At 42.5% G+C, this 72,089-nt stretch overlaps 1 protein-coding gene across 1 annotated transcript; it reads left to right on the plus strand.

Moving 5' to 3' along the window:
• Nucleotides 1-841: 841 nt before the first annotated feature.
• Nucleotides 842-55,547, plus strand: TLR3 (toll like receptor 3). Its single transcript, XM_082245584.1, has 5 exons — nucleotides 842-974; nucleotides 22,933-23,383; nucleotides 28,948-29,139; nucleotides 49,553-51,387; nucleotides 54,941-55,547. Exons 2-5 carry the CDS (start codon nucleotides 22,940-22,942, stop codon nucleotides 55,167-55,169), a joined length of 2,700 nt encoding a protein of 899 aa, XP_082101710.1. The 5' UTR covers nucleotides 842-974; nucleotides 22,933-22,939; the 3' UTR covers nucleotides 55,170-55,547.
• The last annotated feature ends 16,542 nt before the right edge of the window (nucleotides 55,548-72,089 follow it).

The following is a 72,089-nucleotide window of genomic DNA, read 5'->3' on the forward strand; positions in this document are numbered from 1 at the left end:
GAGAGGACGGCGGGGGATCGCAGGGGAAGGTGAGTTTGATTTCTGGGGTAATCCCGAGTGTGGCTTTTGGTACCGCTTTTGGTACTCTATATTAACCCCGAGCCACACTCGGGAATACCGCTAGGGAGATTAAATGAAGGAAAATCTTCAGGGACAACAATTCGATGACACAGACAAAGTGAAAGTGGCTGTGAAGAAATTGATACAACGATGCACACCTGAATTTGTTTTTAAAGAGGATTTGAGAGTTGGGTTCAATGATGGCACAAATGCATTACTTGTGATGGAGACAATGTTGAGCAGTACTTTGCATAGAGGAAGAGCTACTCCACCAACAAGTGAAATTCGAATGACCTATGTAAGAAATATAAAAAAGTTATGCCCACTTTTGCATTTCTTTCAGTATAGACTTTGTATGTCATTGCCAGTGTGAATGAGGCCCTCCCAGAGGATATCTCCTGCATTTTATTACAACAAAACAGGAGGCTAGTGTGAATCTAACCGTATTATGGAATATTGTATAAAACATTGTGGAAAATAAATTGTGTTTTGTGTCTGTTTTAAAAAAATGTTACACGTTTTTATGTGGATAGATTGTTCAGTTGCTCTTTGTACTGTCTTACTGAATAAATCTCTTTGTGTTTTTTTTTTTTCTTTGCAGCTGCGCTGTGAAATCTTTATGACGGCCTTTACTAGACAAAAAAAAAAACTTTCATCTGACTCCCATTAGTTGCCAAGCAGCTGCAACGTACTCAGTACAGATACAGTAATGTGCATAACCACTCCCTGAGCAAGAAGCAGGGCTGGAGCCTGAGTCAGCTGAGACATTGAACCATTTGCTGCTCCACCTACATTATTCTCTACATGCTCGGCTCTTTGTATTATTATTTTTTTTTTTAATTTGCATGCTTTATCCATGAGGAAGATTACTTTAAAAATTCCTCACTCCAACATCAAGGTACCAGGACCTGTCTGTAAGTCTGCATTTCACCATCTGAACATTTTATCGTAGCTTGAGGTATTCTTTTTACAGTACTTTGTAAATGAATTGCACTTTGAATTCCATGAACTGCTTTTCTTGTTTAAACAGATTTGTCAAGTGCAGTTCACTGACTTTATATATTGAAAGTCCACACTGCACTGGCATAGATGATGAAATAACCTAACCTTGTCTAAAATTAAACCTGCTAGGTCTGTATTTGAAAGTGCTGTATGAGTCGGATACGGTTGGCGTGTTCTAGTATTTAGTATTATTCACGCTGTTAGGGAAAACATGTTGTAATCTGCTTAGAGCAGCTGTTCCTTTTTTGCCCTGGAGGGACCCTTGAAACTGTTCAGGTCCCATGTTAAAATGCATGACATCTACAGCTCGCAGTTAGTGTGATCAGTAAGTTGAAAGTTTTAAAAATAAAATTTTGTGATTTTGTTTTAAAATCAGCAAAAGGGATGATACTTAGATAAATGACAAGTGTCAAGTGTGCTGCTGGTTGCTCTGTTCCTTGATATCTGCATTCCTCTGCTCTCTGCATACCTCTGCAACTCTGATCTTCCGGTGCTGCAGGGGTTATAACGAGGGCCAGCACCTATCACAGAGGGACATTTCATTCATCCACCCATCCTCCATTTATTCATTGTGGCAACTGATAGTACAGCTTCTATGAATGGAGCAGGGTCAGCACTTTTGACGAGTGCTCTTCACAGGTGGAGTTGCTCATTTTCACCCACTAAGCACAGGAAGGACTGAAGATTTCAAGGAGCACAGCAGCCACCAGCACATGAGATCAGGGCCATTAAAGGGGGGGGGGGGGGGAACCACTGTTACTCTTGTAGGGGGACCGAGCACACAGGGGGGGCCCACACAGGAAGGGGAATTAGTGATGGACAACAAATACAGAACTCTTCCTCCAGGAGCTGAAATCTCATCTCGCCTCCTCTCCCTGCTGCCAGCTTTTATCTGCTGAGAAAGGTACAGTTGTCCCTCACTAATCCCCCTCTCTGTGCGGCCCCCCTCCCAGCACTAGCTCTAATGTTAGCTTTGCTCCTGGGTTTATCTCTGTAACTTTGTTTCTCTTCCTCTGTCTCTCTGATCCTGGAGCTCCAACTGCCTAGCCTATATATTTTTTTCATTTTATCATCATTTTCATTTATAAACTCATTTTTTTCTTTTAGATTTAGCAGGAGTTATGTGGGTTATGTTATATTTGTGTCTGCTAATAATGATTTTATTGTATTTTTAGCTAAACATAGCTTTAATATTTTCTGTGGGGGGGGGGGAGCTGTCGGGTAGTCTGTATGGGTCCCCCGATTTCTATCAGCAGCCTTGCATGAGATTCTTGTCATTCATGTAACCATCCTTCCAGATGTTGATTTAAAAATAATGAAAAATGACTAAACTGTAGATTTAAATAAAAGAATGTGGCATACTTGACACTCAGATTTTAGATACCCATCTGCTGTATATGACAAAATTCTATCCAGAAACAATCTTGAACTAAATATTAATAACAGTCCAATAAACTCTTCCCTACGTATGTTTTGATGCAAAAGATTTGGAACAAGGTTAAACAATTACAGGATGCCTCTGGCTTCACTGGCTACAGCTGTATTTGGGATAATAGGTATTGCAAGGAGCTACAATGCATGTCGCGTGGGGCTCGGTGGAAGTGGACATGGAGTTACAACACTTGCACATTTTCTCCAATGGTAAATTATGTTTCTTCACAGAATGGCGGACTAAGTTTAGGCTTCCACAGTTGATGTATTTTTCTTACCTGCAGCTACAATATGCAGTTAGTGCACAATTTAGGGCACAATGGGGTGGAGCTTTATGGCTGCAATCCCCAGCCCTCATTTTTCACTATATGTCAGAGGTCTCCTATTACAAAGGATTTATATCCAGGTGCTATTCAATGCTGTTGTCAACTTTTCCAAAAAAGCTTTCCATCCAGGGTTCTAAGCAGTTGGGAGGGAGAAATGGGCACATTTGAGGAGGAACAGGGGGAGGAGGTCCCACAAAAGGTACAGATGTGTTCTCTCAATGCAGCACAGCGTTTGTCTCAACTGTATATTGTCTTACGGGTGCACACAGTGCGCTTCACAGGGCATTCTAGCCTTGCACCTGACCACTGGTCAGGTGCAAGGTTTTGCCAATTAAATCAGAGAGCACTGTCAGAGCCCTGTTTGGACAAAGTGGCAAAGTGATGATGACTTTCTCATGGCTCAGTGCTCAAAGCCCCTCCCCACACTTTAAAAGGTTCCTTCCCACAGGAAGCATTTGCAGTGGGAAGTTGGAGATGGATAGAGCAGGGCTCAGTTTGCTGCTAGCGAGTTAGTGTGAGTGCAGAGTGTTAGTGTATTGTTAGTATAGTGTGTCAGTATAATGTAGTGTATTAGTGTAGTGCAGTGTTTAACATTTAGTGCTGTATACAGTGCTGTATAACATTTTCTTTTTTTTTTTTTGTCCCCTGCCTGGCCCCTTTTTTTAAAATGTCAGCCACAGTTTTTTGACTGCAACGCTAGTGTTCAGCGTCAGCCTGCAATTTAAAGTGCACCATACATTTCATTCTATAAAGTGCATCCAGTCCCACATTTCCAAGTTTCTATTAAATTTGGGTAAAAAGTTCCCCCAGCTGCAGCATATTGCCAGGTTGGCTCCAGTGATGAGGATAGAGAGGGAGATGATGATGATGAAGTCAATGACACGACTTGGGTGCCGGATAGAGAAGAGGAGGAAAGCAAGAGGGAGAAAAAATCTCAACGAGGCAGGATGTCCTTCAGAGGCAGCCATCATGGAAGAGTAGAGAGCAGTCACCCTAATCCACCAGATTGTGGAGCTGTTATCTCCCCGCCCACTTCCCACAGCTCAGCTGTATTGGCTTTTTTTTAGCACATGTGCAGCTGATCACACTGTTGCAATTTGCAATCTCTGCCATAAGCAGATCAAGCGTGGCAAAAACACCAGCCATTTGGGTGCCACATGTTGAACAAGGCACCTTCCATCACTCAGTCCATTTGCAAAAGCACCTGAAAGCCACACACAAGGGACACAATTATTCTTCTCCTCACTCCTCACCTTTCATGTCTACCCCAGCTATATCTCATTACCACTCACCAGCCTCCACTGACAAGGATGATAGTATAGCAAAGGGTGTCACAGGTCCTTGCAACATGTCTGCCTGCAGCACACCACCAGATGTATAGTAGGCAATTTTTTTCTGCCCCAGCTGCTGCAGTGAAAAAAAATACATTCCCTGCCACCCACATGTCCTGCGTCTAAATTTCAGCTTGTCCAAATTGCTGGCTTTACAACTCCTGTCTTTCTGTCTGGTGGATTCTGCCCCCTTATGTGAATTTGCAGAATGTGCTGTACCACAATTGCAGGTTCCCTGTCGCTATTTCTTTGCATGTAAGGCAATTCCAACTGTGTACCATCTTGTGGAAGGCAATGCTTTGGCATCATTGGGCAAGGCAGTCAGCCGCAAGGTCCACATTACTGCTGAGACGTGGTCCAGAAGCATGGTCAGGGACGATACATTTAGTTCACAGCACAATGGGTCACCCTGCAGCAACTAGGAAGGGTGCAGGAAAGGGCTTAGGGCTGGAGCTTGTTTTGCTGCCACTTCTCCATATAGCTGGTGGTGATGATGAAAGATCTGTCAGCTCTAACCCCTCCACCTCCTTCTCCATGCCCTCCTGTGTTGGATTGTCCTAGGAACCACCAGTACCCCCTAAGTGTTGAAGGGGGCCATTCAACTTGTCATGCTAAAAGATGCCATGCAGTGCTTCAGCTAATCTGTCTAGGGGACAGGAGCCACACCCATGCAGAGATTCTTTCAGCTCTGCAGGGGCAGGCCCAGAGGTAGTTCATGCCACGAAATCTTGAGCCAATAATGTTGATGTGTGATAATGGCACTAAACTTCTGTCTGTCCATTGACAGGGAAAGTTGACACATGTGCCATGCCTGGCACATGTCCTCAATTTAGTGGCGCAGTGTTTCTTAAACAGGTACTCAGGTTTGCAAAATCTTCTAAGGCAGGCCAGAAGAGTCTGTAGCCAGTTTAGACGGTCATATTCAGTCAGTGTTCCGTTAGCTGAAATTCAGTGGAAATTCCACTTGCCCATAAACCGCCTGATTTGTGACATTCCCACCAGGTAGAACTCAACTTTGGTAATGCTACAGCGGCTGCACATGCAGCAGAGAGCCATCAACGAGTACTTGTGTGAGTATAGCACCAGGACAGCCTTAGGGCAGCTCTGCTCTTTTCCCCACTCCGATCGCTGCTGATAAAGGATGCATTAACTGTACCGTCACCATTTGAGGGATCAACAAGGATGGTGAGTCATGACCATGCATGCATCAGTGACACAATCCCTCTTGTGCTCCTGTTGGAGCATACTCTGCATGGCATTATGATCAGGGCATTCGAGGCAGTGCATTAGGAGGAAGAGGAGGACTTCCTTTTCTCTCAAGGCTTAATGCAGACAGCATTCTTGCGGCGCCACAGAACACACAAGAGGAGAGGAGAAGGATTTTGGCTGTTTTGGAGTCATAGAAGCAGAGGGAGACATATGTCAGACCTAAAGAGATGGTTTTCTGTCCCCAGAAAACTAAGTAATGTGTGGCTGGGAGGAGGCAGTTCTAGATACTGTAATCCTCAGTGACCCCCCAGGACTCTACTCTTCCCGAGGGGAAAATCTCAGAACACCTTTCCAGACTCTGGTAGGTTAAAGCCTAGAGCTAGTTTTAAGGCTAGTTTTAAGGCTTCTGTTGGCCAAAGGAGGAGCGGTGAAAAAGGGGGCAGCCTCATTGATGCATTTCAACATTTTTTTAGGCCTTGGTGCCCAGAGCTGACAGCTTCAGCTGAAGCATCTGCATTATACGGTGGAAGATTATGTAGGGGTGAAAAAAGAAATGAAGAGCTTTCCAGTAGATGATCCACTGGGTTACTGGGTCGTGAGAATAGACCACTGGCCAGAACTTGCCCAGTATGCATTTGTGCTGCTGGGCTGCCCTACATCCAGCGTGCTTTCCGAATGGGCATTTAGTGCTGCCAGAGGTTTTGTGACAGATAAAAGAGGGAGTCTGTCCACAGACTCTGTTGACCGGCTAGCATTTGTCAAAATGACTCAGTCCTGGGTTAGCAGCAGCTATCAAGCCCCTGATGCCGATGTCACTGATTAAGTGTTATTGGGATCTCAAACCTCAACAAGACTGTCTAGGCTGCCTAGCTTTGTGGGTGTTAATTTTGTCTGGAAATATTTTTTTGGTATAGGTTTAATGGGCAAAATTAACACCCAAAGACCAATTTTTCCACATCTGTTTGGCAGGTGCATCAAATTAACATTTTTTACAGCAAGGCTAATTCTTGCTTTCATCAAGAGTACCTCCAGAAGGTTATGGGATGAAGGCACCACCAACACCCAAAGCCCAATTTTTCCGCAACTGTTCATCCCGGGCATAAAATGTAATTTTTTTTACAATAAGGCTAATTCTTGCTTTCATCAAGAGTACCTCTAGAAGGTTACAGGGTGAAGGCACCACCAACACCCAAGCCCAATTTTTCTGCACCTGTTACTTCTATCCGAAGTCTGCAAAAGAGACACCATACTTTATCTAAAAATAAAAGTTAATCTTGGCCTGAGTGTACTATAATTTGGCTTCTTCACATAAGGCTTGCTCAATGTGGTGCAAAACTTTCTTATTTCCATCCAGTTTGCCAAAGAGACATCAGAATTTATCTATAAAATTTATAATCTTGCTCCGAGTGCATGTTTTTACAGCGCTTCACTTTTTTCACATTTTGTTATGTTACAGCCTTATTCCAAAATAATATCCCATAATGACAAAGTGAAAGAAGTTTGTTTGGAATCTTTGCACATTTATAAAAAATAAAAACCAAAACAAAAACACATGTACATAGGTATTCACAGGCTTTGCTCAATACTTTGTTTAAGCATCTTTGGCATCAATTACAGCCTCAAGTATTTTTGAGTATGATGCTACAAGCTTGGCAAACCAATTTTTGGGCAGTTTCTCCCTTTCTTCTTTGCAGGTCCTCTCAAGCTCGATCAGGTTGGATGGGGAGCTTCGGTGCAGAACCATTTTCTCTCCAGAGATGTTCAATCAGGTTCAAGTCTGGGCTCTGGCTGGGCCATTCAAGGGCATTCATAGAGTTATTCCGTAGCCGTACACCTTTGTTATCTTGGCTTGTGTGCTTAGGGCCATTGTCCTGTTGGAAGATGAACCTTTGCCCCAGTCTGAGGTCTAGAGCATTGCCGCATTTATCTTTCCCTCAATCCTGACTAGTCTCCCAGTTCCTGTCACTGAAAAACATCCCCACAGCATGATGCTGCCACTACCATGCTTCACTGTAGGGATGGTATTGGCCTGATTTCCTCCAGACATGACGCTTGCCATTTAGGCCAAAGAGTTCAATCTTTGTTTCAAAAGGCACTTCTCCCCGATCGCTCAGTTTGGCCCGACATCCCGCAATAGGAAGAGTCCTGGTGGTTTAAAACCTCTTCTATTTACGGATGATGGAGGCCACTGTGCTCCTGGGGGCCTTCAATGCTGCAGAATTTTTTTCTGTACCCTTCCCCAGATCTGTGCTTCGATTCAATTCTGTCTCAGAGGTCTACAGACAATTCCTTGGACTTCATGGTTTGGTTTGTGCTCGGACATGCACTGGTAACTGTGGGACCTTATCTACATACCTCCCAACTTTTTGAGATGGGAACGAGGGACACCTATTAGGAAAAGTATGTAGACATAAGACACACCCCTGCCATGCCCCCCTAAGGGTGAATTATACCAAAAACAAAAATTAGTTAAACCCACAATGCTTTTTTTTTACCACTTCTATTCCTTTATATTGGCTTTTGAAATGTGCAAATGCAACCATTTAGAAACTTGATAAAAGGTTTAGCATTGTAAAGCACTTTTTGATAGATAAATAGTAAATTTTTTATTTAAGTTTATGCATCAGACCAAAATAAGGGACAAAGGAGGAGGAATGAGGGACAGAGGGACTTTGTTTCAAATCAGGTACAGTCCTTGGAAATCAGGGACAGTTGGAAGCTATGTTATCTAAGCAGGTGTGAGCCTTTCCAAATCATGTCCAATCAAATGAATTTGCCATTGGTGGACTCCAATCAAGTTGTAGAAACATCTCAAGGATGATCAGTGGAAACAGGGTGCACCTGAGCTCAACTCTGAGTGTCATGGCAAAGCCTGTGAATATTTATGTACATGTGATTTTTTTTTTCATCTTTTATTTTTAATAAATGTGCAAAGATTTCCAACAAACTTTTTTCACATTGTCATTATGGGGTATTGTTTGTAGAATTTTGAGGAAAATAATGAATTTAATCCATTTTCTAATAAGGCTGTAACAACAAAATGTGGGAAAAAGTGAAGCGCTTTGAATACTTTAACTCTATAAAAATGTCTCCCTCTAATTGGTGTCACCGTTGTTGGATGGCACCACACTTGTTTTATACATACTAATGAGAATCAACCCTAAACCAGAACAAGACATTAGGGTCTTATGCACACGGGGGTAAGAGGCCAGGAACAACATAAAATCAATCATATTTTAACACTTTGAAAACCCGCTGCATACAACCACCCATAGACATGAATGGCAGTGTGTAGCTGTATGCAGGTACATGCTGGTACTCACCTGCATTCAGGTAATATGACCATACACTATACTCAAGTGTATGCGAATACTGGCATTTAGCTGCTTACAGCCATGCACTGTCATTCATGTCTATAGGTGTCTGTAAACAGCATCTGGGCTTCCCAGGTGCAGAAATATACCTGGTTTTATGTATGTAGTCTCATACATCCATGTGCATGAGGCCTTAGAGAACAAAAGTTCAGTGGCTTTGGAGGAATGTACAGGTCTCCTCAGTACATATACATGTCACAGCCTTACATACACTTCTATATAGCATTTATATGCACAATTTTCTCCAACATAAGTCAATAAATACTATATTTTTTACCTTCAACTGTAAATATAGTTCCATCCACCTTCACTAGCCATTTATTTCATTCACTTTCCCTACAGCATAAATACTGTATATATTAATCTCTCTCCACCTTTTCTACCATAAATTCGGTACTCTCCTCTCACAACAGCCGTGGTGCTAATATACAGGTGCATCTCAAAATTTAGAATATCATCAAAAAGTTAATTTATTTCAGTAATTCATTTTATAAAGTGAAACTCATATCTTATATACAGTATCTCACAAAAGTGAGTACACTCCTCACATTTTTGTAAATATTTTATTATATCTTTTTATGTGACAACACTAAAGAAATGACACTTTGCTACAATGTAAAGTAGTGAGTGCACAGCTTGTATAACAGTGTAAATTTGCTGTCCCCTCAAAATAACTCAACACACAGCTATTAATGTCTAAACCGCTGGCAACAAAAGTGAGTACACCCCTAAGTGAAAATGTCCAAATAGGGCCCAAACTGTCAATATTTTGTGTGGCCACCATTATTTTCCAGCACTGCCTTAACTCTTATGGCATGGAGTTCACCAGAGCTTCACAGGTTGCCACTGGAGTCCTCTTTCACTCCTCCATGACGACATCACGGAGCTGGTGGATGTTAGAGACCTTGCGCTCCTCCACCTTACATTTGCGGATACCCCACAGATGCTCAATAGGGTTTAGGTCTGGAGACATGCTTGGCCAGTCCATCACCATTACCCTCAGCTTCTTTAGCAAGGCAGTGGTCGCCTTGGAGGTGTGTTTGGGGTCGTTATCATGTTGGAATACTGCCCTGCGGCCCAGTCTCCATAGGGGGGGGATCATGCTTCAGTATGTCACAGTACATGTTGGCATTCATGGTTCCCTCAATTAACTGTAGCTCCCCAGTGCCAGCAGCACTCATGAAGCCCCAGACCATGACACTCCCACCACCATGCTTGACTGTAGGCAAGACACACTTGTCTTTGTACTCCTCACTTGGTTGCGGCCAAACACGCTTGACACCATTTGAACCAAAAAAGTTTATCTTGGTCTCATCAGACCACAGGTCATGGTTGTTGTAATAATCCATGTCCTTAGTCTGCTTGTCTTCAGTAAACTGTTTGCAGGCTTTCTTGTGCATCTTCTTTAGAAGAGGCTTTCTTCTGGGACGACAGCCATGCAGACCAATTTGATGCAGTGTGCTGCGTATGGTCTGAGCACTGACAGGCTGACCCCCACCCCTTCAACCTCTGAAGCAAAACTGGTAGCACTCATACATCTTTTTCCCAAAGACAACCTCTGGATATGGCGCTGAACATGTGCACTCAACTTCTTTGGTCGACCATGGCAAGGCCTGTTCTGAGTGGAACCTGTCCTGTTAAACCGCTGTATGGTCTTGACCACCGTGCTGCAGCTCAGTTTCAGGGTCTTGGCAAACTTCTTATAGCCTAGGCCATCTTTATGTAGAGCAACAATTCTTTTTTTCAGATCCCCAGAGAGTTCTTTGCCATGAGGTGCCACGTTGAACTTCCAGTGACCAGTATGAGAGAGAGAGAACGATAACAGCAAATTGAACACACCTGCTCCCCATTCACATCTAAGACCTTGTAACACGAATGAGTCACATGACACTGAGGAGGGAAAATGGCTAATTGGGCCCAATTTGGACATTTTCACTTAGGGATGTACTCACTTTTGTTGCCAGCGGTTTAGACATTAATGACTGTGTGTTGATTTATTTTGAGGGGACAGCAAATTTACACTTTTATACAAGCTGTACACCAGGGGTCTCCAAACTATGGCCCTCCAGTTGTTCAGGAACTACACTTCCCATCATGCCTAGTAATGTCTGTGAATGTTAAAGTTTTACAATGCCTCATGGGACGTGTAGTTCGGCAACAGCTGGAGGGCCATAGTTTGGAGATCCCTGCTGTACACTCACTAGTTAACATTGTAGCAGAGTGTCACTTATTCAGTGTTGTCACAGGAAAAGATATAATAAAATATTTACAGAAATGTGAGCGGTGTACTCGCTTTTGTGAGATACTGTAGATGTGTTACACACAGAGTGATATATATTAAGAATTTATTTCCTTTCATTTTGATGATTATGACTTACAGCTAGTGCAGTGTTAATTTTGGCAGAAAATTTCAATTTAGTTTTAGTCTTAGTCTTAGGACTAAAATGGCATTTTAGTTTTAGTCCCATTTTAGTCTTCTGCAAGTGTTTTAGTTTTAGTCATATTTAGTCAGCTCAGCAACCTGGGCTTCCATAACACCTCAGCAGTGCCACAGGCTGATCGCCTCCATGCCACACCACATTGATGCAGTAATTCATGCAAAAGGAGCCCCGACCAAGTATTGAGTGCATACTATTTTTTTTAGTCTTATCTAATATTCTAATTTTCTGAGATACTGAATTTTGGGTTTTCACTAGCTCAGTGTTAATTTCATTGACTAAAACCGACTAAACCATTTTCGTCGACTAAATTAACACAATTTTAGTCGACTAAAATACGACTAAAACTAAAACAATTCAGATGACTAAAATACGACTAAAACTAAAATGGCATTTTAGTCTTAAGACTAAAATACGACTAAAACTAAAATGGCATTTTAGTCAAAAGACTATAACTAAAACTAAATTGAAATGTGCTGCCAAAATTAACACTGGTGCATGCTCAAAGCTTAATACCATAAATAATAACATATTAGATTTTTCACTCCAGGACCAGCAGTAGTATATAATAAGTTTGGAAAATGTAGAGAAATGCTTAAATAATGCATTACAAATTACAATTGAACTACACCCATTCGATTATAGATGACTAAAATGAGTTTTGGTCGACTAAAATGTAGGACGTTTTAGTAGACTAAAATGTAGGACGTTTTAGTAGACTAAAATGTACTGGAGTTTTAGTCGACTAAATACGACTAAAACTAAAACACTTGCAGAAGACTAAAATGGGACTAAAACTAAAATGCCATTTTAGTCCTAAGACTAAGACTAAAACTAAATTGAAATTTGCTGCCAAAATTAACACTGTATTGGTGTCACTTAAGGGGAGATTTACTAAACCTAGAGTGTGCAAAATCTGGTGCAGCTGTGCATGGCAGCCAACCAGTTTCTAACTTCAGCTTGTTTAATTAAGCTTTGACAATAAAACCTGGAAGCGGATTGGTTTCTATGCAGAGCTGCACCAGATTTTGCACGCTCCTGTTTTTTACATAGTTTCATAGTAGGTGAGGTTGAATAAAGACAACAGTCCATCCAGTTCAAACTGTTTAGGTGTGTGTGGCCGTAATCATCTCTCATACCCCTGAATGTTCTTCTCCTTGAGTTGTACGTCTAAGAGTCTTTTGAAAGCCACCATACTTCCCGCAGAAACCACCTCTTGTGGTAGAGAATTCCACAATCTTGTTGCCCTAACAGTAAAGAACCCCCCACGTTGCCTGAGGTTAAAACGCTTCTCCTCTAATCGCATTGTATGCCCTCGAGTTCTCATGCAATCCTTTCGACTGAATAGCTTTTTTTCTATGCTGAGATCACCATTAAGATATTTATAAATTGCTATCATGTCCCCTCTCAGGCGTCTCTTCTCCAGGGAGAATAAATCGAGCGATTGCAGACGCTCTTCATAATTAAGGTCCTCCAATCCCCTAATTAGTTTAGTTGCCCTTCTCTGGACGCTATCCGGCTCCAACACATCCCTCCTGAGGACTGGTGACCAGAACTGGACAGAATACTCCAGATGCGGTCGGACCAGAGTTTTATAAAGTGGTAGGATTATAGTTTTATCTCTGGAATACATCCCTTTCTCTAGGCATGATAATATTCTGCCGGCTTTGGCAGCTGCCACTTGACATTGCATGCCATTGCCTAGTCTATCCTCTACCAAGACTCCCAGATCTTTCTCCATTTTTGATTCCCCCAAAGGTTCCGCCCCTTAAGTGTATTGTGCTTTTATGTTTTTAGTCCCCAAGTGCTAAACCTTACACTTCTCCACATTAAACCTCATTCGTTGCCCATTCTGTTATTTTGTCCAAGTCATTCTGTAGGATATCTGCTTCATGCTTTGCAGTTATTGCCCTGCCCAATTTTGTGTCATCTGCAAAAACTGATATCGAACTACTGATCCCGTCCTCAATGCAGTTTATGAATAAATTGAACAAGGTTGGTCCCAGGACCCCACTTACCACCTCAGACCAGTCTGAGTATGCGCTGTTTATTACCACCCTTTGGACACGCCCTTTTAGCCAGTTCCGTATCCAAGAGTAAACCCTGCTGTCGATGTCTGCAGACCTTATTTTATAAATTAAGCGCTTGTGGGGAACTGTATCAAACGCCTTAGTGAAATCCAGGTACACCACATCCACTGGTCTGCCCCTATCTAGCTCACAGCTCACCTCCTCGTAGAATGTTAAGAGATTGGTTTGACAAAAACACCCCTTAGTAAATCAATCCCTTAGTGTCAGATTTGTCCGCCGCAATGTGGCAGTCCTGTTAAAATTGCTGATCGCCGCCATTACTAGTAAAAAAAATTCCATAAATCTATCTCATACTTTGTAGACGCAAACTACCGTATATACTCGAGTATAAGCCGAGTTTTTCAGCATGTTTTTTCATGCTGAAAATGCACCCCTCGGCTTATACTCGAGTCACTGACTGGAGTGTCTTTTTAAAAATGGCGCCGCTCGGCGCCGACGTGTCACTGCGCATGTGCCGCATGCCCGGAAATAGCCAAACGTGTTCAGCTTTTCCCGAGCATCGGTGGCGCATTTGCGGTGATGTATGGCGGCGCAGGGTGGCGCGATTTTTAAATCGAAGACGGCCCCTCACCGACAGGTAAGTGAGATGCCTCCGCAGCCCCTGTATTTCCTCATGCAGTGCTGCGGGCATGGTACAGGACATTCTCCTGTACCATGCCCGCAGCACTGCATCTCCTGTGCCATGCCTGTAATTACTGTGCCATGCCTATACCTACTGTGCCATGCCTATACATACTGTGCCATGCCTATACATACTGTGCCATGCCTGTACATACTGTGCCATGCCTATACCATCACCTGTACTATGCCTATACCATCACCTGTGCCATGCCTGTACCATGACCTGTGCCATGCCTGTACCATGACCTGTGCCATGCCTGTACCGTGACCTGTGCCATGCCTGTACCGTGACCTGTGCCATGCCTGTACCATGACCTGTAACATGCATGTACCATGACCTGTGCCATGCCTATACCTTCACCTGTGCCATGCCTGTACCATCACCTGTGCCCTGACCTGTGCCATGCCCTTACCATGACCTGTGCAATGCCTGTACTATGACCTGCGCCATCTCCTGTACCATGCCCGCAGCCCCTATTTTGTGTCTCGTGGTGGTCCAGTTGGGTCCAGTAGCTGCAGCATTTCCCACCCTAGGCTTATACTCGAGTCAATAAGTTTTCCCACTTTTTTGTGGCAAAAGTAGGGGTCTCGGCTTATATTCGGGTCGGCTTATACTCGAGTATATACGGTAATCAATATACACTTATTTGGATTTTTTTTACCAAAAATATATAGCAGAATACACATTGACCTAAATTGATGAATACATTTGATTTTTTAAATTTTTTAATGGCTGCGTTTTATAGCATAAAGTGAACAAATATATATATATCTTTTAAAACTGTCTTTTTTTGTTTATAGCGCAAAAAATAAAAACCGCAGACGTGGACAAATACCACCAAAACAAAGTTCTCTTTGTGGGAAATAAAGGACATTTCATTTGGTACAGCATATCACGTCTGTGCAATTGTCAGTTAACCACTTCAATACAGGGCACTTTCACCCCCTTCCTGCCCAGGCCAATTTTCAGCTTTTAGCGCTGTTGCATTTTGAATGACAATTAAGCGGTCATGCAACACTACCTAAACCAAATTTATGTCATTTTTTTCCCACAAATAGAGCTTTATTTTGGTGGTATTTGATCACCGCAAGGTTTTTTATTTTTTGCTAAACAAATAAAAAAAACTAAAAGTTTGAAAAAAAAAAGTTTTTTGTTTATGTTATAAAATTTTGTAAATAAATGTTTTTTCCTGCACTGATGAGCACTGATGAGGCTGCACTGACAGGCACTGATGAGGAGGCATTGATGGGGTGGCACTGATGATGCGGCACGAATATGCAGCATTGATAGGCACTGATAGGCGGCACTGATAGGTAGCACTGATATGCAGCATTGGTGGACACTGATAGGCAGCACTGATGGGCACTAATAGGCGGCACTGATGGGCACTGATAGGTGACACTGATAGGCACTAATAGGCGGCACTGATGGGCACTGATAGGCGGGCCTAATGGGCGCTGATAGGCGGCACTGATGGGCACTGATAGGCGGCACTGATAGGCGGCAATGATGGGCACTGGTGGGTGGCACTGGTAGATGGCAATGATGGGCAGCACTGATGAGGAGGGCACTGACAGGCTTCCTGCGCACTGATTAGCATCCCTGGTGGCCATAGATGGGCATCCCTGGTGGCCATAGGTGGGCATCCCTGGTGGCCATGGGTGGGCAATCCCTGGTGGCTCTAGTGGCATCCCCCAAGGGTCTGCACTGATAATCCATGCTCTGATTACCAGCAAAGACCCCCCCTGTAAGGAGAGCCACCGATCGACTCTCCTCTACTCGCGCCTGTCAGGCATGAACTCAACGGCACTTCCTATTTACTATGTGACCAGCTGTGATTGGACACAGCTGGTCACATGATAAAGAGCCTACGTCATAGGCTCTTTAACGGGATCGGAGATGCGGTGTGCGAGTGACACACCGCACCACCGCTCTACGGTCTGTCCTGCTAGACGTCATATGACGCCCAGCCAGGATAGAGCAACCACTTTGCGGCTGTCATTTTGCTATATGACAGGCGAGAAGTGGTTAAAGTAACGCAGTGTCGTATCACAAAAAATGGACTGGTCATGGTGTTACTTTAATAATTTTGACCACTAGATGGCACATAATGTCATATTATTCTGTGTCTTTTCTAAGTTTTTCTACATTTAGTTTTTTCTACATATTGTGGTTCATACCAAATCTGTAGTTTATATTTTTCATTACCATTATCTTTTTAGTGTTATGGCGGATTTACATCTTTTGCCCGTCCTGTCTGGGCAGTTTCATGCACTGACACATTTTCTCCTCACTTCCTGGTTATCCAGGTTAGGTGGTGCTTCCGCCTTCACCATATTAGATTGTGATGTTGTGCTTCCGCCCTTCCTTTTTTGAGGTTGAGTTATGCACATGTAGCCCTGTAGAGTTACACAGGCTGTATTATCTGAAATGCCCAGTAGATGGCAGATGGACTCAGTATGCTGTTAATTAAACATTGAGCATTTGATCACAGGACTTGGCTTTTTCAGTCACATGATTGTGGCATCATCACAGTGTGACCAGGAAGTGGTGTGTGAGGAAAGACTGAGGGAGATAGACACCAGCTCTGGATTTCTTCTTATCCTTCTGCTCAGAATTTTCACCTATTAATGTCCTGGGAGGACTTCCTGCACAGTTCTGAGGAAGGAGGTCATGGAAGACTTCTATAAGTTACCACATGCTCAGCCAGAGAAAGGACATGCGACTAGCTGTGAAAGACTGCTGCACAGAGATAGAACCCTGCTGAGAGAACTTGCTTCACCCAAGACCACACCAGCTGAGAGAGGGGCCTGCTTTCAAAGACACGCACTGAGTCCAGACGTCTGGTGAATCCAGTGAGAGGAGACTGCAGTGGACTGACCTGGTTAATTGCGTTTCTGAGGGTAAGCCAAGCCTCTCCCTGTATCACCACAGGGCACCTGTCTCCTCACTCTCAGTAAAGACTCTGAGGTCCAGAGTGGACATTGCACAGCTCAGGCTGCTTCAGTGACACTGCGGAGCAGGACTTATAAGGGCCCCAACTCTCCTATGTGCACCAACAGCCATTAGGGTGAAGATAAGGGGTTGGGACGCAGGTGTGCTAGTGGGTGAGGAAAATACACATTGCATTATTATCTGTGTTACTCTATTGTATTTTCCCATGTATGTTGGTTCATTTGCTACTTACGATATAAAGTTAGTTCCAGTTAGGCTGTGTCAGTCTCGTTGCACCAAGTATGTTCCCAGTGGGACCCCACATCCCTACCCCGGATGCCCCACTGGGTGGAGGCACTGCCGCAGACATGTACCCCAGCTCCCAGATAGCGGAGGCTCAGGATCCGCCTGTCAGGCATAGTGAGTTAACTAGGTTTAGGGACCCCAAAGACATTAGGGGGCGCCCTCAAAACCCCGTTACACACAGTTCATTTTTGTTTTTGTTTTTACTTTCCGGGTTGCCAGGTAATGCTGTGCTTCCGCCCTTTACATTTGTGGTGTTGGGTTTCCGCCCTGTCACTCTGTTGATTGGGGGAACGGCACACCGCCCTTTCATTCTATGGGGGATATAGAGGTGTGTGTGTGTGTGTCACATCTGGTAACCACGTCCCAGACGACGTCAACCTATGACTAAACGCATCGGGCGGTACCAGACGTGACGTCAACATGCCCCCTATCCGTGCCGGCTCTGTTCGCTCCAGGGAGGATGCAGGACACCGCAGTCCTCTTACCAGCCTTTTGGAAAACTATGTCCATGCGCTTTTACCTCCTTCCTTTGTAAGTGATATTTTAAATAAAGCTTTTTATACTGTTTACTGGATTCCACCCTTCTATTTCTTTCAAACGTCATTGTTACCTGATCTTGCTGGATGTCTGACTGAATTTTGAGGATTATTTATCTGGAAGGTGATCCACGCCACCCCGAGACCCGGGTTTCAGTTATATGCTTTGCGTTCTTGGGGCCACTTCATTAGTTTGAATGGCCATGGATTTCTGGTTAGCAGCCTCCTTACCCCGTTGCACGTGGGTGTCCCCTCTTGTTTCCTGCTGCTTTCATGAGAGAAGGAATCTTTGGATCATCTTATACTCGCTTGGACTTGTGGTGCACTCCTGGGTTCATTTTTTCTTCCTGTATGGACTTCTATTTTACAAACCTGCATGTTTTTTGATTATATTTTCATCACATTGTCATCACATTATTATCTCATTTGTATTGCTGTCACTTTTGTGATATATATCACTTGTTGTTTTAGCGCGGCACATTTTGTTTATACATTAGGGGGTAAAACCTTCCGGGCTGAAGTGGTTAAACCAGTTATTGGTACTTTTGGCAGTGTGGATAGGTGCCAAGTCCTGCTGGAAAATGAAATCAGCATCTCCATTAGGGCTGGTAAGCAGAAGGAAGCATGAAGTGCTCTAGAATTTCCTGGTACAGGGCTGTGCTGACTTTGGACTTGATAAAACACAGTGGACCAACACCAGCAGATGACATGGCTCCCCAAATCATCACTGGCTGTGGAAACTTCATACTGGACCTCATGCAACTTGGATTCTGTGCCTCTCCACTCTTCCTCCAGGCTCTGGGGCCTTGATTTTCAAATTAAATGCAACATTTTCCACAGTCCGTGATGATTTGGAGAGCCATGTCATCTGCTGGTGTTGGTCCACTGTGTTTTATCAAGTCCAAAGTCAGCGCAGCCCTCTATCAGGAAATTCTAGAATGCTTCTTGCTTCCCTCTGTTGACCAGCTTTATGGAGATGCTGATTTATTTTTCCAGCAGGACTTGGCACCTGCCAAAAATACCATTACCTGTTTAATGATCATGGTATCACCATGCTGCCTGACCTAAACTCCATAGAGAATCTAAGGGGTATTGTCAAGAGGAAGATGAGAGAAACCAGACCCAACAATGCAGACAAGCTGAAGGCCGCTATCAAGGCAACCTGGGTTACCATAACACCATAACAGCAGTACCACAGGCTGATCACCCCAATGCCCCACCACATTGATGCAGTAATTCATGCAATAGGAGCCCTGACCAAGTATTGAGTGCATACTATACTGTACATGGACATACTTTTCAGTAAGCCAACACTTCTGTATTAAAAATCCTTTTTGAACTGAATTACTAAAATAAATTACCTTTTTGACGATATGCTAATTTTTTTAGATGCACCTGTATGTTCTGTGCTTCTTTACTAGTCTCAGCTTCTAATAGAAGACACACAGATACTACATATAGAAAGGAAAGAGTCATTAAACAAGCAGATAAGCAGCAGCTAAAGTTGATAGTGGTCATTTTAAATACATTTAATGGAAAAAAAAATACTGAATAGGATTATTTTATGCACTTTGGAGGTATATATGTAAAGTATGTTGGTAATGTTTAATTTGCTGCTAAACTGGTTTGGGACACAACCTACCTACTGAGCCATTCCAGTTTTCATTGGTTGTAAACCCACTTTAAAGACTTTTACCTATAGGTAAGTCTATATTAAGGCTTACCTATAGGTGCTATAAATATCTCCTAAACATGTACCGTTTAGGAGATATTTACAGTGCATGCAGCCGATGACGTCAGTGCATGCGCTCTGAAGGAACGGCCACCCGTGCCGTTCCTTCAGAGCCCTGTGCTGTGAACGGCGGCTCCCGCACGCATGTGCGGGAGTGATGTAATCGCGCCTCTGGCCAATCAGATGGCAGGAGGACACAAACCAGGAAGCAGGAGCTGAACATGTCCTGTCGCTGAGCGGGCGGAACTGCGGGGGCTTCGTTTTAAGGTAAGTACTTCATAATGAGCTAGTATGCGATGCATACAAGCTCATTATGCCTTTGTCTTTACAGGTTTTTTTTTCTCATTTTTTTTTAGAGGGTTTACTTCCTCTTTAATTCTGTGCTTCTGGCAGTTTACCCCTATAGCTGTAATTACAGGTCTGTTAGGATGCAGGACAGCATAAGGTTAACCATCCCTTGAAGCCAGCAGTGTAGATTCAGTGTAGAAGATTGCACAGCACAAAATCATGTAACAAGAGCCAACAGTCCTACCTCAACGCATTTTGAAAGATCAGATGAGTCTGTCTTTAAAACAGTATTCTATCCCAAACCAAAAATGTAATCTATTGCAGCTTACCAATTATTAGATTTGGTGGCTGAATTAGTTTTCTTTCTTTTTTTTGTCTCTTTCCCTCTGTTCTGACCTGGTGATCTGGACAGTATTACACCTCCTGTATTAGAGTACCCCCACTCTGGATGAAGGGGCACGGGTGGCACATTTGAACAGCAGCCTTGTCAGTCTCGGGCAGTGATGGCAAACCTTGGCACCCCAGATAGCTACACCGCAGAGTGCATGAGCATCAGTTCCAAAACATCTGGGGTGCCAAGGTTTGCCATCACTGGTCTAAGGTAAGGGGAGAGTTAGATGTACTATTTAAATACACTAGCAAACTGAAGTTAAACTCCAACTAACACTTTATAAGCTGTATAACAACAGTTTGTTTTTCTTTTGGGATAAAGATTTTAACTTAAATATATAAATTGGAACACTGTAAGCACCCCTGTCAGTGTTGAATGGTTTGCCTCATTCCTATAACTGATCTATCTCCAAGAGAGCTTGTTCTTTTGAAAAACAACAGACGTACTGGCTGTATCACCTGGTGAATCTAGAAGAAAGTTAGCCTAAAAAAAAAATAATGCCACCATGACATCTAAAAAATTTTTAAGCTGCAAAAAAATAAATGTTTGCTTTTGGATTCAATACTGCTTCAAGGATTTGATGAAGGGTAAATTAAATAGACTTCATTAAGATGTAAGCCATATCTGTATGATATTTTGTTTTTAAAGCACTGTGCATCATGAACAATTACCATGCTTTTCTCTTTTAGAAAACAGTTTTTGCATCTCAGTGCTGTTGATTTCCTTGCGTCATTTTGCAGTCACTTTATGTCTACATGCTATTGCTCCATCATAAGTTGCATGTAATGGTTTAGGAAGGGCTTGCTCATGGTGACAACAGTATAGCATGCTTGCATAGGACATATGAACGCACATCAGCATGTATTTGACAGATTGACAGTGCAGGAAAACAGTAAGGAGACTGGGACAGAGCATTGTCACCTTATAACAAGTAGGATTACCAGGTATTATTTAAAAGCTTCAGATTTAAGATTTTGAAAATTACTTTTTAAATGACATTAACATTTTTAATATTACATGAGATTTTAGTAACTGAATTTACATCTATTTTAAATAGATTTAAACTAAAAAAGTAAAACTAGACAATACATAGATGTATTCTACAGTTATCAACAAAATTAAAAAACAGAAAACATTAAAGACAATAAATCAAGGCTCCCTCAAACAGCTGGCCAATGCACCAATACCAGTAGATCTTGGACAATTACGCAAGTCTTTAGATCAGTAGTCTCCATACTGCGACTCTGGAGCCAGATGTGGCTCTTTGCTTGCTTTTAACTGGTCCTTGGGGCATTATTCCCCCACCATAAACAACAGTGGTGCATAATACCTGCCACTGACACGACAACAGAGCACAATTTCCCCCACTGACACCCACAATGGGGCACTATTCTTCCCACTGACACCAATGATGGGACACTCCTTCTCCTACTGACACCAATGATGGGGCACAATTCCTCCCACTAATACCAATAATAGGCACTATTCCTTCCACTGACACCATTGATGGGGCACTATTCCTCCCACTGACATCAATGATGGGGCACTATTCCTCCCACTAATACCAAAGATGAGGCATTGTTTACTCCCACTGACACCAGGACATTTTCTACTCCTGCTGGCTACAGTCGCCCCCCCCCCCCCCCCAATTTTCGAAGGACAGTAAACTGGCCCTTTGTTTAGAAAGTTTGGACACTGCTTTAGATTATCAGTGACTCTGATTGAACATTTATCCTCTCCATATGCAAAAACTACATGGCCAGTGTTGTGGCATTGGTTATGGGATCTGCTTCTGTCAAGAGAACCAATTTCTATTTATCCAACAAGAGGTATTGTGAATGCTGAAACATATAACCTTTGTGCTAGCAGATACCACCTGGCCAATGTTTTAGCATTGATCATGTGACCTCTTTCTGAAGCTTGATTTTCAGTTTTCCAACAAAAGGTACATTTTTAACATCAATATTGTTCTATAGATGAGAGCAATGAACCAATGCGCTAACTAATGAATATAAATGTGCAAAAAGAACAATAGCAGCTAATTTCTATAGTGTTACCACATACAATAAATTATATAAGGGGGGGGGGGGATCAGCGCTATTGTAAACAAATGATAATATTATATTAAGGGTCAACATATATCAATGTGTTCAAATCCAATAATGTGCATACATAAAAAACATGGTAAAAGTGAAAAACACAGGTAAAAAAAAATCACACATGAATGGTGCTATAAATGTGAAAAAAATATTCCCAAAAAAAAGTTTATATTGAAAGTCCATAAAATTGTAAAGAAAAGTGTCAGAGTTGCTGAAAGCACAGATATGTGATGACAATCAATACTAAAGGAGTGGCACTTATCCACCTATAAGTGCAATGGCTGCTCACCTCAATGAAGGATAATATGCGCATTCAAAATAATCCCAAGATGGAACAAATCCTCAACATCGGTAAATAATCTGCTCATGGACAGCAAGCAGACCTCTCCATAGTGTAGTATATCAAAGCAGAAATGTATTCATAAAAAAATAGTAACTTACAATTAGATATAAGATTGCAGATGGAGAGTAGATGGGACCGCGGGGTCCCCAGATCATGTAGTGTCTCTGAATGTGAAACTTCCGGTCTCGGCAAAAAAAAAAAAAGGAAGTGAGGTCACATGGCTCCTTCCGACACGTTGCGTCACAACACTTTATCAAACCGTACTATAAATACAGCCTTACGCACTGATTTACTGATTGATTCAACTTTTTTCCTAGGGTTGTACTTTAAAGCCACAGCCATTCACCAGCAAATATTTGGTCTTTGAAACATTCTTGTTTGTAAGATTATAACAATTAACTGAAATTATTTGTTTTACAGAATTAAAATGAAAATGCCATATTTCACCTGGGTATTTATATTATGGACATTGAACACAATCAGTCTCTCCCCCGTATGTGCTGCAAATCGCTGCAGAGTATTTCAAGAAAAAGCTGACTGCAGTCATCTGGAACTGTTTACCATACCTTCTGACCTCCCTGTTAACATTAAAGTTCTAGATTTGTCCCACAATCGCCTAAAGCAATTACCTGCAGCCAATCTCTCCAGATATGGTCAGCTTGAACATCTAGATGTTGGCTATAACACTCTCCATATTTTTGAGCCAGCATTATGTGAACAGCTGCCTTTATTGAGGATACTGAATCTACAGCACAATGAGTTTACCAAGATTTTAGAAAAGGCCTTCTCGTCCTGCACAAACCTTACTGAACTACACCTGAATTCTAATGGAGTGAAAGAAATAACTGGAAACCCTTTTAAAAACCTGCAGGTACATTCTATTATGATGTGTGTACCGTATATCTAAAGCCTTTACTTTTTTAGCTTTGATAAGAGTAGGAATAGCCTAGAACACCATCAGCTGTTTATTGTTCTCTCTTTGCTATTGAGAGATGGTAAATCCAAAGCTTCACAGTTGTTTCTTGAAAAGTAAATCTTCCATGTGAACACTTATTCCAGGGACAATTTTCTAAAGACTAGTACACACCATGAGTTTTTTTAGTTCAACCCCCAAAAAAACCTGACAGCTCTGATCGTAGCCGCTGTACTAACAATCTGATGTTAGTACAGCAATCTCCCCTACTGAGCTGTTGTGTTCTGACAGGGGGATGGCCCCCCCTGCCAGAACACATCGGGAGCTGGTCGGCTGCTGGTTTTCCAGCATGCACGTCCGATGTGGCCATTTTTGCCAGCTTCTGTCAGACTGGCTGCCATACACATGGAATATTTGTTGGCTGGTTTTTATTGAACCGGCCAATGTCGCCAGACATTCAGCCCGTGTGTACTAGGCTTAAGAAGGGCTTTTCCCCTCACTTTGGAGAGAGCTCCTCTTACATCCGGTAAAGGAAGTACTTAAAGAGTAACTCCACTTTTGTTGAGAAAAAAACATTCTCTGGGTGATCTATGTACATTGCAAGGATTTTAACAAACTTTGTTGCAGATTCCTACCTTTTGTTATTCTGAATAAATAACTGTTTGTTTGTCTGTGTCCATGTACTGAGTAAATCTGTATGGGAGTGATTTCATAATTATCAATCAGCTGCTGCATCTGCATGGCTCTCATGAGGAAGGTGGTAGGATCTGCATCCCTTTAGATGTGATTTCCCTTTGATACTATCTCTCCAAAAATGACATTTTCATTGCAGGGGATGCCACAAATCTGACCTGTATCTTAGTGCAGATTTTTTGGAAAATCAGTCCAATACAGATTCAGCAAGCCAATCACACAAGCAGGAAATTACATATCTGGGAGGCGTTTTGTACACCATCTGTGTACACAACATCTCCAGGTAGCCATATTGCATTGCATTTTACAGAAAATTACAGTGCTGCAGATTGAAAAGGAAAGGTAATTTTTTGTAACATTGTGTTGCAATTGTATATGCTATATATTTTTTTTTAATTGCTAATTTTTCCCATGATTATGGAGTTACCCTTAACCACTTGCTGACCACCCTATAGCAGTTTTACAGGCTACAGTTCCATTTTTGTAAATATTTTATGATATCTTTTCATGTGACAACACTGAAGAAATGAGAATTTGCTGCAATGTAAAGTAGTGAGTGTACAGCTTGTATAACAGTGTAAATTTGTTGTCCCCTCAAAATAACTCAACAAACAGTCATTAATGACTAGACTGCTGGCAACAAAAGTGAGTACACTCCTAAGTAAAAATGTCCAAATTGGGCCCAATCAGCAATTTTCCCTCCCTGGTGTCATGTGACTCATTAGTGTTACAATGTCTCAGGTGTGAATGAGGAGCAGGTGTGTTAAATTTGGTGTTATTATCACTCTCACTCTCTCATACTGGACAGTGGAAGTTCAACATGGCACCTCATGGCAAAAAACTCTCTGAGGATCTAAAAAAAAAATAATTTTTGCTCTACATAGGGATGGCCTAGGCTATAAGAAGATTGCCAAGACCCTGAAACTGAACCGCAGCACGGTGGCCAAGATCATATAGCTGTTTAACAGGAAAGGTTCCACTCAGAACAGGCCTCGCCATGGTTGACCAAAGAAGTGGAGTGCACATGCTCATCATCATATCCAGAGTTTGTCTTTGGGAAATAGGCGAATGAGCGCTGCCAGCATTGCTGCAGAGGTTGGAGGGGTTGGGGGCAGCCTGTCAGTGCTCAGACCATACGTCACACACTGCATCAAATTGGTCTGCATGGCTGTCATCCCAGAAGGAAGCCTCTTCTAAAGATGACGCACAAGAAAGGCTGCAATTAGTTTGCTGAAGACAAGCAGAATAAGGACATGGATTACTGGAACCATGTCCTGTGGTCTGATGAGACCAAGATAAACGTATTTGGTCCTGATGGTGTCAAGCGTGTGTGGCGGCAACCAGGTGAGGAGTACAAAGCCAATTGTGTCTTGCCTACAGTCAAGCATGGCAGTGGGAGTGTCATGGTCTGGGGCTGCATGAGTGCTGCTGGCCCTGGGGAGCTACAGTTCATTGAGGGAACCATGAATGCCAACATGTGCTGTGACATACTGAAGCGGAGCATGATCCTCTCCCTTCAGAGACTGGGCCACAGGACAGTATTCCAACATGAAAACGACCCCAAACACACCTCCAAGAAGACCACTGCCTTGCTCAAGAAGCTGAGGGTAAAGGAGATGGACTGGCCAAGCATGTCTCTAGACCTAAACCCTACTGAGCATCTGTGGGGCATCCTCAAACCGAAGGTAGAGGAGCGCAAGGTCTCTAACATCCACCAGCTCCGTGATGTCATCATGGAGGAGTGGAAGAGGACTCCAGTGACAACCTGTGAAGCTCTGGTAAACTCAATGCCCAAGAGGGTTAAGGCAGTGCTGGAAAATAATGGTGGCCACACAAAATATTGACAGTTTGGGCCCAATTTGGACATTTTGACTTAGGGGTATACTCACGTTTGTTGCCAGTGGTTTAGACAATAATGGCTGTGTGTTGAGTTATTTTGAGGGAACAGCACATTTACACTGTTATTCAAGCTGTAGACTCACTACTTTACATTGTAGCAAAGTGTAATTTCTTCAGTGTTGTCACATGAAAAGATATAATAAAATATTTACAAAAATGTGAGGGGTGTACTCACTTTTGTGAGATACTGTATATATTTGATCCTGCACTTTCGCCTGCGGGGGGCGTGCTGCTTCTGCTGTGATTATTTAAAGTAGAAGCCGATCTGCGGGTGCCAGGCACTCGATGTCTGCCGTCACCCGCCGATCGTCGGGCAGAGACTCAGAATGGAGCTCTGCCTATTTAACTTCTTGCCTACAGTGCACTTTCACCCCCTTCCTGCCCAGGCCAATTTTCAGCTTTCAGCGCTCTCACACTTTGAATGACAATTGCGCGGTCATACAACACTGTACCCATATGACATTTTTATCATTTTTTTTCCACACAAATAGAGCTTTCTTTCGGTGGTATTTAATCACCTCTGGGTTTTTTATTTCTTACAAAAAAAAAAAGAAAAAAGACAGAAAATTTGGATTTTGGAAAAAAAAAGTTTTTCTTATTTTCTGTGAGTAAATTTTGAAAATAAATAAATGTTTCTCCTTCACTGATGGGCACTGATAGGCTGCACTGATGGGCACTGATGAGGTGGCACTTATGGGCACTGATGAGGAGGTACTAATATGCCGCACTGATGAGCACTTATAGGTGGCACTGATAGGCAGCACTGATGAGCACTGATAGGTGGCACTGCTGGACACTGAGAGGTGGCACTGATGGGCACTGAGAGGCGGCACTGATGGGCACTGAGAGGTGGCACTGATGGACACTGACGGGTGGCACTGATGGGCGGCACTGATTAGCACTGATGGGCAGCACCATCAGTGCCCACACTCAGTGCCCATAGTGCTGCCAGTCAGTGCCCATCAGTGCCTAGATGAGCAGGCACTGATGGGCACTGACTGGCAGCACTATGGGCACTGACTGTGGGCACTGATGGGGGGCACTGTGGGCACTGATGGTGGGCAGTTATGGCATTTTATTTCACTCTTGTGTAATCAGAGCACTGGTGATCAGTGCCCTGATTACATTTCTCTGTGTCCCCTATGAGGAGGAGCAGCTGATCGGCTCTCCTCACCTCACACACTGACAGGGTGAGGAGAGGAGAGCCGAATAACGGCACTTCCTCATTTACATGTGACCGGCTGTGATTGGACACAGCCAATCACATGGGTAAAGAGTCATGTCATTGACTCTTTACCGAGATCGGGATAGCGCCGTGTCCTAGCAACACGGCGCGGTCACGATCGCAGATCCGCTCACCCCCGGGGGTGCGCGAGAGAGGCTGTTCTGGTGCGCCGTCTTATGACGGGGGTCCCAGGATAATCGCTACACCGCTCCGCCGTCATTTGACGGCGGGCGGGTAGTAAGTGGTTAGACAAGGCAGAGTTCCGTTCTTACAGTGAAAAGGGACGTATTCTGTGCTCCTGCAAAGTAGGAACTAAAATCCATTTCTCCATCTCGTGAAAGCAGCACACGTAGTAAACACAAACACTGGCTAAGCACACAGTTAACCCTTTGTTTGTCCTAGATGTTCAACCTCTTCCCAACCAGTGTCATTAGTTACATTGCATATTTTTAACACTGATCACTGTTTTTAGTGTCACTGATTCTTGCAAAGTGTCAAAAGTGTAAGTTAGGCTCCTTTCACGCGGTCCGCTGCGGACCCTTCTCTGCTCAGCGGGAATCGATTTGCCGATCCCCGCTGAGCAAGCGGATGACAGCTCCATCTCCACACTGTGTGCGGAGAGGGAGGTGTCAGAGCCCCGCTGCTCTCTATGGGGGAATTGGATGAGAGCGGATCGCCTGTCCCCTCTCATCCAATCCCATCCGATCCGATCCCGTGGACGGATGTAAAATAGGGTTTCCATCCGTCCGAATTTTGACGGACAGGATCGGATGCGGATGGCAGTGGGTGTCAGCGGACATGTCTCCGCTGACATCCGCTGCCCCATAGGGATGCATGGAGGATCTGATCGGGTCCGCCTAAAACACTGACAGGCGGATCTGATCGGATTGTTCGTGTGAAAGGAGCCTTAAAGTGTCTGCTTTTCCACCGCAATATACACTTATGGAGATTTTTTTTTTTTTTACCAGAAACATGTAGCAGAATACATATTGGTCTAAATTTATCAAGAAATTAGTTTCTTTATTTATTTATTTATTTATTTTTATTGGATTTGTTTTGTAGTAAAAAGTAAAAAATATTTTTATTTTTTTCAAAAGTGTCGGTCTTTTTTTGTTTATAGCGCAAAAAAAAAAAAAAAAAATGCAGTTATAATTAAATACCACTAAAAGAAAACTCAGTTTGTGGGAAAAAATGGCATAAATTTTGTTTGGGTACAGCTTTGCATGACCACACAATTGTCAGTTAAAGTAACTCAGTGCTATATTGCAAAAAAGTGGCCTGGTCGTGAAGGGGAATAAATCTTCAGGCGGTCAAGTGGTTAAGAGACAGGACAACCAACGGGGCATAAAAACCAAATATTCTCCACTTTAAGTGCATATTTACATTGCTTAGCTGCTTAATTGCACACTTTGTCACGTCAACACACAGCAATTAGAATAGCACCCTAATGCACCAAATAAGCACGTTCATAGTGCACCACACCACAATGCACAGTCATGTTGGGAAAAATGGTGGATGTTTGTTTTTCTTTTAGTTGTGTTCTGTTGGCAGTCCATTTAAAATATGAAGGTTTGTTAATGCACCACAACACAGCACAGACATATGAATGGGCCCAGAAAATTGCTGTAGACATATTTTGGTTATAAGAAAACCTGAATGCTTATAGTGTGACTAGACTAATGTATGTTTTTAATTTTGCATGCAGAGTTTGAAAATTCTTGATATGTCTCACAACAAGATGACATCTATGGCCTTGGGAGATACAGAACAGTTATCAAATCTGGAGGACCTTTTCTTTTCTCATAACTTGATCAGTGAACTAAAAAAAGAAGCTTCGGCATTTTTTGGAAACAACTCTGTACAGAAGCTGGATCTATCATCCAATCCTGTCCGAAATGTGAGATAATATTTGTTTATAATATGGGGGTAACTCTCAGTCCTACATCAATCCTGTTTAATTTATTCATAAACGATCTAGAGCAGGGGTGTCCAAACTTTTTTCAAAGAGGGCCAGATTTGATGAAGTGAACATGCGTGAGGGCCGACCATTTTACCTGACATGCTTTGGACCATTCAAATTAAATACAAACTAACTATTTTATGCAAAGTTTATTGCAAACGGCATAATTTTCCTTTCATTACATGGATGACAAATCTAAACGGATGTTAAATCACTCTGCCTTTCATATCTGAAGGCCAGATGAAAAGAAAATCCAGAAAGCTGAAATATATGTCAGGAACATTGTAAAGTACATTACATATTATTGGTAATAAAGGTTGTCTGTCAACTTTTAAGTTAAAAAAAAATATGAACAGGAACATAACATCGAGTATACATGTTGTGTTCAGATAACTGATTTAGACCAACTGACGTTAACTGAGATTTTACAATGTATTCATCTATTAATCCGGAGCATTCGTGCTCCCTAATCAGTCATACAAGGGTTAACCACATATAAGCGCTATATGAACCCACCGATGATGATTAATGATGGCAGCAAAAAAAGTCATGAATGATGCCAATGTATTTTTCCAAATTACCTGTGGGGCCGTATTAAAGCAGCCCGGGGGCCGCATTTGGCCCGCGGGCCGGACTATGGACATGCCTGATCTAGAGGATGGGATAAGCAGCTCATTTTCTAAGCTAAGTAGGGCAATTACTTCTACGCAGGATGTGGAAACCTTACAAGAAGACCTGAACAAAATATGGGAGTGGGCAACTAAAAGACAAATGAGGTTTATTGTTGGAAAATGTAAGGTAATGCATTTGGGTGCCAAAAATTTGAAAGCAAGTTACTCACTAGGGGGAGAACCTATGAGGAAATTTAAGATGGAAAAGGACCTGGGGGTCCTAGTGGACAACAAGCTCAGCAATGGCATGTAATGCCAAGCTGCTGCAAGCAAAGTCAACAGAATATTGGCATGCATTAAAAAGGGGATTCACTCCAGAGATAAAACTATAATTCTCCCCCTCTACAAGACTCTGGTCCGGCCGCATCTTGAATATGCCATCCAGTTCTGGGCACCGGTCCTCACAAAGGATGTGCTGGAACTGGAGAGAGTCCAGAGAAGGGCAACAAAGCTAATAAAGGGACTGAAGGACTTAAGCTATGAGGAAAGACTGCAAGCATTGAAATTATTGTCTCTGGAGAGGAGACACTTGAGAGGGGATATGATATCAATGTACAAATATCGTACTGACGACCCTAGCATAGGGAACAAACTTTTCAGTGAAAGGGAATTCACTAAAATTAGAAGAAAAGCGGTTTAACCTTAAACTGCGTAAAGGGTTCTTTACTATCAGAGCAGTAAGGATGTGGAGTTCTCTTACACAAGCAGTGGTATCAGCAGGGAGCATCGATAGTTTAGAAAAAATATTAGATGGGCACCCTAACAACCACAACATACAGGGGTTTATGATATACTATTGACATAAACACTTACACACACACTCATCATAGGTTGAACTGGATGGACTGGTGTCTTTTTTCAACCTCACCAGCTATGCAATTGATACGCCTATATATACTGTTATGTCTATGACATACCAAGGTATTTTTAATTAACATTAAAGGGGATCTGTCACAAAGATGTATACAACTGTCTGAAAAGAGGCTGCGACTGAATGCTAAATCTGTGAATGAGGTGACTGAATTAAAGTGTTACTAAACCCAGGAGCCTGCATTTACTATAGCTGGTCTCCCACAGTACACAGAACATAGAAATGTAATTATGTTAGTAAATATAAACTTCTAAATACCTTTTCTCATCAACAGTATATAGCAGTCTTGTGACTTCCATGAGTGTCTGGTTAAAGCTTGTAGGAGGAGTTTTCATTCTCCCCTGATTGTCCTATGAGGTTGCAGGACCATTGACCCTCTGTCCGGAGAGTGCTGTTAATCGCATGTTCTCTTTCAAGAAAAAAACTAGCAATACACAACAAAATTGAGCATGTGCAGCTTCTCTCCGAAGCAGATAGATTGGGGACTGTGGAAGAAGGCAAGGATTAGAGAAGACAGGATCAAACAGTCTCAAACAGTCACAATGCAGAGGATTAACCCCTTAGGTTCCCCACTGAGTATAACAAGCATGCTTTACTGCATATACAGACTGATTTTACTGTTGTGGGTTTAGTAACACTTTAAGTTTTTTATAGTGCTGAAAAATTTGCTTCCATCAGATGCTTGTCACACAAGCAGTTAGCTTCTTTCATGATGTCAGTTAAAAGGCAGTAACATAAAACATTAGGATTAATTATGTAAAAGGCTATGTTTAGGATAATAAATATAATATGAATATATTATGGTATGTTGTGAGTACGTTCCCCTGCACATAGCTGACATTTCTGCAGAAAAGCCTTTAGAGGCTAGTCATTTCCTCTTACCACTTCAAGACCTGCTTTTGCCTTAAAGCAGAAACATAGGTATTTAAAGGAAGCGCAGTTGAGATGTTTTTGCAATGGTTCCCTTAAAATATTTGATTTGACTTTCATATTAGTGCAAGCTTCCTCTTCTATAGTTTTGTTATCATATTAAAACAGAACTAAATCCAAAATGAACAAAACAAAGATAAACAGCCCAATAAAAGTTAAAAATTGCAGTTTTATCTGCAATATTCAGCTTGAATCTAGAGATTTCACCCTGCAATACTTCTTTTGCACCACAATATGTCCTCAGTCTGATTTCCAGCATCATTCAACCCACGTCCTAATGGATCCTGGACCTGCCACAGCAGTGACCAGGTGAATATTCTATCAATGCACAGTGTCGATTTACCATTAGTGATGTCGCGAACATAAAATTTGCCGTTCGCGAACATCGGCGAATGTTCGCGAACCGGCGAACATTGCGAACCGCCATAGACTTTAATAGGCAGGCAAATTTTAAAACCCACAGGGACTCTTTCTGGCCACAATAGTAATGGAAAAGTTGTTTCAAGGGGACAAACACCTGGACTGTGGCATGCCGGAGGGGGATCCATGGCAAAACTCCCATGGAAAATTACGTAGTTGATGCAGAGGCGGGTTTTAATCCATAAAGGGCATAAATCACCTAACATTCCTAAATTGTTTGGAATAACGTGCTTTAAAACATCCAGTGTGTGTATACGATCAGGTATGATGTTGTATCGATCAGGTAGTGTAAGGGTTACGCCCGCTTCACAGTGACAGACCAAACTCCCCGTTTAACGCACTGCAGACAACCGCAAACAGACCAGAACCGACCAAAATGGGACAGGAACTGGGCTTTAAGGGTTAGGGTTAGGTTTAGTGTTAGGGGCTAGGGTTAGGGTTACGGTGAGATACTTAGGGTTAGAGTTAGTAACCCTACCCCTACGCCTCTAACCCTAACCGTCTAACCCTAAGCACTAAAAATAACCCTAACCCTAGCCCTAACCCTAATTCTAATTTTTTTTCTGGTTCTGGACATGCTAGAGCTGAAACTTCACAGGTACACTTTTTAGACCCCCAGACACGGAATCACACAAAAAAAAGTTCTTAAAAATTGTAATTTTTTGATAGAGAGCCAATTATTGGAAAAATTAAAAAAAAAAAAAAAAAACAATTCTTTCGATTTAGTGTCTGGGGGGTCTAAAAAGTGTACCTGTGAAGTTTCAGCTCTGTAGCATGTCCGGAACCAGAAAAAATTACGGATTAGGGTTAGGGCTAGGGTTAGGGCTAGGGTTAGGGCTAGGGTTAGGTTTAGGGTTAGGGTTATTTTTATGGCTAGGCTTAGAGGGTTAGGGTTAAGGTTAGAGGGTTAGGGTTATGGTTAGAGGGTTAGGGTTAGGTTTAGTGTTAGGGGCTAGGGTTAGGGTTACGGTGAGATACTTAGGGTTAGAGTTAGTAGCCCTACCCCTACCCCTCTAACTCTAACCCTCTAACCCTAAGCACTAAAAATAACCCTAACCTTAGCCCTGACCCTAACCCTAGCCCTAACCCTAATTCTAATTCTATTTTTTTTCTGGTTCTGGACATGCTACAGAGCTGAAACTTCACAGGTACACTTTTTAGACCCCCCAGACACTAAATCACACAAAAAAGTTATTAAAAATTGTCCTTTTTGATAGAGAGCCAATGATTGGAAAAATTAAAAAAAAAAATAAAAATAAAAAATTTCTTTGGATTTAGCATCTGGGGGGTCTAAAAGGTGTACCTGTGAAGTTTCAGCTCTGTAGCATGTCCGGAACCAGAAAAAAAAATTACGAATTAGGGTTAGGGCTAGGGTTAGGCTTAGGGATAGATTTAGGGTTAGGGCTAGGGCTAGGGTTAGGGTTATTTTTATGGCTAGGCTTAGAGGGTTAGGTTTAAGGTTAGAGGGTTAGGGTTATGGTTAGAGGGTTAGGGTTAGGTTTAGTGTTAGGGGCTAGGGTTAGGGTTACGGGGAGATACTTAGGGTTAGAGTTAGTAGCCCTACCCCTACAACTCTAACCCTCTAACCCTAAGCACTAAAAATAACCCTAACCTTAGCCCTGACCCTAACCCTAGCCCTAACCCTAACCCTAGCCCTAACCCTAATTCTATTTTTTTTCTGGTTCTGGACATGCTACAGAGCTGAAACTTCACAGGTACATTTTTTAGACACCCCAGACAATAAATCCAAAGAAATTTTTTTTTTTTTTTTAAGTTTTTTTTTTTTTAATTTTTCTATTTTTCAGTAGAGCAGGGATGGTGGGAACCCCTTTTACACCTATATGATCTTTTTTTTCTGGTTCTGGACATGCTACAGAGCTGAAACTTCACACGTACACTTTTTAGACCCCCCAGACAATAAATCCAAAGAAATGTATTTTTTTTTAAAATTTTTTTTTAATTTTTCCAATAATTGGCTCTCTATCAAAAATGAAAATTTTTAAGAACTTTTTTGTGTGATTTAGTGTCTAGGGGGTCTAAAAAGTGTACCTGTGAAGTTTCAGCTCTGTAGCATGTCCAGAACCAGAAAAAAAGATCATTTTTCAGTAGAGCAGGGATGGTGGGAACCCCTTTTACACCTATATGATCTTTTTTTTTCTGGTTCTGGACATGCTACAGAGCTGAAACTTCACAGGTACGCTTTTTAGACCCCCCCAGACACTAATCCAAAAAAAGTCATGCCTGCCACCGTATATATCAGTGGTGGGTGGGCAGTGGCACTGCAGTGGGCACAGTACACTCCGTGGACCTGACAGTCACTGCCAGCCCAGGCAACTGCAATAATAAAAAATATTTTTTTTTTTTTTCAATTTGCAACAAGATGCTGTGCCACCGTATATATATCAGTGGTGGGCAGTGCACTGCAGTGGGTACAGTACACTCTATGGACCTGACAGCACTCACTGCAATTATGACAGAGGAAAAGAAAAAAACATTTTTAAATTCAAGGTACTGTGCCTGTGCCACCTGAAATGAGTGTGGTGTGCACACAGTACAGTCTGTGGTGGGTCTGTGGCCTCTCACACACAGCGGGCAGGTAACTGCAGTGCACAATAGATATATATATATATATATATATATATAAATACTCAAATACCAGCCCTCAAAAGGGCTTTTGGGGACAGTATATATATATATATATATATATATATATATATATATATATATATATATATATCACAGAACAAAAAAAAATTACACAAATACCAGCCCTCAAAAGGGCTTTTTGGGGACAATATATATATATATATATATATATATATATATATATATATATATATATATATATATATATATATATCTCACAGAACAAAAAAAAATACAGAAATACCAGCCCTCAAAAGGGCTTTTTGGGGACAATAGATATATATATATATATCCAAAAAAAACCTCAAATACCAGCCCTAGGAAGGGCTTTTTGGGGTGCTGTCCTTACAGCAGGAGTGTACCAAGAACACTGACTAACTGTCCCTAGCTATAACAGCAGCAGCAGCACCAGCACTTTCCCTGCTCTCAGTAACACAGAAATGATCTAAGATGGATGCTGCCCTTGCTTATTTATAGGAGGTGGGAGGGTGTGGGAGGGAGGGTATGCTGATTGGCCTGGAATGTGTCTGCTGACTGTGAGATTCAGGGTCAAAGTTTGCCTCAATGATGATGTATAGGAGGCGGACCGAACATCGCATATGTTCGCCCGCAGCGGCGAACGCGAACATGCGAAGTTCGCCGGGAACTGTTCGCCGGCGAACAGTTCAGGACATCTCTATTTACCATTTGAAGTTGATCTGTTCAACAACCCTGTTGGACTTTTTTTCACTTAATCAGCGCTGCAGGCAATAGACTGCAGCATTAATCTGTGTATTCTGATAGTAGGGACGTCTCCCCACTGTCAGAATACAAAGATACAGCGGAGAGGATTCCCCCATACATCTCGAATGTGTGAAAGGGCTAATTGGGTCAGTTTTTTTTTTTTAATTTCACCTGCTAGTCTCATGTATGGCCAGCCTTAAAGTGGTTGTAAAGTCAGAAAGTTTTTTTATCGTAATGAATTCTATGCATTAAGATAAAATTCCTTCTGTGTGCAGCAGCCCCCCTTAGTCCGCCCTAATACTTACCTGAGCCCTCGATCCAGCGATGTGCACGATCTGGTGTCCGAGACTATTCCTACTCATTGGCTGAGACACAGCAGCGGCTCCATTGGCTCCTGCTGCTGTCAATCAAATTCAGTTAGCCAATGAGAAGAGAGAGGGGACATGGCCGAACCACGGCTCCATATCTGAATGGATACGGCTTGGCTCGGCTGCCCCCATAGCACTCAACAGAAGAGAGGGGACATGAACTCTAGCCAGGGACCCAAGAAGAGGAGGATCCGGGCTGCCTTGTGCAAAACTACTACTATATGTAAGTATAACATGTTTGTTATTTTAATAGAAAAAAAATGAGACTTTTTAATCACTTTACCCCCCCTGGCAGTCTGATTATGTCAGAATTTTTGTGCTAAAAGTGGTACATTGTTTTGAATGGAAATCTGTTGTTTTATATTTTAGGCCTGTAATACTTAGGAATAACCCACTTAAATCTATCCAAACAAGAGTCCAGTAGACATCCCGGGTATGATAAAGTTGGAAACACAAAATCATAAATTATAATATAATACATTTTATTCAATAATAAAATCAAACCAAAAACACTGAAATTCGTACAAACAAGGGGTGCGATATTACTAGTCACTGTAATAAAGGTTTAGTAAATATCTCGGGTATGAAATATTTTGAAACATGGGACTGCACAAAGTCCGACGTCACAATAGGGACAATAGAATCTGGTTTCCTTTCTTATTTTCCTTCCACTGTCATCTCTCTTCGGCAGAGGCGTAACTAGAACCTTCAGGGCCCCGGTGCAAGAAACCATGAAGGGCCCCTGGACCCCTGATCGGGGCCCTTCCCTTCAAGCCTGAGTCTCTTCCCACTGATCCTGGGGCCCTTTACTCTCATTGCGGGGCCCTTTATTATGGTCCCGCAGCAGGACCCTTTCACAAGTTCTGCAGTGGGCCCCCTTCCTGCCATCTTGGGGCCAAACCTTTGCGATCCTGGAAGTTCACCCACTGGTGTCAGTAGTTTTTATTTTTTGGTATTTTAACTGTATTATTTTTTTATCATTTTTTTATTTATTTATTTTTTATTTGTTTATTTTTATTTTTTTATTATTATTATTTATATTATTTTATTTATTTATTTTTATTTATTTATTTTTATTTATTTATTTTATTTTTATTTTTTTTGCCACTGACTATGACTCTGTCCATTCAGAAAAGGAAGGAGCTGGTAAATTACATATTTACCGACCCCTTCCTGGTTCTCTATTGTGACACATCCCCTGCAGCAGCCGGCAGGAGAGGGGAGGGAGCACAGTAGGGTGAGGGGGGGGGGACCAGGGGAGCACACAGGGGCCCAGAGACAGCAGAACACAAGAGAACTGGATAGGAGGAGTGGTGGGAGAAGCATACAGATGAACCAATCTCCTCCATCTTCCTCTGCAACTACAGGAGGAAAAAGGAGGACAGTGATTTCTCTGCATGCTGCCCCCTCCTATCCAGGTGTACAGGGGAGCTGCAAAGGCCCCCTGGTGCATGGGGCCCGGTTGCAATTGCAACCCCTGTAGTTACGCCCCTGCTCTTCGGACAACAAACCACACACAGCCCTGTAGGTGCTGACTTTTTCTCAGTTGGTGGGATGTAGTCCATAAAGTGACGACCAGTCAGGCGTTCCGGGTTGACAACGCCAACAGCACGATGTCCAGATCTTTTCCCAGCCATTGATGGTGTTTGGTGACTAAGAAAGATTTGTTCGGCAACTTCCCAAATAAAGTCCGCATGACTCACAGGCTTGTCACTTTTTATTTTTTTTAGCAGAATGTAGGCATCCCACAAGCATTGCTCAAGAAGATGTCTGAAAATCTTATAGTATTTTTTTTTTCTTTGCTGTTTCCTCATTGCTGGGTAGAATGTCATTGCTTGGTCAGCTCTGTCGACACCTTCCATGGTGTTGTTGTAGTCTATCACTACTTGTGGCTTCATGACTTCTTTTCCCCCCTTTCATGCGTACCATAACAGTGGAGGTATTATGCACTGTACTCATTAGGCACACATGGTATTTGCGCAGTTTTCTTTCAAACGCAATTTTTTGGGAAAAAAATACACTTCACTGAATAAAAAAAAAAAAAAACTAAACAGTAAAGTTAGCCCAATTTTTTTGTATAATGTGAAAGATGATGTTACGCCGGGTAAATAGATACCGAATATTAAGGGGAGGGGGATACCGCGCTTCTAGGAAGTAATGTACCTAATCTCTTAAATAGTTGGTGAACACAAACCAAACACGTGTTCAATAATTGTGAAATACCTTAACCATATGTATATATAAATTGCAAATATTTAAGTGCACTTATACAATATTAAATAAATATCAATAATACCAATAAATAGTCTGTGTACAATCACATATAAATAAATTATATATAAAGTGCATCAGTGTAAAAATGTTTTTAAAATAAAGATGCTCACACTCTTAGCCGAATGAGTTGAGCAAATAAACACAAAGATTCATAAGGTGACAGATAAAGTGCTCAGTGCTTAAAAACAAGTGGGTGAATAAATTATCAATTAATATAAATAGTCCTTTATAAAGTGCTACAGGTGACCAAAAATTAGGAGAATAAAAAATAGCCAGGTGATGTAATTCACCCTCCACCTAACACCGTGTTGGATTGTGGGGTGCTTCTTCTCACTCGTTACCCCTCAGGGTGTGCTAATCGCTCACCTCAATATATCTGATCATGCGCCTTTTGACATACAATCAATGCTCCTCTCCTCTCCTTCCTTATCCTTCAATCAGGGATGGTGCTCAGTCTGCCTTACATGGATCGGGGTACCGTATTCTCCAGGTGACCAACGGATCTTAAATTAAAAGGCTCACATAGTGCAATATTGCCATAAAATACTCACTTTATTAAAATAAATTGAATGCACTTACAAACAACGTTCACTACTGCGCCTTAAACTGCAAACAGGTAAATCGCGGCCCTCACTTCCGCATACAACGCATAGGGCCGCTTGACCGAAAGTGACGTGTGTATGCGGAAGTGAGGACCGCGATTTACCTGTTTGCAGTTTAAGGCGCAGTATTGAACGTTGTTTGTAAGTGCATTGTATTTTATGGCAATATTGCACTATGTGAGCCTTTTAATTTGAGATCCGTTGGTCACCTGGAGAATACGGTACCCCGATCCGTGTAAGGCAGACTGAGCACCATCTCTGATTGAAGGATAAGGAAGGAGAGGAGAGGAGCATTGATTGTATGTCAAAAGGCGAATGATCAGATATATTGAGGTGAGCGATTAGCACACCCTGAGGGGTAACGAGTGAGAAGAAGCACCCCACAATCCAACACAGTGTTAGGTGGAGGGTGAACACCTCTTAGAAGACTTACATCACCTGGCTATTTTTTATTCTCCTAATTTTTGGTCACCTGTAGCACTTTACAAAGGACTATTTATATTAATTGATAATTTATTCACCCACTTGTTTTTAAGCACTGAGCACTTTATCTGTCACCTTATGAATCTTTGTGTTTATTTGCTCAACTCATTCGGCTAAGAGTGTGAGCATCTTTATTTTAAAAAAATGTTTACACTGATGCACTTTATATATAATTTATTTATATGTGATTGTACACAGACTATTTATTGGTATTATTGATATTTTTTTAATATTGTATAAGTGCACTTAAATATTTGCAATTTATATATACATATGATTAAGTTATTTCACAATTATTGAACACGTGTTTGGTTTGTGTTCACCAACTATTTAAGAGATTAGGTACATTACTTCCTAGAAGCGCAGTATCCCCCTCCCCTCAATATAAGCTTCACACTGTATGGTTTTCAGTATCGGTACATGCAGCATCTAGGAAGCGTACATAAATAAAAAAATCCCCCAGACAGCGCGAGACCCATACCTAAATATAGATACCTAATATGTTACGCTTTAAAATTGCACGCAGTCGTGGAATGGCAACAAACTACGGTACTTAGTAGGCGACGATTTAAAATGTTTTAATAGTTACCAATTTAGAGTTACAGAGGAGGTCTTTGCTAGAATTATTGCTCTCGCTCTAGCCATTGCGGCGATACCTCACATGTGTGATTTGAACTCTGTTTACATTTGCAGGCATGAACTTACATAGTAAACAGGCAAAAAATTTGGGGGAGCATACCCATGTATTTCCAAAGCTGCTGCAGCTATGAACCAAAAGACATGTATATTAAAAAAGAATAGCGCGCAAATGCAAAAGAAATTACTACCAAATCTGAAGAGAGTCCATAAATAAAAATGGGGGTTTGGTCCCACCATATGGCCATATCGTGCTCAAGCCCACTACTGCGTCAAAGTACCCCATTATCAGTGGGTCCTACACTATCCATGAAAAAGAGATGAATCCAGCCCTTCTAACCCTTGGAGACAACACTCCTTGCTGGGAAAAATGTGCAAATGCACTACAGGGGACTCCTCCTATATCCATTTGATGGTGGACACTGATTGAGTACAGGTGTATGTGGGGGGTGGGGAGGGCTGCTCAACCTCGATAGTCTGGTCAGACCGAATACATAATAAACAGGCAAAAAATTTGGGGGAGCATACCCATGTATTTCCAAAGCTGCTGCAGCTATGAACCAAAAGACATGTATATTAAAAAAGAATAGCGCGCAAATGCAAAAGAAATTACTACCAAATCTGAAGAGAGTCCATAAATAAAAATGGGGGTTTGGTCCCACCATATGGCCATATCGTGCTCAAGCCCACTACTGCGTCAAAGTACCCCATTATCAGTGGGTCCTACACTATCCATGAAAAAGAGATGAATCCAGCCCTTCTAACCCTTGGAGACAACACTCCTTGCTGGGAAAAATGTGCAAATGCACTACAGGGGACTCCTCCTATATCCATTTGATGGTGGACACTGATTGAGTACAGGTGTATGTGGGGGGTGGGGAGGGCTGCTCAACCTCGATAGTCTGGTCAGACCGAATACATAATAAACAGGCAAAAAATTTGGGGGAGCATACCCATGTATTTCCAAAGCTGCTGCAGCTATGAACCAAAATACACCTGTACTCAATCAGTGTCCACCATCAAATGGATATAGGAGGAGTCCCCTGTAGTGCATTTGCACATTTTTCCCAGCAAGCAGTGTTGTCTCCAAGGGTTAGAAGGGCTGGATTCATCTCTTTTTCATGGATAGTGTAGGACCCACTGATAATGGGGTACTTTGACGCAGTAGTGGGCTTGAGCACGATATGGCCATATGGTGGGACCAAACCCCCATTTTTATTTATGGACTCTCTTCAGATTTGGTAGTAATTTCTTTTGCATTTGCGCGCTATTCTTTTTTAATATACATGAACTTACATAGGCATTTTCTTTGGTGCCCGGGTGGACGGGGGCGCTTTACATTTTTTTATTTTTTTCTTATTTTATTTTATTTTTTTTTACACTGTCCCTTAAAAAAAAAAAAAAATTCTGATCACTTTTATTGCTGTCACAAGGAATGTAAATATCCCTTGTGACAGTAATAGGCAGTGACAGGTACTCTTCATGGAGGGATCTGGGGTCTAAAAAAACCCTAACCCCGCCTCTGCACTTAAAAGTGTTCAAAATGGCAAGATCTGCATTTTTTGAATACTGTGGATTTTTTAAAATCAACGGCATCGGCTGCCGAATAAACCAGAATTGATGTTGTAACGTCGCTTCCGGGTTACTACATCGAAGACCTTATTGAAGCAGATTCCAGCTTTGTCCGATTCTCTGGCCAGCTGGTGGGTGTGCCGGCTGGTCGCTCGGGTCTGGTGGGACAAGAGACCTGGGGGGAGTGGCTGAAGGCGCAGAAGGGGGTAGATATGAAAGCCGCTCTAAATGGTATTGGGGTGATGTCTCTAGCTGCAGGCATCACCCCAGTACAACCCCTAAAACAAAATAACGTACAGGTATGTGATTTTGCGAGAACGGGTTAATTACTGAGATTTGCACCTAAAACTGTAATTTGGTAACTTTAGGAAATGTCAGTAAAAACTTGGCTGTGCCAGTAAATTTTCACCTGGTAGGTGGCAACACTGTTAGCAGATTTAGATGCACTAACAAATTGAAACCAACCTCAAGCTAACGCTTTTCAAGCAGTTACATCAAGTTTTTTTTTTTTCCTTTTGGGAGAAAAGTTTTACATAAATAAAATTTGATCATCGTAAGCACCCCTGTCCATTGTGAATGGTTTGTCTCAAACAGGGCTTTTTTTTATCAGAGAATAGGTGCAGGAACTCCCCTCTTCTGAGTCACCCCTTGTCTCCACCCCCTGCCCACCTCTGAGCACTGTCCCTTGGTTCCACCCCCTACCCACCTCTGAGCACTGTCCCTTGGTTCCACCCCCTACCCACCTCCCACACACAACAAAATACCTCACCCAGCAACAAAAGATCCACCCCAGCAACATTAGACTCCCTCCAGTAGCAACAACAGCTCTCCCAGCAACCAGTATCAATAGATCAGCCAACAATAGACCTCTACCTCAACAGGAGATTCCTACCAACAACATAAAACCCCCCAGCAACAATAGATCCCCCAGCAGCAACAATAGACCCTCACACAATAACAGATCCCTATCAGTGACAATAGATCCCCAAGCAACCAGCATCAACAGACCCTCCAACACACCCCACACCCCTTGCTATTACATACATTCAGTGCTGGAGGTGCCGGAACTGCGTTCCCCTGCGTTCCTGCTGAAAAAAAGCCCTGGTCTCAAACCTTTAGCTGCTACATCTGTAGGACAGCTTGTTCTGTTGAAAAACTTACTGGCCAAATCACTACATGAAAATAAAAGAATGAAAGCCTAAAAAAATTAATGTAGCCACCACATCTAAGAACTGGTAGGCTGCAATATAACACATTTTTGATTTTGGGTTTAATACGTCTTTAGGCCTGCATTCCTGAAAAAACAACAGTGCATCCCTTTCCATGCGATGATGGTGATTGTAATCATTTTATTTTGTGAGCAAGTGAGATTCAGCCATATTTAACCACTTAAGCCCCAGAAGATTTTACCCCCTTCCTGACCAGGGGGTATTTTGCGATTCGGCACTGCGTGATTTTAACGGACAATTGCGCGGTCGTGCGACACTGTATCTAAACGAATTTGGCGTCCTTTTTTTCCCACAAACAGAGCTTTCTTTTGGTGGTATTTGATCACCTGTGCGATTTTTTGATCACGCGCTATAAACAAAAAAAGAGCGTAAATTTTGCAAAAATAGCAATATTTTTCACATTTTTTTATATGAAATTCCCCCCCCCCAAAAATGGAAAAATCTAAATTTTTTAACATTTTCGGCCAATTTGTTTTATGCTACCTGTTTGGTAAAAAAAAAACGCAAAAAGCATATTTTGATTGGTTTGCGCAAAAGTTATCGCGTTTACTAACAAAGGGAAAGATTTTTGTCATTTTTGTTGTTTTTTTTAACGCGTAATGGCGGCCATCTGCGATTTTTTTTATGGTACTGCGACATTGCGGCGGATAGATCGGACCCTTGACTGACATTTTTGACACTTTTGGGGTTACCAGTGACATTTCTACAGTAATCAGTGCTATACATATGCACTGTTACTGTAAAAATACACTGGCAGTGAAGGGGTTAACTTTTTTTGAAAGGGAGGGGCTATGTGTGTCCCTAGGGGCGTGCTTTCTACTGTGATTGGCTGTGGCTTCAGATGTATGAAGAGTGATCAACGGTTCTACATAGTAGAACCGTATGATCATCCTTCATACACAGGGGAGAATGACAGGCAGCTTGTTTACACAAGCCGCCTGACTTTCTCCCTCTCCCCCGCCGATCGCAGAGTGACCGGCGGACATCGGGTCCACCGGTCACACGCGCGGGGGGGTCCGTGACCACGCGGGAGCGGGAGCGCGCCTCCGGGGGCGCGCGCTCGCTCCCTAGACCCTCACAAGCTAGTGACGTAGCCCTACGTCACTTTGCCTGTGAGGGGCTGACTGCCGACGTAGATCGGCGTTAGGCAGTCGGCAAGTGGTTAAAATACATCTTCAACTAGTATATCTTTTATATTCGTTTTTGATAGATGCTGGAGAGTTCAATCACCCAAGTAAAATGCATATTCCCTTACTGCTACTTGTTAATGGGATACTCACTTAGCGGAAGCAGATGGTACATTACTTCCACATTTACTTGCAAATGTATGCAACTGAAACCTCTGCTCTTGATTATATAGTATTTTTAGAAGAAGACTTGAAATCTGCTTTCTTTTGTCAGCTGGCAAAATTAGGTGCTGGGGAACATCACAATGTCTGTGTGTAAGATTTACTTCCTTTTTTTATGTCATGATTACTTCCTGACAGGGATACAATATATACATTTATTATTTGGTGTTTGCATCATACTTGTGTAGCACTGTCCCCGTAGGGCTTGCTGTATGATGACTTGTTGGGCTTCCTAATGATTACCAGGATACAGTCACTCATGGGTACAGTCCACACATCCGTCCTTACTCCCAATGGCTCGTTGCTCAATAAACAGTCCAGGGTTTTTGGTGTTTATTTTGGAACTTGGATAGGAGAAGGGAATAGTGGGGTACTCTAAGTGAAACTATTCACAGTGGATAAGGACAGCTTTTACTTAGCCTCACCAGGTTGCTTGTGGAAGCAGCTGCACTGCTTGAACCATACTGCCACATGTATGGAAAGGGTTAAGTCTCCTTGCTCTTTTCTCTCCAGCAGTAGACTTGGTGAACTACATTCTCTTCAGGACACTAACTAGCATTCCCTTTACTGGCACACGTCCACTGACTCTTCTAGCTGAAGGGATGGCCCCCCTCAGGTCAGCCCCCTTGACACAGATCTGTACTGCAGAATCAGATCCTCCAGTGTCTCCCCTTTCAGTCAGCTTCACAGGACCACTGGGTTCAGTTCCTCTCTAGCTCTCTCTAGGCCCTCAGGTCCACTACCTGAGGTCGCATGGCACCATTACAGAGGAGGCAGCCGCCCTCTCCCTCCGGAACTCCATTATCCAGGTGAAAAACCCGATCACATGTGCTCCTGGCATTTATGCAGTTTCCCAGCATGCACCTAGGCACTTTCCAAATCACCAGGGATGTATTAAATGCCTATGCACTCATTCATCAGGTTTCCTCCCACTGTCTAATATGCCTTCCTATTGGACCAGTGTGAAACACTCAGCAAACAGACTGAGTTGCACTGAGCACATTGAGCAGACCTCACTAGCAGATTGTGCTCTCTGGTAGCCAGATAACAAATAAAGTGTAGCTCCCTCCTAGGTAGGTGCTAGTGAGAGAGTATAGGTTTTGACTCTGTCTGCCTATCAGAGGAGCACCAGGCAGATCTTTATTGCTTTCTGCCTACCAGAGAGCAGGATCTGTGAGTGAGGTCTGCTCATAGTGCTCAGTGTGTAATTCATCTGGTCTAGGGAGTGTTTCACACTGGTCCAATAGGGCGGCATATTGGGGAGTGGAGGAAATCTGACCAATGGGTACACAGGCTTTGATACAGCCTCAGTGATTGCACAGACTGGCTGTCTCAGTGCATTGTGGGGTGTAGTATAAAAGCCAGGAGCACATGTGCTGCAGGGTCTTTGGCTAGTGAGCAGAGTCCTGGAGGGAGGGTAACGGCTGCCTCCTTCTCTGTAGCAGTGGCACACGGTCACAGGCAGTCGGCCTGGGGACCAGAAGGAAGGAGCTGAACCGAAAGGTCCAAGAGAGTTGACTGGAGGGGTAGAGACAGTGGAGAAAAAGAGTATCGTGAGTACAGAGGATCATGTCTAGGGGCCTGACCTGAGGGGGGCCACCCCAGTGTAGGATAGTCAGAGGACGGGTGTCAGCAGGTGGAGTGAAAGGGGGTACCAGGTGTGTATCCCCAAGATAATTCAGCCTAACCCATTTTAACCCTACATTCATCTAGGTGGCAAGGTGAATCAGCAGCCTAGCTGCATCTTCAGACAGGAGTCCTCATCTACTGTGAATAGTTCAAAGTTGGAGTATCTCACTCTTCCCTTCTCCCATCCCTAATTTAAATAAAACCACAAAAACAACTACATCCCCTAGACTGTTCATTGACTGAGCCAAAAAGTAAAGAGTTAAATTGTGCATGCTGCAGTTGCTAACGGTAACTCAGGGGGATCCCAAGGCGAACAATCCAGCAGTCCTCAAGGGAGCAGAGATTTAGCAGCAATAGATTTTCCTGCAATCCCTCTGGTAAGCAGACAGGATTCAAAACTATACTCTTTCTCTAGCACCCACCAAGGAGGGGGCGCAACACTTGATTTAACCCCACATATTAGATTTTCTAAAGGAAGCAAATCCTGAAATTGAGAAATTAAAACTCAATTATATTAAAAATTATATATTAGCAGACATACACCATATTACCAAAAGTATTGGGACACTTGCCTTTACACGCACATGAACTTTAATGGCATCCCAGTCTTAGTCCGCAGGGCTCAATATTGAGTTGGCTCACCCTTTGTAGCTATAACAGCTTCAACTCTTCTGGGAAGGCTGTCCACAACCTTTAGTAGTGTGTCTATGGGAATGTTTGACCATTCTTCCAGAAGCGCATTTGTGGACAGCCTTCCCAGAAGAGTTGAAGCTGTTATAGTTACAAAGGGTGGGCCAACTCAATATTAAACCCTATGAACCAAGACTGGGATGCCATTACAGTTCATGTACGTGCAAAGGCAGGTGTCCCAATACATTTGATAATATAGTGTATAAGCACAATTTGGCATAGCACAATTGCTGTTTTTAAAGGCTGAGTTCACACTGGTGCGATCACAGAAATCGCATGTGATTCGCGCTGCATTGCCATGAGCTCCTGCTGCTGTCAATCAAATCCTGTGGGGTGGGAGCGGGCCTGAGCTACACTGTGTGTGTCAAGAGACGCACGCAGCTCGGCTCAGGATCAAGCCCGCACGTATGTACTCATAGCAAGTTCTTGCTGTGGGGGCACAAAAGAAGAGGAGGTGCCTAGAGCACCAGCAGGGGACAATAAAAGAAGAGATTCAGGGCTGCTCTGTGCAAAACCATTGCACAGAGCAAGTAAGTATGACATGTTTGATATTTAAAAAAAAAACGCAACCTTTACAATAATAAAGTATACCGTTGAAAGTGTTTTGCCATATCTGTTTGAATATTTTTAATGAAGACATGGTTCACCCACGCAGGGGCGACTTTGAACAGGCATGTAAAGAAACAGCGTGTGAATGTGTAATGAGTAACGTAACAGTAAACTGTTACCAGGACCATAGATGACCAGGTTAAAAATTAGGCAGATATCACAGGCTAGATTACACTGTTCCCTGGAGAACAGCAGTCTACATGACTGCTGATAAGCTTAGGCCCATTTTGACCAGTTATTACGAACACAAGACCTTGCCCCCCCCACCCCCAGAAAAGACATACGGATTTGTTTAAGTTGGAATTAGGGCAAGGCCACAGCTTTATTGAACTTACCAACTGTAACAATATTAAATTACCACAAAACAAGCCTATACCGTGAGCATCATAACAAACACAGATAGTCTAATAGGCCTGTCTCCACCATCAGTGGAGCATTAAACTGATCCCAGACATGAACTTGAGGGCATGGTCCATAAAGGAATATCCATCGCTGGCAAGGTAAAACCCCTAATAAAGCTGTGAAATTCACAACGGGCGGGTAGGGGGCCAACTCTTGTGACGTCAGAATCTCCTCAGAGTGGTGGGATGTCCCCTTGCGTAGCCCCTTTTCTAGAGTTCAGGCTCCACCCAATCACCTCGTGCCTTAGTGGCCAATCCCCTCGAATCCACTTAAACTCCCCATTTATATCAAAGCCCATGTAGCTGCCAAACTTCCAGCAGTCAAGGCTCCCTTTACCTTGAGGATGGAGTCAAGGGGCCTTCATTGATAGCCTTCATATCAGAAATGAAGAAAAGAGGGAGGAAACAGAGAAATACAAAAAGAGAGAGAGAAAGAAGAGAGAAGAGAAGAAGGGCCCCAAGAGAGGGCGAATACCACGGATGCAGGAGCTGTACAAGCAAAATATTATATGAATAAAGCCGGCACACGAAAAGTCTTCTTCCAAGTAAAATTCTTTATTCCAACATGGATGGCAGTGACAAAATGACAAATGCTGACGCGTTTCGGCTTTACGCCTTCCGTAAAGTCGCTGGAAGGCGTAAAGCCTTAACGCGTCAGCATTTGTCATTTTGTCACTGCCATCCATGTTGAAATAAAGAATTTTACTTGGAAGAAGACTTTTCGTGTGCCGGCTTTATTCATATAACATTTGGTTTGGACGTTCAGCCTGAGCACCGACACTTAGCTCTTTATCTTCCCACGGTGCGGTGGAGCTAGGGTGAGTTATTGTTTAAGCTGTACAAACAAGGTTTAAAGCCGACCATAGCTAGTTGGGGGCAGGGATGGGAAGGAGTAACTTAGTCACAGTTCCAAGATTTTCTAAAGTTTTGCATGCAAATCCCTCAATATACTGGAGCAAATATATTTTTCAACCTGCCTGAGCCTTCTGTTGCACTGTTATCAGTTACAATTTTCCCATTTCCCTTTGTGTAAACTACAGGGCACCTCAACCATGTTGAGGAGAGGAGAATGTTAGTCCTAACACACTTCTTGTTCTAGGGTGACAATGCTGTTTACTTCCCCATAGATACAATACAGTGAATGGATATTGTCACTCTAGGACAGGAATTGTGTTACTGGCAGGATTACCAGATGAAAATGAAGAAGAAAAAAAACTGCACAATGAAAAGTAATACAACCACCATAAAAAATGGTATTCTGCAACATATTGCACTTCAGTTCATAGGAATCAATGAACTTTAAATATTTTCTTTTCATGTTGGGCTTGTTTATTATCTCCTAGTGATAAATTGTTCTAAAATTTGGGGGGAGGTACAGTATATGAGCAATAATAAAGTTTGGTTTTTCAGCCGTCTTACTAAATTTTTTTTTTAAAGATATTTTTTTTGAAAGTTTTGCGTGCAAAAAAAAAAAAAAATAGACATAACAAAAAAAAAATTAGATTAACAGAACAACATACATACAATTAACATTGGTTACAACTGCAACCAGACTGTGCCTTCCATATTACATGAGTAATAGACATATCACGGAGGAGCCTACCGGCGTGTCAAACAGCTCAATCGGATGGTACTTGTCAACAGGAGATCATCCATCTCACAGCTCAGTCACCCGAGTCCTGTGGCACTAAAGTAAACTAAAGTAAGAGGGCTTTTCACTAAGATTTTAGATAGATGTCAGCTTCACATCTAAGTAGCTGTGCATGTTTAATATTTTCTAATTACTGAATGTTCCCAGTGGTTGGATTTTCACTAACACTCTTCTCCATATGGCACTACTGTATCTGCATTTTCTCAGTGTGCTTGTGTGGGTTCTCTCTGGGTACTCCAGTTTCCTCCCACATTCCAGAAACAAGCTGGTAGAATATTTGGCCCCTTTCCAAACTGGCTCTAGTATGTACAGTATGTATATATGCAAGATTTTAAGCTCCTTGAGGACCAGGACTGATATGACTGTACAATATATAAAGCACTGTGTACATTTTTGGAGCTATACAAAAACCTGAAATAGATAATAAATAAAATAAAAAATGCTTACTTTATTTCGAACATCAGATTATTAGCCCCCTTCCGAAGTAGGTTTGCATTTTATCGTTCAAAGTATATGGAAACCATAAATTACTTTACAAGCTCCTTTACTTTAGCAGAAAATGAACAAGTTAATGTATGTTTGTTTCTATTTTTCAGATAAATCCAGGGTGTTTTAAACCATTAAAATACCTCAATACACTTATAATGGCTAACCTGACACTTGGACCTAATTTGGCAGAACAGCTTTGCACAGAACTGGCCGTTACTCAGATTAAAGTTCTCGTTCTACTCAATTCTCAACTAACAAAGATACACAATAAAACTTTTAAAGGCCTTCAAAATACAACCCTTGCAGTTCTGGATATATCAAAAAACAGGTTGACCCAAATTGATAATGACTCATTTATTTATCTAGAGTCTTTAACGGTTCTCAACCTGGAGGAAAATCAAGTCAGTCATTTAAACGCAGGAGCATTTAAAGGCTTGTCAAGTGTTAAATCCTTGAATTTACAAAACTTTTTTAGTAGTGCTAAAGCCCCTATAATTGATGACATGTCATTTCATTGGCTCACAAAACTTGAGAACCTGAATATGGAAAGAAATAAAAATCTTGACTTTACACGGTTTACTTTTATAGGTTTGACAAGTTTGAGGAATTTAAGCTTGACTGAATGCTCATTTCAGTCATTTACTAACAGGACTTTTTTATCACTCTCAAAATCTCCATTAATTTTTCTGAATCTCACAAAAACTAACATAGCCAAGCTGGAATATGGGATGTTTTCTTCTATGGAATATCTTGAAATACTTGATTTAGGCCTAAACAAGATTGAGCAAACCTTAAGTGGATATGAGTTTAAAGGTCTTCTCAGCATCAAAATGATTTATCTTTCGTACAATAAACATTTGGCCTTAACAAGCACTTCATTTTGTTTTGTTCCAACCCTTGAAAAGCTGAACCTTAGAAAAACGGCATTAACATTTAACGCTGAGAGCACATCTCCCTTCGCTTGTCTGAAGAACCTCACAATTTTGGACCTTGCGAACAACAATATCGCTAACATGGTGGAGGATGTCTTTTCTGGTCTTCAAAGCCTTAGAATACTCAATCTACAGCATAACAACCTTGCTCGGCTGTGGAAAAAAGCTAATCCTGGAGGACCCGTTTTATTTCTGAAAGGTCTTCAGAATTTGGAAATACTTGACTTACTGTCCAATGGGTTTGATGAGATTCCCGCCAGTGCTTTCACAGGACTTTTTAATTTAAACATACTGAATTTAGGAGAAAACAATGTGTATTTACTGCCACCATCCCTATTTGAAGATCAAAGCTCACTTGACTCGCTAGATCTTCATAAAAATCTGATAACATCAGTTGAGCCAAATACATTGAAAAATGTTTTTACCAGCCTGAAATTGTTAAATATGGGTCAAAACCCCTTTGACTGTACCTGTGAAAGCATAGCATGGTTTTCTAACTGGCTTAATACAACAAATACAAGTGTTGTAGGACGGGACAAACAGTATGTTTGCAATACACCGTATAAATACCATGGGATTTACGTGGTAAATTTTGATAGCTCTCCCTGTAAGGACACTGCTCCTTTCAAAGCAATTTTTATACTCACCTTTACTATTACATGCTGCTTTCTATTTCTGGTATTGTTCTTACATTTCCAAGGCTGGAGAATACAATTTTACTGGAATGTTGCAGTTAACAAGATTCTTGGTTTTAGAATAATTGATCCAGGCAACCAAAACTTTACATATGATGCTTATATCATTCATGCTAACAAAGACATGAAGTGGGTTGACAAATATCTGCTTCCACTTGAAGAAGATGATACTTCTCAGTTTAGATTCTGCTTTGAGGAAAGAGATTTTGAGGCTGGATTACCGATTCCAACTTTAATAGTCAACAGCATCAGTAGAAGCAGGAAAATTATTTTTGTGATATCCCACTATTTTTTGAATGACAAATGGTGTAAAAGGTAAGTTTAGCAACCTGTAAATTAATATATTTAGCACCTAATTAGTTAAAGTGGCATACAAAATTCATTTTGCCAGTGTTTCTGTTCACTGTATATTTTAGATCAAGTTTTCCAAATGTTTTCCACCAAATTGTTTGGAAAACAAAAACCACACAAATTCCTGCGCCAAACAAAATCAATAAATAGATAAGTGCAGTGCTCCCTCAACCTATATATTCAAAATCTTCAGTCAATAATCACCTATCAAGAAGAAACATTTTTGAAAAAAAACTAAATATTTTTGACTTTCTGCTATAAAACATATCCAACAAAAAGTGAAAAAAATTTAATTTTTTTCATAAATGTTGGCCAAAATGCATTCTGCTACATGTTTTTGATTAAAAGAAATTCCCAATGAGTGTATATTGATTTATGTAAAAGTCATAGCACCTACAAACTATGTTATATATACTGAAATTATTATTTTTTTCATACTAATGGCAGTGATTAGCGACCTATAATAGGAAGCAATGTGATAGTGAGTTGGGCAATTTGACACTAACTGATGGGGGGAACTGACTAACTGCCACTGACATCACCAGCGACATTAATACAGTAATCAGTGATAATACTATACACTGTCCGTGTACTAATGACACTGGTTAGGAAGGGGTTAACGTTTAGGGGTGATCAAGTGGTTAAATGTGTGCCTAATTACGAGTAATGTGTCTAAAGTTCTGTTTATACTAACACATTTCTCAGTTTCTCATCCCTGCTTGCAGGGATGAGAAACTGACAGATCACTCCTTCTGCACAGAGCTCTGTGTTGATTACCAAGACAGAACTCAGGACTGTGATTGCATACAGCTGATCAGCAGGTCTGTGAATCATTGGCTGGTTCTTGCTGACAGGCTTCCACTGTGTACATGTACGCCCCAAACCTGAAGGTAGGCAGTATGTCGCTTTGCCTACAGCGACCGCTTGCCTGCAGTACATTGTGGGTGGGAGGTAGCCAAGTGGTTAAAATTTCACACGACATGCTCTTGGTAATGTTCTCACCTGGTAAGATGGACCTCTACATCATAGGAGGTCAATCAAGTGCTAATCATCTTTTGAAATTTCACTCCTCTCTTTCCTGAACGGCTTTTTAACTTCTCAGAAAGTATTGCTACAGCACCTCTCATGCAAAGAGATTAAAGTAGACCATTGTGATCTCTATATATGCATTTATTGACACCCAATATAGATTAAAAACACTCACATATATACCAGAAAAAGCACAGCTCTTAACATTGCCTAGGTCCTGGTCTGACAGCTTATCCAATGCTGCCTCCTCTCCCTGCCTAACTCTGCCTAGCATGATGATGTCATGGACAATCCCATCTAAAGCGTTCCGTCCTGGTTGGACTTCCTCAGAGATAGATAAGGAAGTCCAATCAAGTAGACTCTCAGGAAGTCTTCCAGGAATGCCGATCTCTTTCGTTCAGCGCAGTTCTCACTTGTTTCTCCTACTGATCTCTTAACGCGGCTTTGAAATCGTGCGAGTTTATCAGAAAGTATTTCAGTCTGACTTCAGGGGCAACTTAAAAGACATCTGTGCGGGTTCATGCACAGATGTCTATTGAAATTGCCCCTGAAGTCACCAAAAGTAGAGCAGGAACTACTTTTGAAAATTGGTGGGGCGCCGCAAAGTCGGCATCGCACCGATTGGGACACTCAGACTGCTGGCAATGGGCGTTGATTTGACATGTCATTTGACCTGTCTGCGATGTGAATGGGGGCTAAATCACTAAACGAGACCCTGGTTCTGCCAATCCACAGCTGCAGTCCTAATCACAGAGGAAGAGAAATGAAATCACTCATGTAATCACCTGAAAACTAGGCAAAATAACATATTTCAAAGCCACATTCAAGCACATTCAGTACACATCTACAATCTGCTGCTGCTATGCTGCATTGACATGTTTACATGTATTCTTATGATATTATACCCTCAGTTTTTAAGCACTTTTAGCACCTGATTTAATCATATAGGACCGGTTCACACCAGGTGCGTTTTTTTTCTGCATCAAAAATGCACTTACAGTAGATTATATGGGTTCCAATGACCTAGTTCATATCAGTGCGGTCAGTTCCAGTGTTATCCAGTGCAGGAAAAAAAAAATGCTGCTTTTTTTTTTGCACAGAATTGTTCTGAAATGCAACAAAACACATAGAAAATGCATTATAGGAACAAAAAAAAAAAACAGGAAACTTTGAGAAAATGCATTAAAAATGCACAGAAATGCAGTAAAAACACATCAAATATGCACATGCAGAAACGCATCCAGGATGCATCCAGACTGTGTTTCTGTGGTATGAACAAGCTCCTAAACCTCTGACACATGATCAGATTATCAGACAAATTTTCTTTAGTGTTTTTGTTGCATGCTAGTCTCCTATTGAAAGTGAAGCGATTACTTTCACAGTAAAATTCTCGTTCCACAGAATTCAACTTCAGAAGTGATGTAATGTGTTGAATTGTTTTATTTCCGAGCATGCCTAGTCTGGCTCTTAATTAATTAACTTAATTAAACGAAAATCAGCGGACATGTGTACAGGATCAGATAGGATGGTGATGGGTGTCAGGGGACATGTGTACAGGATCGGATCGGATGGTAGCGGTGGTCAGCGGACATGTGTACAGGATCAGATCGGATGGTAGCAGTGGTCAGCGGACATGTGTACAGGATCGGATCGAATGGTAGCGGTGGTCAGCGGACATGTGTACAGGATTGGATCGAATGGTGGCGGGTGTCAGGGGACATGTGTACAGGATCGGATCGGATGGTAGCGGTGGTCAGCGGACATGTGTACAGGATTGGATCGAATGGTGGCGGGTGTCAGGGGACATGTGTACAGGATCGGATCGGATGGTAGCGGTGGTCAGCGGACATGTGTACAGGATTGGATCGAATGGTGGCGGGTGTCAGGGGTCATGTGTACAGGATCAGATAGGAGTCAGGGGACATGTGTACAGGATCGGATCGAATGGTGGCGGGTGTCAGGGGACATGTGTACAGGATCGGATCGAATGGTGGCGGGTGTCAGGGGACATGTGTACAGGATCGGATCGGATGGTGGCACGTGTCAGCGGACATGTGTACAGGATCGGATGGTGGCGGGTGTCAGCGGACATGTGTACAGGATCGGATGGTGACGGGTGTCAGTGGACATGTGTACAGGATCGGATCGGACGGTGACGAATGTCAGCGGACATGTGACGGGTGTCAGCGAACATGTGCCCGCTGACATCTACAGCTCCAAAGAAGTGATTTGAGGGTCCGATAAGGTCCACCTGAAAAACTGACAGGCAGGCCTGATAGGACAGCCTGTGTGAAAGGGGCCTAAGAGTTTTAACAATTAGTTTATTGGGGAATGTTTATATTATTGTACTCCATGTGTTAGGATAAAAACAGTGAACATTTAATACTACTTTAACATATACTTTACCATTACTTTTTTACACCCAATATGTTTGTTTTTAACTTTTTTGTTGTGTTTATATTAAATTTTATTATTTTGTTTCTACAAGGTTCAAGATATATCAGGCTGTCCAGCAAGCCATTGAGCAAAGTCGTGATTCTATCATTCTCTTGTTTATTGAAGATATTCCAGATTACAAATTAAATCACAGCATAAACCTAAGAAGAGGGATGTTCAAGTCCCACTGTATTCTAGAATGGCCTGCTCACAATGAAAGACTGAATGCTTTCAAACAGAAACTTATGATTGCTTTAGGATCAACTAACGTGGTAAATTGAAGATCAATCTTAATTGCCTACAATACAGAAGACAGCCTTGTCGATTTGCAGGACTTTGACTACTCCAAAGGGCTACATGTTACAATTAGGCCAAGAAACTAAGCCCTTTCCCTAATTATATGTTTACCTTTTTTTTTGATAGACTTGAGAAGAGTTAAAGCTTTTATCAGGGTTTTATTGCTGTTCCTGAAATCCTGCTCAGTAAATTTTGCTAATTTCCTTTCCTTGTAGCAATAGGTCAGGGGGACTAGTTGTCACATGGACAGAAAGATACAGGAAAAGCCTCTGTCAATATTTTGACAGAGGTTCTGATTTTAATGAAAAGAGTGTTTGATTTCAGTCTGTGTCCTGATTGGAGAGATTTCCTGAACAAAAATATTCCCAAACAGAAAAACCTAAAATGCAAAAAAAAAAAAAAAAAAAAAAAAAAAACCTAACACGTCTTATCCTTTACTTACTCTGTTTAAAACTTTACAAAAGTTGTTAGCTGGAGTTGGGCTTAAAGGGACCATTCACTCAAAGGTGGCCCGTTGTGTAGTGTTTAATGAATGCATCATTCACTCAAAGGTGGCCCGTTGTGTAGCGTTTAATGAATGCATGTTAATGTGAATTGCTTTAAGGGGTAGCCTATTCATTTAAATGGACTGCCTAATACACCAAAATGAACTAATACCCAATAATTGGACCTGCTGCATTTTTTATAACACCACGCAGTTTACATTATTGTGCTACCATGCGTTGTGATGGTGCATTTGGGTGCCATCCATAATAAATGGAAAAAAAGTGTTAGTGCAGTGGTGTAAAATAGGCCCTTACCATTGAGGTACACTTTCTTCCTCATCCTCTAAAGAAACGTCTAAGGAGAAAGAACACTTTAATAACTGTTAACTAGCAGGAGACTAAGTGGTCACTAATTCCTCAATGTAGTTATCAATGATACATACAGTTTTAGGTTTTCCATGGCATTAAGAGAGAAGTATGGCCAAAGATATTTTGGCCATACTTCTTTTGCTAAGTGCACACCTGTGACCCAGATTCAGCTGAAAGTGGGCTAAAGTTCGCTGTTAGCTGAGTCAGTCCAGTCTCTGCAGGAATCCCTACAATAATGTCGGGATCCACCCAGATTCCTGACCATCAGTGTGCTGCTAAGAGTTTGAGCCAGTGACTCCCGTTCCCCTCCACAGTCCAGTGAGCGCTGGAAGGTCAGAGCAGAGAGCTGGTGACTGACAGTCACTACTCTCTGCTCAGGGCAGACCCGAGAACTGAGCAATCAGCAAACTTTTATCGCTCAGTTCTCAGTGTAGAGCTGGCGGGGGACAGCTGCAGCATTGGACCGATTCTGCATCTACATAGTGAGTATGTATGTTTGTTATTTTTGAATCCCGCACTTAGAGAAAGAAGGATTTTGTAGATTGTTTATTTTCATTCTATTAAACATAGGGGCTTATTTTTAAATCTCAGATTTTTTCCTGAGTGACAGGAATTCTCTTACCTTAGGTGCACATCAGCAGAAAAAAAAATCTGTAGATTCAGAATAGTATAAGCTGCTTTAGTTATATGCAAATCTAAACTTTACCTATGTTCTTAACCATTCTATTGGCCATTGAATCTACCTATCACATTAAAGAAGCAGTAAGCAGGCTTGGGAGGTGGCAAAGGGTAGACCAAGCATTAAGACTTTAAGCAGAACTGCAGCCCTTTCAAAATCTGCTAGCTTGGAAGTGGTTAGGTCCAACGAGGTGTATGCCACCTCATAGACTTATCTCTTTTATTTACAATTTATATTTTTACTGAGAGCCTGGAGTACAACTATTGCTCTGCTTCTGGCGCTCTGACACTGGACTCAATTGCAGCCACACTGTCCGACCCTCTTTTCTTGCCCAGTCATGGAAGACTTTGTATTATGTGAACCCATTTGCAAAATACAAAGTATTTTGTGTATGGACAGCAGATGGCAGGGGCGGGCAGTGTGGCCGTTGTGTATCAGAAAGCATATTTCATGTCAGAGTGTCCGGAATTTAGTAATACCTGTACACCTGGCAATTATTAAAAATGTAAATAGTAAATGAAAGCGATAGGTTGATGACGTGGCACACACCTGGCTTTATATTTTTAAAAGTGCTGCAGTTCCTGTATTTCCACTTCACCCAGATTAGATTAAGGGTGTAACTGATTTACTTGTTATGTAAATTACATGTACATAGACAATGCTATGCCTGTAAACTATCACATCAAAATACATGGAAACTGGTATCAATGAAATGACTAGCATCTGTGCATGTGAACTACTTTTATTGCCTTTCCAGGCAGCATCCATCTAGCCTAAGGCCCGCCAGAGGCAGTTCGAATCTCAGCCGGTTCAGCAGAAACTGGACAAGATTTAAATCATGTATGGGCAGGCTGAATGTACCAAGTTGGTCGATCGATCAACTTGGGTACAACCAGCCTGACAGATTTTACATGCAATTATTGCTAGCGGCTGATATAGCCACTAGCAATAATTACTGTCATGCACAGATGTGTTTTGTCTACTAATTAGTGATGTGATTCCAGCTGATACATCCCCTAGTGGACTAACTTAGAGCTTTTTAAAGACCAAGGAGCAGGTGTTCATCCCACCCTGAAGAAGTCCACGCCACCTAGTGGACGAAACGCATCAGGACATGTGTTCCTGCACGCCATGGCTCACAGTCAAACCCACTGATCTCTATCCATCGGCTGTCCAGGCAGATGCATGCCGCTCCACCCAGCAGAGGGTAGCACAGAACTGGACATCGAGCCAGGGAGTACAGAGGCTCCCACTTATCCATCTGAGGATCCTAAACATCCGCTGCCGATTCACTGACCAACAGCCAGCTCAGCAGACAGAAAGGTAATAAAATTAAAAAACAAACATAGGGTGCACTGGCCTAGCGCATGATCCTCAAAAATAGGCTTTTTTAATTGTAAGTGCATATACTCACAAACAAAGGTAAAAAAAGGCACATCAAATCCGAACATCTGGAACATTTTGAACATTTTGATTTTAGTACCTTCAGACAACCCCAGTCCCAAGGGCAGCAAGGCCGTGGCCATTTGGGAAGCCAAGTGTGAGGTCCGTGGAACAACACCTATAGGTTGGATAGGGGGCCCTGTTTCTCAGTGCAGGAGAAAGGTGTTACAGCATCGATTTTTATCTTGGATCAGCAGACAGAAAGGATCTAGCCACCGGAAGCACTCTGATTCAGCATGGGACATGCTGACGACATTTGCGGCTACACTTGGAGCCAGCTGAATTGCAGTGAGTGGATGGATTACATGTCCAGAGAACTGCTCCCGTTCCTTCAAGCGACCCCAAACTGACACAGCAAATGTGAATACTACCCATCGGGGTCACCGGCACAAAGTTGGATCACCTATTAAACAACATCTATGCTGATCACCAAAGAGCAGTGCTAGCTGTGTAGAGGGGAGGAGAAGGAAAGGAGAGGAAGGGAGCAAGCAGGTGGGGAAACCCATGGACTAGCTGAGTGGCTAAGTGGTGGTCATATTTTACCAGCTTGCACTTACACATGGAGGATATCTTCATATGTGCCTGAAGCAGGAACGATTGTATTAAAATTATTCTTACACAAAAAACCACACTGGATGCTCTTTACAGACTTGGTATCTGCACGGTACTCACAGCCATTTATCCTGCATTTCCATGAAGAATTTTGCATCCATGGGCCCTTTGCTTTAAGATCTCCCTATACTTATGTACCACATTTTTACAGCCATTACCGGTAGACAAGTGGTAAATAGTGAGTACAGACGTCAACAGGATACTGTACTGCTGATGATGGACAGACAGCCCTGTTGTTTCCTGTTTTTCACTACAACCTGCATCCCGGTATATATGCATCAGCTGTCAATTGCTATATGAAATGAGTACATGTGGTTTGACTGTGACCCCGGCTGTCTGTCTTAATTTTAACCTATTGTGAGTAGCTTGCTTTATGTGATTCTGTTTATTCTTATACTTTTGACACTTAATAAAGTTTACCTAACCTAGGAGAGACCGCTGTTTGCCCTTTTTCTCTTCCTCCCTTATAGAACTCCTGTGGGTTCTTCCCTATTCTTTCATGCATTGGTACCTTGTGTTCAGGGGTGGTTGAGAGGGGCTCCACTGTTAATTACAGGTGAGTCGGTACTCCTTATAGGAGCTGGTCAAAGATTATTCTTAACCAGCAGTTTGATCCTGCCGTGCTTTTCTTTCCATATTTAATTCTGGTTCACACCTTTGTAGGTTGCAGTTTGTATATTTCAGGTACATTTTGCATTTTTCAATACACATTTTTGATCCGTTAAAGTCTATGGAACCAAAAACCAGAAAAAAAGTCCCTGGTCCTTTCCATATAATACACAGGTGTGAACGTGACCCATAGGAAATCATGTTAAATGGACTGTAGTGTGCAAAACTTAAAGCACACTAAACAATGCATAGGTGTAAACCAGGCCTTAGAATGTGGTATTGACTAGGATTAGAGTTAGTTTGTTTTTGCCTAAACTTCCACTTTAAATACATAAGAAAACAATTGCAAAAATAGAGGATTTATATAATACAGAGTGATAAATTATATTACAGGTTTCTTTAATAATTAGCATCCAAAAATCTGTAAGATTTATGCAAAAGTGTTCAGGAAGTTGTCTAGTGTTATGTTTCTGGTACAAAGTGTGTCAAACTTGAAAAAAAGATAAAAAATTGTTTTGCTTTTTTAAATATAGATTTTTTTTTTTATTGTTACTGGCTAACATAATACAATAAAAACCTATCAGGCCCTGTGTTTTTCAGCTCGTAAAACGCTCATCTCTGAAGTCTCAAAACGCCCAACAAGCAAAATCCCATTTATTTCAATGGCCCCTGTTCACATATGAGCATTTTGTCGCCTGAAGCAAAACGCCCAAAGCTCAAAAAAGTCCATGAGCTTCTTTTTGGCAGATTACAAGCGTTTTTGTTAGATGTCAATGCCTGCCTCCAAACACCTGCATAAAATGCCTGAAAAAATGCCTGAAAAAAGCCCCAAAAAACACCTGAAAAAAGCCCAAAGAAACGCCTGGGAAAAAGCCCAAAGAAACGCCTGAAAACGATACGCTCAGATGTGATTGGAGCCTCAAAAACATTTTTGTATGCGTGATTTAAAGAACTGACCTTTAAAAACAACGCATTTTAAATACTTTTAGCTTTGTTTTAGTCACTGTGTAAAAAATTGTGCCATGGATATTGTAACATGTGTAAAAACTTACTGCCAGACAGCAGTTCTCTAAATAGCAAGCATATGACAAATGTCATGTGCTTATCGTATGACACTTGTGCCTTTTCAAGGGACTTAAATTAGAAAGTTTAAGATTAATGCATAAGAACCAAGGAATCGAAACTTTGTGCTGCAGATATAGTAGTAGTAGTAGTATCAATACAGCGTTGTTTAAATAATAGAAGAGTTTCTGATAGAAATGATCCTATTCAAAGAATTATTATTTTATGAATGGGTCCCCTGCAGGTTTATGTCATAATGTGCTAGTTTTCCTTCTGGGTTCACTCTGTTTGGTTGCTTGAATAACCAGGCTGCTGTGACATCACTACGATGCATGTAAAGCCACTTATCACTGGACAGGGCGGGTGCCGTAAATGTACTCTGAGCTGTGCATGCAAGGCTCATTGTACATTACTGCTGACAAATAGGGGAAAGCATTTATGACAGAAGAGACCATTGGGACCTCTTCTGCAATAAAAACCTTGCCTGTCAGCATTTTTCTAATTTTAAATGTAATGTCACTTTTAACTGTTTAACAGCCATCTAAAATATTATTTTTTTAAATAGGTTCAACAAAAGGTATTAACTTCCCTATGGCTTTATCTTTATTTATATCTTGATTTTGGATATAAATTGGATGTGGTGGCTGCATTAGTTGTCCTATTTCATGAGGTCAGTACCACATGGCGTGTCTTAAAACATCCCCACTCTAGATAAACGAGCAACAGAAACACCTTTGGATAGCAGCATTGTTAACCTGAAGAGAGAGTATTGTCAGATGGACTAATAGATTTAGATGGACTTGACTAACAATCTAAAGGCAAAACTCCAGCTAACACTTTATAAGCAATTAGGGCTTTTTTTTCCCTTCTGGGATAAAGAGTTTGCATAAAGCAAAATATTGTTAGCACCCCTGTCAGTGGTGTAAATTTTGTCTCTGCACTCTAAGGACTCATTTACACTTGATTCGACTTTAATACACATTAAAGCGCCTACCATTTCAACATGCTTTTTTGAAATGTTTTTTATGCTTCTGCAATGCTGCAGTGGTGTTTCAATGATGCTTCAGAGGTGTTTAGATGATGCTTCGATAATGCCTTTTTGAAGCTTTAATGAAGCATGGCAGATGCTCTGTGTGTGTGTGTGTTGATATCTCATACCTGCAATACCTCCAAAACAAAACAAAGCTAAAGCTGAATAGAAGCCACTAAAATGCTGCAGGTGCTTCAAGCAAGCTTTGTCATAAACTTCTATGGAGACTTTGAAGATGCTTTGAAGCACCAAGAAAGCGCCATATGGAATAATTTTTGAAGCAAAGCAAATTAAACCCAAAGTGCAAACAGGACTATAAACTAACCATTTTATTTAGTGACAGGGGCTTTGACTGGCTTTTAGAGAACTTTAATAAAGCATATCCGAAGCCATGTTTTGAAGCAAGTGTAAATGAGCCCTTGGGGCTTGCTTACACTTGCTTCAAAATGTGGCATTGGACATGTTTTTTTAAAGCACTCAGAATGCCAATCAAAGGCCCTGTCACTAAATAAAAGCTTACAGTCCTGTTTACACGTTGTGCTGACTTTGCTTTGCTTCAAGAAATATAGCACATGTCGCTTTTTTGGTGCTTCAAAGCATCTCCAAAGCCTCCATAGAAGTCTGTGACAAAGCTCGCTAGCAGCACCTGCAGCTTTTGAGGGAGCTTTTATTCAGCTTTTGCTTCACTTTGTTTTGGAAGTATTGCAGTTATGAGATATCCTAGGATGCACTGGTAAACCAACAAACAAACCAGAAAGACATCAGCATACACTTCCAGTTCATGTGTACATATTCTGGAGGTGTCTGGTGCAAACATCACATCTGGAGGAGCAGGAAGGTGAGCGGGGTCCGGACTAAAGCAGAGCAACTAGCAGACGTCACACGTGGTGTACAACATGGGAATGGTGAACGCGGACTGGAGAATAAGGACTGAGTGGCAAAGGATCAGCAGAGCTGGGGGACCAGAGCAGGAGAAAGTAGCAATCTCACATGTGGTGCGCAGTGTGGGAGCAATATAACAGGAGGGGAGCAGCAACTGGAGAGAGAGGAGGATCAGCAAACCAGAGCAAAGCTGGGGGTTACTAATGAGTGGGCGATCAGCAGAATTAGAAGTTACAACTGAGTGAGGGATCAGCAGAGATGGGGGTTACTACTGATCAGGGGATCAGCAAAGCTAGGGATACTACTAAGTGGGGCATCAGCAGAGCTGGGAGTACTACTGATCAGGGGATCTACTGAACAAGGTATTAATAAGCTGAGGATCTGCTGAACGAGGGTACCAATGAGCTGGAGATCTGCTGAGTGGGGGTATTACAGAACTGACGTTCTACTGGGCCCTTTTAAAGCAAATAGAATATCAACACACAAACAAGTAATTTGCCATGATTCATTTAAGCTTCAAAACAGCATCACGGAAGCATTATGAAAGCATCACAGAAGCATCAAAAACACATCAAAAAGCATGTTGAAGCAGTAGGCCCTTTAATGTGTGTTGAAGTCGAGGCAAGTGTAAATGAGCCCTTACTGCCACTATTGCTGGAGAGCTTGGTCTGATAAAGAAAGTTGAAAAATACCAGACTTACTAGCCAGATGAGCAAGTGAAAATAAATGATGGAACCCTAAAAAGGAAATAAAAGCAGCCACAAATGATTGATAAACTGAAATATAATACATTTAAGCTTTTTTGGGTTAAATACTAAGTATTTACCTAAGTATTTTTACATTGTAAACTCTTTTATTTTATTGTTACTTATGTCAGATTTGAGATATATTTTCTGTAAATATTTCCTGCATATTTTTATTTTTTTTTTTGTTCATCAAAATCAATAAGCTGAATCTCTGAATGCTTTAATTAGAAATTAAAGAACTTTGTTGTCACTGTAAAGAGCTGACATAGTGTGAACCCTGGTACATTACTGTCTGGACATGGCAGCAAGTGATACAGACACATTTAAAGGAGATGCAGAAGTTATCTATGTACCTCAAACAACTCCTGTGACAGTCTGTGGAATCTGATCTTTCCTGCTTTTTCACAGTTTAACTCTAGAAAGGTGGTATCCTAGCAAAATCAATAAATAAATAAAAAAACGGAATTTTTGTAAAATCTTACCTGTAAAATTCCTTTCTCTGAGTCCTCCGACAGTCCCTGCCTCTTCATATTCGTCACATATGGGGTATTAGACTTTGCTCCGAAGGAGTAGCTAGGCAACAAAATATGTTAACATTAAAGCTTTTAACATATCCCACCCTCAAGGGGTGGTCCCCTCAGTCAATACCCTCCTACTTCCTGCAACCATATCTCAGTTTTAGTGGAATAGCAGTAGAGTATACAACCAAACCCCAAAAGAGGGGCGGGGGCGGCGACTGTCGGAGGACTCAGAGAAAGGAATTTTACAGGTAAGATTTTACAAAAATTCAGTTTTCTCTTACGTCCTCCGACAGTCGCCGCCTCTTCATATTCGTCACATATGGGGACGTCCCAAAGCAGTGCAAACATGAGGGGTGGGAAACGCATCCGCGCAGAAAGGCAACGCAGTCTCCGCATCAAAGAAAGGAACCTTACCAAAGGAAGGAAACCAGCTGGGCTACAGGAAAAACAATTGCTCAACAGGAGCAACAACCCAGGAAAAGACAAATAACCAGGGGATAAAAAACTTATCCCAACAGCCAGAGGTCCCCAACAAGGGACCCTAGGGAATTGCTGCACTAAGAACCTTGCGGCCAAAGGAAGCATCCGCCGATGCCTGAACATCTACTTTGTAGAATTTTGTGAAAGTGTGCACGGTCGACCAGGTCGCCGCCTTACACACCTGGGCTACAGAAGCCCCATGACGACAGGCCCAAGACGTACTCAGAGATCTAGTAGAGTGCGCCTTCACAGGCACAGGGGGAACCTTCCCCTGCAAGGCATACGCCTGTTCAATGGTCTGCCTGATCCATTTGGCGATGGTAGAGGCCGACGCCGCCATGCCCTTCCGAGGACCCTCTGGAAGAACAAACAAGGAGTCCGTCTTTCGAAAAGACTCAGTCGATTTAAGGTAAACCCTTATCGCCCGAACAACATCCAAAGAATGTAGTCTCACCTCCTTTGGATGTTTAGGCTTCGCGCACAGCGAAGGCAAGACAATATCCTCATTAAGATGGAATTCCGAAACTCGCTTCGGAAGAAAAGAAGGATTAGGTCGCAAGACCACCTTATCCAAATGAACAACCAGATACGGAGACTTGCAGGACAAAGCCGCCAGCTCCGACACTCTGCGAGCCGAAGTGATCGCAACCAAAAAGGCGACCTTTTTGGACAACATAGACAATGAGATCTCCCTGATCTGTTCAAAAGGAGCACGTTGTAACACAGATAGAACGAGATTCAAGTCCCAAGGGGGCAGAGGATCCCTCCTAGGAGGATACACTTACCTCACAATGGCGTGGGGGACCCGCACAGGCGAACAAGCCGCTGCACATGAGGCAGGGAGAGTCGCATACAAGACGCACAGAATTGGGGTTAAGAAACCGCACAGCGTCCAGTGAGGTAGCCACCTCACCAATCATCCCTGCACCGAACAGGGATGGGTCGTTCACTGTGCCAGGAGCGTTACCTGGCTGAACGCTCGATGGCAGGCTGGGAAGCCACTGACCCACGACCTGCGACCAGGGGGATCAGACCGAGACCCAGCCCGCATGATCCTCTTCATCCGAAGAAATAACTAATGCTGACAAGAAGAACAGCTAAGTAAAGGTAGAGAGAAAACTCAAACAAAAAATCAAAAAAGAAGAAAGAGTCTGGGGCTCAAAGCCCCAGCACAGAGAGAGCCAGCCACTCCTGACAAGCTAGACATTGAAACTGAGATATGGTTGCAGGAAGTAGGAGGGTATTGACTGAGGGGACCACCCCTTGAGGGTGGGATATGTTAAAAGCTTTAATGTTAACATATTCTGTTGCCTAGCTACTCCTTCGGAGCAAAGTCTAATACCCCATATGTGACGAATATGAAGAGGCGGCGACTGTCGGAGGACGTAAGAGAAAAAACATATTCTCTTATATCTGTGCTGACAAAAATGACAATGCCATGGCAGGAAGTTCAGAAAAACATATCAGTAGTTCCTTACATCAGTGTATACACATATCTCTCTGGGTTATTTTGCATACAGAGCATTCATATACTGTATGTTGTATAAAGAAACATCTTTAAGTTATATAAAGCATTTCACCAAACAAGAATGTGCAGGGGGTGAAAATATCTAACAATAAAACAAAATCAGTGATCTTACAAGAAATAGAGCCACCCTTGGCTTTTAGACTAGGTTCAGTCCTTCTTGGAATGCCGTCATACAAGTTCTGAACAGTCTGCACCATTTGCCAAGAAGAAAAGCCTCCAGTTCTTTGAGGGAGTCTGGAAATCTACTCCACACTCTAATTACTCTGTGTGAATGATTCACCTATTCAGTAATTTTACTACTAATATGCACATAAACTCATCTTCTATACAAGAAACCAGAATATTCTCTTGTTTGTTCAATCCTTTGCTTACCAAACACAGTTCCTAACATTTGGAATTCTACTTGTTTACTTCATAAGAAATAAAGCTGTCCATACATGGTAAGATTTTCATTCCAACGGTCATAGAAAAATTGTTCATCCGAGCATTCTTTCTTTACATCATTGAGTCAACTAATTTGGTTCAAAACCTTTTTAAATTACCTTCAGATCTGCTGTTTGAATGGAATCCCAGACCTATCTAAGATCTATCTACCCAGTCTTAGGTTTTATACAACTAGTACAATTGTTCCCAAGTAAAAACCACATTCACAGTTAAAATTTTAATAATTTGAGAAAAATATTGTTATCCTACTCCAAGAATTTTCAATGTCTATTTGACCTTGCTAAGTATTTGAGAATTGAACAAACGCTCACCTCATCTTATGGCCCACTTGCCTATGTGCCGTTGATAGCATTCAACCTCATAAGGCCAAAACTTAAGGTCCCAAATTTGACAAATACTGTACAGTGCATTTTCATGAGATTTTGAGGTTGTCCACAATCACATAAAATGTCAGAATAATTTTATCAGGTCGGATGGTAGAGGAGGAAGGGGAGTTATTTTTCCTTTTTGGGGGGGGGGGATGGGGGGTTGCAGGGAGGGGAGCTACTAACTAACAGTGAATTGCATGTTCATTTGAAATATTTTTACCTATTTAATAAATTATCATGGAACATTGATCACATTCTGCATGGCAGTATTAGGGCTCAAACAAAAGAACAAATGTTTGGCTCTTTAAAGCCACACTGAGAATGTCTAGCGGTCATGTACACCATTAAAGAGCCATTGACACACTGATCCATTCTACACTCCCAACAAAAACGTAGCACTACACTTTGGAAGGCTTTTTGCATATGTTGCAAAAACCATCTGTTTCTATAAAATTGCTATGCTTCTGGTTTTAAAAAGTAAATGGAAAACCTGAAAAATGTAATTTAACATTTGTTTTAATTCACTTTATTTAGCATCATGAATCGCAGGTGTTTTAGAAATGTTTTTTTCCATTTTTCTTGTGTATTTGATTACAGATTATCTGTGATGACACTGGTTTTAATTACTAGTTAATATGTGATGGTTTTCTAATTAGAGGGATTGGATTAACCTTTACATGATACCGGCAGCTCATATTCCCCTTTATATCTTAGTGGAATGTTCTTTCTTGCTCTTGGAGCACACGTGCTTAGCACACGTGTGATCTGCATCCTGCTAGCATGCATGTCATACACCGTTGGGTAAAAAAAGTGTTTCCTATGTGAGCAACAGATGTGATAATAGCTCACCAGGGACTCTTACAACAATTGAGATGCCATCAAATTATGACTGTCTTCTAACTTAAAGTAACCCATATTCAGAAAGGAAAACATAATTGCTTTTTTAACATGTTGGTTACATAGGTTACAAAAAAAGCCACAAGTCCATCTAGTTCAGGGGTCCTCAAACTTTTTAAACAGGGACAGTTCACGGTCCCTCAGACACTGTTGGGGGCCGGACTATAGTCTGAAAAAAAAATATGAATGAATTCCAATGCGCATATTTTTTATTGTTTTATTTATATAGTGACGGCTGGTGCTCAAAATTTTTTTTTTGGGGGGGGGGGGGGGGGGCGCAAACAGAAAAATGTAATAGGCATTGCTTTGTGGCAAAAAACGCTGTAAAAAATTGCGTGACTTTGAGGTGAGTGACCACAGCGTGCGCCTTTTCAATGCAGAGTGACCACAGCGTGCCCCCATCAATGAAGAGTGACCAGCATGCCCCCTTTCAATGCAGAGAGACCAGCGTGCCCCCATTAAATACAGAGAGACCAGCATGCCCCCATTCAATGCAGATAGACCAGCATGCCCCCATTCAATGCAGAGTGACCAGCGTGCCCCCATTCAAAGCAGAGAGGCCAGCGTGCCCCAATCCAATGCAGAGTCACCAGCGTGCCCCCATTCAATGCAGAGAGACCAGCGTGCCCCCTTTCAATGCAGAGAGGCCAGCGTGCCCCAATCCAATGCAGAGTCACCAGCATGCCCCCATTCAATGCAGAGAGACCAGCGTGCCCCCTTTCAATGCAGAGAGACCAGCATGCCCCCATTCAATGCAGAGAGACCAGTGTGCCCCCATTCAATGCAGAGAGACCAGCGTGCCCCCTTTCAATGCAGAGAGATCAGCATGCCCCCATTCAATACAGAGTGACCAGCGTGCCCCCATTCAATGCAGAGAGACCAGCGTGCCCCTATTCAATGCAGAGTGACCAGCGTGCCCCCTTCAATGCAGAGAAACCAGCGTGCCGTGCCCCCTTCAAAAAAGAGAGACCAGTCAGTTCACGGTCCCTCTGACACTGTTGGGGGCCGGACTATAGTTTGCAAAAAAAACAATATGAATGAATTCCAATGCGCATATTTTTTATTGTTTTATTTATATAGTGGCGGCTGGTGCTCAAAATTTTTTTTTGGGGGGGGGGGGGGCGCAAACAAATGTAATAGGCATTGCTTTGTGGCAAAAAACACTGTAAAAAATTGAGTGACTTTGAGGTGAGTGACCACAGCGTGCGCCTTTTCAATGCAGAGTGACCACAGCGTGCCCCCATCAATGAAGAGTGACCAGCATGCCCCCTTTCAATGCAGAGAGACCAGCGTGCCCCCATTAAATACAGAGAGACCAGCATGCCCCCATTCAATGCAGAGAGACCAGCATGCCCCCATTCAATGCAGAGTGACCAGCGTGCCCCCATTCAATGCAGAGAGGCCAGCATGCCCCAATCCAATGCAGAGTCACCAGCGTGCCCCCATTCAATGCAGAGAGACCAGCGTGCCCCCTTTCAATGCAGAGAGGCCAGCGTGCCCCAATCCAATGCAGAGTCACCAACATGCCCCCATTCAATGCAGAGAGACCAGCGTGCCCCCTTTCAATGCAGAGAGACCAGCATGCCCCCATTCAATGCAGAGAGACCAGTGTGCCCCCATTCAATGCAGAGAGACCAGCGTGCCCCCTTTCAATGCAGAGAGACCAGCATGCCCCCATTCAATACAGAGTGACCAGCGTGCCCCCATTCAATGCAGAGAGACCAGCGTGCCCCTATTCAATGCAGAGTGACCAGCGTGCCCCCTTCAATGCAGAGAAACCAGCGTGCCGTGCCCCCTTCAATGCAGAGAGACCAGTCAGTTCACGGTCCCTCTGACACTGTTGGGGGCCGGACTATAGTTTGAAAAAAGAAAATATGAATGAATTCCAATGCGCATATTTTTTATTGTTTTATTTATATAGTGACGGCTGGTGCTCAAAATTTTTTTTTGGGGGGGGGGGGGGGGCGCAAACAAATGTAATAGGCATTGCTTTGTGGCAAAAAACACTGTAAAAAATTGCGTGACTTTGAGGTGAGTGACCACAGCGTGCGCCTTTTCAATGCAGAGTGACCACAGCGTGCCCCCATCAATGAAGGGTGACCACAGCGTGCCCCCTTTCAATGCAGAGTGACCACAGCGTGCCCCCTTCAATGCAGGGTGACCACAGCTTGCCCCCATCAATGCACAGTGACCACAGCATGCCCCCATCAATGCAGAGTGACCACAGCGTGCCCCCATCAATGCAGAGTGACCACAGCGTGCCCCCTTTCAATGCAGAGTGACCACAGCGTTCCCCCTTTCAATGCAGAGTGACCACAGCGTGCCCCCTTTCAATGCAGAGTGACCACAGCATGCCCCCTTTCAATGCAGAGTGACCAGCGTGCCCCCTTCAATGCAGAGAGACCAACGTGCCCCCTTTCAATGCAGAGAGACCAGCATGTCCCCTTTCAATGCAGAGTGACCAGCGTGCCCCCTTTCAATGCAGAGTGGCCAGCGTGCCCCCTTTCAATGCAGAGAGACCAGCGTGCCCCCTTTCAATGCAGAGTGACCAGCATGCCCCCTTCAATGCAGAGAGACCGTTGTACCCCCTTTCAATACAGAGTGACCAGCTTGCCCCCCTTTCAATACAGAGAGACCAGCGTGCCCCCATTAAATACAGAGAGACCAGCCTGCCCCCATTCAATGCAGAGAGACCAACATGCCCCCATTCAATGCAGAGTGACCAGCGTGCCCCTATTCAATGCAGAGAGACCAGGATGCCCCCATTCAATGCAGAGTGACCAGCGTGCCCCCATTCAATGCAGAGAGACCAGCGTGCCCCAATCCAATGCAGAGTCATCAGCGTGCCCCCATTCAATGCAGAGAGACCAGCGTGCCACCTTTCAATGCAGAGAGACCAGCATACCCCTATTCAATGCAGAGAGACCAGTGTGCCCCCATTCAATGCAGAGAGACCAGCGTGCCCCCTTTCAATGCAGAGAGACCAGCATGCCCCCATTCAATACAGAGTGACCAGCGTGCCCCCATTCAATGCAGAGAGACCAGCGTGCCCCTATTCAATGCAGAGTGACCTAGCGTGCCCCCTTCAATGCAGAGAAACCAACGTGCCGTGCCCCCTTCAATGCAGAGAGACCAGTCAATGCACATACCTGCAGCGGCGGCTTCTCCTCAGTCCCCCGCGTCCTTGAGTCCTCCCGCCTCCTCCTCGGCCAATGACATGGGTTCGCCTTTCGGCCAATCAGGGAACGGGTCATTTTCATTCGCTATTGTCACACAAATGGGTGGGCTAGGGCACCCTTTTCTAAAGCATATTAGAGCCTCTGACTCTAATTAGGTGATGCAGAAAAAAAAAAAAAAACAACATGAATGATACATCCCGGCCGGCGGGCTGGGTTCAGGACCCTGGCGGGCCGCATGCGGCCCGTGGGCCATAGTTTGAGGACCCCTGATCTAGTTCAACCAATAGAAAAAAATACATAAATAATTAACAAAAAAAAAAATGTCACCAGCGAGAAGAAGTTATACTTTTAGATTATTTTGTGTTTATGTGTTTTTTCCTTAGCATTTCTGTTCTATTATCGTTTCCATTTTTGAATTATTAATGTATTATTTTAGATTGACTGGGGAGATACATCATTGAATGACATAGGGTAGAATTGAAGAGCACTTAAACGTTTTCTTTTTCATCCAAATGTGTTGAGCGTTTGCAGTGTGACTCATAAATTCTCCCTCTGTTGTTCAGTGCCAAAGCTGTACTAATGTATTTGCTTCTAATCACTTGTTAGTGTATCTGCTTTCTGTTTAAAAAAAGTATCAGAAGTGCTGGTAAATGTACTAGTGTATGTAGAAATGCTGAAGCTTTCTCTCCAGGGGATTAGGTAAAAAGCAGTTGCAATGTGCATTTGCAATAGATAATTGAAATGGCTGTTTTGCTTTATATCCCCATCACCCCCTCATTGTGGATGCAACACATCACAAACTTACACCTTATGTAACGGTACCCCTGTAGGGGCCACTGGTGAATGTGGTCATCTCCCAACCTGCACAGCTAGGCACACGAATTTCCAGTCACTCAGAGACAAGAAGCAGTCCTTTCTGCTTTGTTTGTTTTTGTTTTATTTAGGGGAATTTAACTTGGATGGGGAAGGGTGCATATGGGATGCCCATTTGATTAATGAAACTCTGTAGGGACTTGAACTATATACACTCCAGTATATACATTTTCTCCTCTACCTCCAGCACACACTTGCTTGCAGACTATTGATCCCAGGACCAGCCAGCACAGATTTCAGATCCTGCACAGTGTCAGCTGAATCTGGATGAATGCCCTTTGCAGGCGGGGACCGCGGGCCCCTTTGATGTAGCAAAAATGGAAGTCTTTAGTGCTATCTGGCCTATCAGTGACTACAGCTCCCAGTACCACTTCTTCAGGCACTAGCAGCCCTCCTGGCTGCAGCTGCTCATGCCACCACAGTCCTCCTTACTGGCTCTGCACCCATCCAAGACTGCTCCATCCCAGTCCTCCTGACTGTCAGTCACTCGCCGACCTCTTGGCTGTTCCTTTTCCTCCTGGAGACTTGCCTGGCAGTGTTCTCCCACTGCCCTCTCCTTGCTCTGGTGCCTCCTGCTCAGGACACCTCTGTGTGTCTTGAAGAGGGTCCTGCCTGCACCAGAGCCTAGGCCCAAGGTCACCCCCCCCCCTCTAGACTGGGGAGCTCCCTCAAAGGCCGTTGACAGCTTAACACTCCA

Source organism: Pelophylax lessonae (genome assembly GCF_965119305.1).
Source record: "Pelophylax lessonae genome assembly, chromosome: 1".
Classification (NCBI taxonomy): domain Eukaryota; kingdom Metazoa; phylum Chordata; class Amphibia; order Anura; family Ranidae; genus Pelophylax; species Pelophylax lessonae.

What these genes read in the sequence shown, in the direction of transcription:
- TLR3 (XM_082245584.1), top strand. Translation starts at nt 22,940, where the DNA reads ATGAAAATGCCATATTTCACCTGGGTATTTATATTATGGACATTGAAC. An exon ending in CATCCAATCCTGTCCGAAAT is followed by an intron (nt 29,140 to 49,552) that starts GTGAGATAATAT and finishes TCTATTTTTCAG; the next exon opens with ATAAATCCAGGGTGTTTTAA. An exon ending in AATGACAAATGGTGTAAAAG is followed by an intron (nt 51,388 to 54,940) that starts GTAAGTTTAGCA and finishes TGTTTCTACAAG; the next exon opens with GTTCAAGATATATCAGGCTG.